Genomic DNA, 72089 nt, shown 5'->3' with positions numbered 1-72089 from the left:
ATCGCTGCGGGTGTCTCCTCTTCGGGCTCTGGATGCTTCCTTCTCCCGGCTCTTGCAATGCATGTTCTATTCAACATCTGACCCCCAGATGTGAGCAGTCACTTCAGTACCCAGCTCCCAGGCCCAGGGGCCAACAGTCCTCCTTGCGATGTATCAGGAATCTGCAGTGGATTGTGACCATCACCTTTCAGGATGATGACGCCTCCAATCACACCCACAGCAGCTTCACAGTCTCAGGCCATTCGACCATCAAAGCAGCTCCTGTGACATCCAGAGCACGTGTCCCTGTTCCTTCTCTGGGTAAGCAAAGTCTGTCACTGAGAGTTAGATAACTCCCAAGGGCAAGTGGTGAACAGTAAAGCTGAGAGCAAAGACAAAAATCCAAGACTTCTAAGTTCACCGTTCATTTCCCCTTGTCTCCTCATGTCTGTTTCCTGTGCAAAAGCTTTTTCCTCTGCGAAGGAATTTCAAAGATCAGCACATGGGAGGGTGTGGGGGATTCCTTGGGGAGGGAGTAGCAGGGTTTTTGTGGAGCAGAAGGCATCTCTGCACTGGGCCAGCTCCACCCTACCCACAAACAAGAGGCAGGGACTGAGAGCAGGCAGGAGCTGGGTGTAAGAGGGACGGAAATAGTGTTGCGCCATCTGACAGGGGCTGGAAGGTCATCCTTCCTAACAAGGAGCCCAGGATGCACAGAGGGAGCTGTTGGGTGAGGGCGACAGTCTCTCTCCCAATCCTGCTTGGACACACACCAGGCTCTGTGAGAGAACCCACTTGCCATCTGAGGGTTCTAAACTGTGGTTTAGAACGTGTGCAAAGAACCAAACCCACAGGATTTCTTTGTAGATAGGACAATGGTGTGTCTTGCCGTGTACCTACCACAGAGCAATTAATGCTTGTGAATTCTTTTTGAGCACTCCTGGTACTTCCCATATTAAATGCCTGGTCAACTACAGACACTGGAATGCAGGACAAGGTGCTGCAAAATGAATAACCACCTTAAGTGTGGACATTCACTCTCTCTGGAAAAGCACACTTGGGGGAGGATCAAGGAGCATTCTTGGAGTCACCCTTGTTTTGTGAAAAGCATTTCTCCACTTCCTCCATCCAGGACTTAGTGAAGCCAAACTCATTTTCAATTCTGGGATCCTTAGTGTCTATGGACATATTCATTTAGAAAAAAATATAATAGCTGGGCGTGGTTGGTACAAGCTTGTAATCCCGATGCTTGGAGGCTGATAGACAAGAGGAATGCAGGTTCGCAGCCAGACTCTGCTACTTAGTGAGGCCCTTTGCAACTTAGTGAGACCCTGTTTCAAAATAAAGAATAAAAAATAGGGCAGGGGGTGTAGCTCAGAGGTAGAATGCCACTGGGTTCCATCCCTAGTACCAAAAAAAAAGGAAAAAGAAAAGAAAAAAAATACAAATAAATCCCATTTTTAAGTTCCTAACAAATTGTGGTGGAGTTGAGTAACAGTCAACTGAGAGAGAAGTCTTGAACAGGGGAAAGTGTGTGCACATGTGAAAATTTCCACGTGGAATGTTTGTGTAACCGGGGCAGCCCAGGGCTTCGACAGCTCCTAAGGCCAGGCTGGCAGCCGTGGAGATGGCAGTGACAGTGGCCAGCAGCTATTAAGTCTCATCAGTGTCCAGACTGTTCTAGGAATTCTCTATGCACAATTCCAGCTAAAAGCCCGGAATAATAATAAAGTACATGTAGATAAAACATGTGATAGTTGCCCAATGTTAATAGATATTAGCTTCTACCTCTAGAACTTCTTTATTAAGAATTAATTTCTGCCAGACGTGGTGGCACATGCATGTAATTCCAGTACTTGGGAGGCTGAGACAGGAGTGTGGTAATACTGAAGCCAATCCCCCATAGATACTGAGGGTCAGCTGGATCTCGGTATATATTCAAGATTTTCTGTTTTATTTCATGGGTTCAAGTCACCTCAGATTTGGCCACTGGGAGCCCTGTGAAGTTGGCTCCAATAGGACTCATGCTCTCTGGAGGTCATTTTCCCCACACAGGTGTAGGTACATCTGAGAAGCCATGTTTGCAGGGAACCCTTTCTAGAGCCTGAAAACTGCTGCTGCAGCCCTGCGTCCTGCAGGTCCCCTGCTGCTCTTGCTCGGTTTCTCTTCTGAAGCCCCTGGGGCTGCTCTGGATTCCAGGGTGATAGATGGACATCACCCAGCCTTGTATGGGCCTGTGTCACCTGGGCCTCAAGCAGCACTACCCAGACACACTTCGAGGAATGTGTGTGTTCTCATCAAGGGACTGTCTTCAGCTTCAAACTTCTTATCTTGTGGGAAGTCATTAAGGTTTTCCCCTAAAAGAATATTTCTGACTCAGCTGACTGTCCTTTGCCCAGAGTCAACAAGGTTTGGGGTTATGGAAAATTCAAAGTAAAAGGTTTGAGAGAAGATCAGGTGGTGATGTTCAAAGTAAAAGGTCTGAGAGAAGATCAGGTGGTGATAGCACGGGGATGTTGAGTGGAGAGGTGGGGGGAGAGAAATGATATTGACCCAGAAGTAGGCGTCGGCCAGTAAGTCAGCCCAATAGAGAATACTGACCCAGGAGTAGTCGTCGACCAGTAGAGATATTGACCCAGGAGCAGGGGTCGGCCAGTAGAGATAGTAGTCTGGTGCTTCCCCCGTGTTAGAATTAAATATTCTTTGAATCAAATTCTAAGAGTTGAATTCTTCATCCTCACGCCTCTCTTCAGAACCCATACTCTTGCCGGCTGGCTCCAGCATTATCTCATGCTGAGAATTCTGGGAATGAAAAGAGAAAAGAATGTGGTGAGCTGGCCGCGTTGGGACAGCTGGCTGCCACAGGAAGGAGAGCAATGGACAGCAAGGGGCTGAAGCCTCCAAGATCAGATATGAAGTAGCCCCTCTCTGGGAGCAATAGTCATTTCATCAGTTTATCTAGTAGAGTCAGTAAGCGTCCTTCCTACTACATACTTAGAGTTCTCTACGCCCACCTAAACGGCTGTCATCCTTTATCTAGCTTGATGTTGGTGCACTCTTATGTGAAGAAGCGAAATAAGGCCCTATAAGCATTCTACTTTATGGATAAGAAAACGAAGGTCTTGAGAAGATCATGCTGGCCAAAGTGAGTATCTGTGTTAGGCCATGCTGCCGTCACGGTCATCAAAGCCGCTTCCCTTCTCTTGGGGACTTCCTCAAACTGTGGTTTTTAGACAAAGGAGCTGTGTTATTGTCAGAAGCATATCACAGATTGGTGGAAGGTGATAATGCGGTTTGAAATCAAAGCAAAGCTTTGCTTTGAATTAATTGGTTTCTAATAGTGATAGATTTTTTCAATTAATAGAAAAGGTTATGCGATATTTATGTTTGTCAAAGGGAAAGAAAATGCTGAGAAGCACTGGGCCTGCTGGCTGGAGCTCTTCTTCCCCAGCTCTGTTGATCACTGGTTCTGATTGTGTTAACTAAATGATGCCAGCAAGAACCCCCTTTTGCATATTTTGACCTATGTTTTCAATGACTCGGAGATATTTCTTAGATTTTTTTCTAACATTTTATTTATACATATACATGTAAATATATGTACACACATATATGCATTATATATGTTTGTATATATACATATATATGTTAATAAACATCGAAAAGGAAGGTTGAAGATGGAACCAGGTGCAAATGTAGGAAGTTGATGTGAAGACCTTTGGAAGTATTTTTTAGTCAGACTGCCTTTCTTTCTTTCTTTCTTTCTTTCTTTCTTTCTTTCTTTCTTTCTTTCTTGTAGTACTGGGGGTGGAACCCAGAGGCTTTCTACCTCTGAGCTATACCCAGCCATATATATATATATATTTTGGGGGTGGTATTAGGGGTGGAACCCAGGGGTTTCTACTTTCAGGCTATACTCCCAGACCTATTTTATATTTTATTTGGAAACAAGGTCTCACTAAGTTGCTGAGAACCTCATTAAATCGCTGAGGCTGGCTTCGAACCTGTGTGATCCTCCTGTCTCAGCCTCCCAAGCACTGGGATTACAAGCGTGTGCCACCACGCCCAGCGTATTATATTTTGAAACAGGGTTTTACTGAGTTGCAAAGGGCCTCACTAAGTAGCTGAGGCTGTCCATAAACCGCAATCTTCCTGTCTCAGCCTCCCCAGTGCTGGGATTACAAGCATGCACCACCACGCCTAGCTTAGTCGTAGACTTTAAAGAAAACAGACCCCCCCAAAAAAAAATGTCATTTTGACAACTCCAGAATATCTATGATTTGTTTTAGTTGGAGTTTATTCTAAAAAATTGATTGTTGAAACGTGTGTTTCCAGAAGCTGGGTGTGGTGGCACACACTTATAACCTAGCATTTGGGAGGCTGAATCAGGAGGATCATAGTTCATAGCCAGCCTCAGCTACTTAGTGAGGCACTTTTGAAACCCTGTTTCAAAATAAAGAATAAAGGCCGGGCATAGTGGCACACGCTTGTAATCCCAGCATTTGGGAGACTGAAACAGGGGAATCACAGTTCAAGGACAGCCTCAGCTACTTAGTGAGGCCCTTTGCAACTCAGTGAGACCTTGTTTCAAAAATAAAAGAATTGACTTCCGGGAAGGTGGTGACCGAGAAAAGCGGGGCTTAAGAGCCCCACTAACAACAAATCTCCATTACCACAAAATCAGCGCCTTTCATAGCCAGAAATCACCACACCAGAGGAAAAAAAAAATCACCAGGCTCCAGAAGGAAAGCGGACTGAGAACAGAGCCACAGAGGAGATCCTCAAGCCTGAGGACGCGGCAGCAGCGCCATACTGCTGGCGGCACCGGTGAATTCACGGGACGGCTACAGCAAGCCGAGGTGAGCCACTGCGGAACAGCCAGGCGGGATTTCTCCGCGCAGAGATCACCTAAAGCTCCATTGTCCGAGCTCAGCACACGCTGCAGGAATTCAGAGTGGAAATCAAAACCAAGAAGAAAAACTACAGCCCCACAGATGAGGGCGTAGCAGCGAGCGGCGCCATATTGCCACTGGCGGCAGCAGCAGCGAATTCATCGAATTCAGTAAAACTACATCTGCGTACTCAAGAACAGTGAGTCAAATTGCGGGCCACAGAGGAGAAATCCCAGTACTGTACTCCCTGGGACTTGACCCAGTGGGAGAGGGTCGGTGGCAGAGATATCACACCATAGGAGAACGTGCAACCTGGCACCCCCCACAGTCTAAAGCAGCCTCTATCGACTCTCTGGGTCGGAGACTCTGTGATACAACGCAATAAAGGAGTAGTGGGGTCTGAGATACTACTGACTCGAGATCCAGAACACCTTAAGTGAAGTCATAGTGACCCAAGGGAAGAACCCAGAGAAGGCACAAACTTCCAAAATCATGGGAAAGAGGAATAATACTGAAGCAATGAATGCACACAACCCCACAACATCAGAACCCAATAAAACTGAAAATCAGAGATTTCTAGAAGATCAAATCAGGAAAATAACTGTAGAAATAATAGAGGTGCTTCGAAAAGAACTCAGAAAGAGCCAAAAAGAGATAAAGGATGCAATTAATGAAGTAAAGGCCTCAATTCAAAGCACAAACAACCGATTAGACCACATGGAGAACAGAATCTCGCTCTTAGAAGATGAGCAATCCAAAAATGAATGCATAGTTTCTAATCTAGAAAAAAATATCCGACAGCAGGAATCTGATATTGAAGAAATATGGGCCCATTTTAAGAGAGCTAACCTAAGAATAATTGGAATAGAGGAGGGAAAAGAAAGTGAAACCAAAGGGATCAACAATCTCTTCAAGGAAGTAATAGCAGAAAATTTTCCAGACATAGAGCAAGAGGTCGATACACCGGTCCAGGAAACTTATAGAACTCCCTTTAGACAGGATCCGAGAAGAGGATCCCCACGCCACATAATTGTCAAAATGACCAATGTGGAAGCCAAGCAGAGAATCTTAAAGGCAACAAAAGCAAAGGGCCAAGTGACATTCAGAGGCAAACCAATTAGAATCACTCCAGACTTCCCAAACCAAGTTATGAGAGCCAGAAGGGCTTGGAGTAACATATTCCCAATTCTGAAAGAAAACAACTTCCAGCCAAAAATTTCCTACCCAGCAAAACTTTCTATCAAATTAGATGGAGAAATAAGAAGCTTCCATGACAAACAAGGAATTTATGTCTTCAAAACCAGCACTAGAGAAAATACTCAAAGAGATTAACTACAAAGAAGAAATAGGTAACACACATCAGAACTAGAGAAACAAGATTTTCCATCCAACAGACAACTAAGATTGGTTATCTGTGGAGATTCATTATTTATGTTAGTCTGTTACCTATCTCTAAAGGGTATTGTTTGCCTTTATTGTTGTTAATTTTTAGGATTTCTAGTTGGAATATTAATATACCTTCAGATATAGCATTTGGAAATATTTTATCCCATTCTATTAGCAACTGTTAACTCTGTTTACATTGTCTTTGGATATACAATATTTTTTTTATTTTTTAGGGAGTTTGTATACTCTTCTGTAGCCTGTGCCATTGAAATCATAACCAAGAAATCACTGCCAATTTCAATGTTGTGAGGTTTTATGACCCAGATTTTCTCCTAAAAGTTTATAGTCTTAAGATTTATATTTAGGTCTTTTATCTATTTTGAGTTAATATTTGTATATGGGATTAGGTAAAGGTCCAATTTTATTCTTTTCCATGTAATTATTATCTTTCAACAATATTTAGTTAAAAGATTATTATTTCCACCACCAAATGTTCGAGGAAACCTTGTCAAAAATTAACTTGACAATATAGGGAAGAATTTAGCTCTAGGCTTTTATTTAACTCCAATGGTTTATATATCTGCCTTTAGAATAGTACTACACTGTTTCAATTATTGTAGCTTTATATGGTTTGAAATCAGAAAATATATATCTTCTAGCTTTGTTCTTTTTCAAGATTGTTTTGGGTACCTAGAGTCCATATTCCATATTAGGATAGATTTTTTTTCTGAAAAATAAATATATGATAGTTTCACCTAAAAAAATAGAAAAAAAATATTCTCTGGTAAGAAAGAAAGCAAAAAGAAATATTGAAAAGTTATCTTTAAGTCATCAAAAGCTTGGTATCAGACAACTGAAACTGTTATGTGAGATTATCATTTTTAATTTTGGATAAATTGCTTTAATACTAGATGTCAACCACTAAGCTAAGCATGGGAGGGAGAGATAGGGAGAGAATGGAGTGGGGATCGGGTGGGGGCTGACTGGGCCATGTGTGCATGTATGTCTACAAAAGTATGTATCCCACTATGATGTATGAATACAGTGCACCAATAAAATAAATAAATAAATAAATAAATAAAAATAAATAAAAAAATAAAAGAATTTTAAAAATAGGGCTGGGGTGTTGCTCAGAGGTAGAAAGCCCCTGGGTTCCATCCCTAGTACCATAAATAAATAAATAAATAAATAAATAAATAAATAAATAAATGTGTTTCCAGGCTGGAAATCAAGCAAAGCTCTTTGTACAGAACTGGTATGAGAAATAAAAGCTGTGAGGCTGTAAACTTGGTAAGACAAATGAGAAGTCTAGCTACACATTCTCCTTTTCAGCCCCATTGTCCCCCAGAGTCTGGGGCTTTGGGGGAAGGGGCATGGGAACGAAGTATCACATGTGTAAATGACTTTGAAGCAGTTTCAAGTATGTTTTGCATGGTCAAGGTGGAGAGGTGGGAGTTGCAGGACAGTTTTTGCCAAGCAGTAGAACGGTAGAGGATGGAAGAGCTTGGTGGGATGGGCTCAGAGCTTCTCTCCTTTCCTTTTCTCCCTCATTGGAAACACGTGTCAGGTGTCTTTGGACTGTAATCATAAATGATAATCGTCGACTGCATAAATCATCTAAAACATTGCTTATAAATGACTTTTATAACCACTGTGTCTACAGGTCATGTACTTCAAGAAGAAAATAGATTCATCTGGGACAGTCATTTCTGTTTGGGGGTTTGTTTGTTACTGTATTGGGAACTGAACTCAAGAGCATTCTACCTCTTAGCTATACCCTCAGGCCTATTTTATTTTTTATTTTGAAAGAGTCATATTAAGTTGCTCAGGCTGGTCTTGGACCAGGCTGGTCCTTCTGTTTCAGTCTCCTAAATCCTGGAATTATATGCATGAGCCACCACACCCAGCTCAGAGCCTTCTTTTTAAAGTTTAGGAAATACTGTGGACGGGAATTTGAAGGCCTGGATTTGCTTTCTGGCTCTGCCACGCATGAGTTAGATGACTTGAGCATGACGCTGGGTCTCCCAGGATGTCTGTGCCTCCATCTACAAAGTAGAGGGAATAACACTTGCCTTGTTCGTTTTGGGTCAGATAAAGCGATTTCTACTTAGCACATGTTGGGTCAAATGAAGGTATTTACATGTCACTTTTCAGGTGCCATGTAAATTTAAGACAATATTATTTCTCATGAGAGCCTTTCACCTACATATCCCATACTAAATTTCCATTTCTCTCAACATCAGAGGAAACCCTCTCTCTGGTTTTAAGGTTTATCTGAGGCCCATGAGATAGGCAGTATCAGAGCATACCTGGTACCTTAAGGCCCTTTCATAGAGATTGCTAGAAGCAGATCTCCCAGTGTTCTCCTAAACACAACTCGATGCAAAGTCTGACATGCTACTAGAATACTATTTTCCCAATAGTTCCCACTGAGGGTCATACCCAAGTTCTGGGCCCATAGCTCATCAGCCAGCCTCCTGTCTAGGGCTCCTGTGACCACCGACCAGACTCCAGGAACCAGCAGCTTCCATGCCAGGGGCAATGGCATCTTTACTATATCTGGGGCATTGAAACAATAGGCTTTGGCTGAGTGCATCGCTGTGCATCTAGAATCCCAGCACTTGGGAAGCTGAGAAAGGAGGATTGCAGTTTTGAGGCTAGCCTCAGTAATTTAGTGAGACCCTGTTTCAAAGTAAAAAATAGAAATGGCTGGGGGTATAGCTCGAAAGTAGACTGTCCTTGAGGGAAGAAGAAAGGAAGGAAAGAAAGAAGAAAAGAAGGAAGGCTGAAAGGAAAATACAGACTGGTGGAAAAAAAGGCAGATACTGCTTGCTGCTGGTTGGAAGCTTTGTGGTTTGGATTCTTTACTTGATTTGGACTTACAAACTGTGAGGAGTTGGGCTAATGCGGCCTTATCAGGCCCTCTTTCACCTAAAAGGATGTGTCTAGCTCTCTTTGCCAAACATAATAAAATTCCTTTACCAGGGATCTTGGGGGGAAATAGTCATAGATTTTTCGGAGCATTTGGCCCAGCAATGTGAATTGTGAAATGATTTCCAGAGAATTATCCAGTGGTATCCTGTTTGGATAGAAAGTGAATGTTGTTTTTTTGCTGTTGTTGTTTTAGTTATTTGGAATGTCTTGTATGTTTGTTTTCTTAGCAGAAAAGTGAATCTTACAAAATCAGCACAAGGCCTGGTGATTGTTCTCATTCTTTCCCCTGTGAGTGGGGGAGAAGGCAGGAAGGACCAGATGCTTGAGGCTTTCTAGCAGTCAGGAGATTTTCACTAATCCTCGCTTTTGCAGGAGTGCCACAGGAATCCTAATTAATCAGAGTGCATCACAACTCATTCCTCTCACCCTGCGAGGCGTTTGTGCATGGTCTCCCTGGGTCTGAGGCCTCTTCTTTGCCCTCCTCCTGCTGCTCTCTGGTTTCCTTAGCCCAAGCAACACAAGGATTTTGAAAGAGTCCCTTTGGACCTCTGCACACTCCACGAGATTGTGCAACGCCTTCGACTCTGGGAAGGAAAGTGATTGCCAGAGATTGCCAGCTGCAATATGGCACAAGCAAAGGTGCGAGCCACGACCCAGGTTCCCTGGAAGCTGGGATACTCCCAGACCTGCCTGACCTCGTGGCTCCCTCTACCTACATGGCATAGCCCTGGCCAAGTTGTCTTCCTGGACACCTATCTTTGTGCGCTCCCTTCTCTATTACCAGTAAGAAAGCAGCTTCCCCCATCCTGGCCTGTGAGGTCCCTATGACGCAGGCCCAGCATGTTTCTCCTTCCCTAGCTCTCATGACACTTCTTTTCCATGGCAGTCCTCCTGGACATCTCTCTCTCTCCTCTGCCTGTGGTCCAAACATTCCCATTGTGCTTTCCCCAAGGTGTCTGCTTCTGTCTTTCCTACCATGCATTCCTGGACATCTTTCTGCCACTGAAACCCACTTCCTCATTGGGAATACAACTCAAGACTCCGTGGCTTCCAGAGCATCACACTACACCCAGAGCCATCTCACCTTCCTTTGAACTATTTCAGAAGTGTTCTGTATTTGAACCTTAGTCACTCTCCCCCAAAATGTAATCTCTGATGCTATTATGGTTTGCACTCCCCTCCCTAGTCCATACATTGAAGCATTAAGCAGCAACATGATGATATTTGGAGATGGATGGTATTTCTCCTTCAAGAGAAAATTAGGATTAAATATGGTCATGAAGATGGGACCCTACTCTGACGGGATCAGTCCCCTTTTAGAAGAGGTACCAGACAGCTTGTGTTTTATCTATCATCTATCTATCTATTCTCTCTCTCTCTCTCTCTCTCTCTCTCTCTCTCTCTCTCTCTCTCTCTCTCTTTTTTTTTTTTTTCTTCTTCTCATCCTCCAAGCTATACCTCTCAAGCAGGGCAGGCCACTGTTCTCTCAGATCACTGAGGCTCAGGGAGAGCCCTGGGTCTCTCTTATTGAAACCCACTGAGCTTCTGGTCTGGAAATTTATTCTACTACACAAATGGCTCTGGAAAGGAGAACAGGGTCCCCAAGACCCATCTGTTCCCAATGAGGAAAGCCTTGGGTTCTACTGACACTTTTCCCAGGGAATCTGAAGATGTTTCTACCACACTTACTGTCAGACTTGCATGTTCGCATCAAGCAGCTGTGTGCAAGAATTAAAGCAACAAGAGCGGAATTTCTAAACCAAGAAAGTTGTCAGCTGAGGGAGGCAAAGCAAAGTGGTCTTAGTTATTTTCCCCACTTCCTTAAAGGTGAAATAGTCCTATTACTGAGAGGAAGAGAGAGGAAAGAAAACAGCCCCGTTCTTTCTGTCAGGTTGCAAGATTTTTCCAGGTTACTTCTTTTTTTTAAATAATATAATTTGATTGACTTTATCCCCCTGAACTTCCTAATGTTTCTCTACTTTATAGGTCTCTCTACTCTTTTTTTTTATGGAAACTAAACTATCAAACTAATGTATGCGTATTTATGTTCATAGTTGCAAAATCCGGGCTACTTCTAAAAATCATCTCTAGTGCCAGGCATGGTGGTGCTAGCTTGTAATCCCAGCATTTGAGAGGCTGAGACAGGAGGATCGCAGTTTGTGGACAGCCTCAGCTACTTTGTGAAGCCCTTTGCAACTCAATGAGACCCTGTTTCAAAATAAAGAATAGGGACTTCCGGGAAGATGGCCACGGACCAAAATGGGGCTTACGAACCCCGCTAACAACCAATCTCTATTACCACAAAATCAGCGCCTTTCATAGCCAGAAAACACCATCAGCAGAGGAACAAAAAATGTAATTTTAAGGGACAGAGAAAAAGAAAGCTGGAAAAATGAGACACCAGAAACCAGACTACAGTGCTGCAGCCGGAGCCACGGCGTGAAGCGGCGGGCACCATTTTGCCTTGCAGCACCAGGCTCCACAGAGGAAGGGAACTCATAACGGAACTCAGAAACCAGAGAGGAGATACGCCAGCCTCACGCCCGAGAACGCGGCAACAGCGCATTACTGCTGGCAGCAGCGAGTTCACCAGACGGCACCAGACCAATGCACTCAACAGCCCACCAAGCTCCAGAGAGGAGGACAGCGAGCTGAGGTGAGCCGCTGCAGAACAGCCGGGCGGGATTCGGCAGATTTCTCGGCACAGAGAGCAGCTAAAGCTCCCAGAGGCTGGGCTCAGCGCACCTTGCAGGGACTCAGAGTGGAGTTCAAAAACAGAAAAGAAATACACCAGCCTCACGGCCGAGAGCATGAAAGCAGCACCATATTGCTACCGGCGGCAGCAGCAGTGAATTCACCAAGTCCACGACAGCTCCATCTGCGCACTCAACAGTGAGTCAAATTGGGGCCTCTAGAGGAGAAATCCCAGTACTGTACTCACAGGGACTTGACCCAGTGGGGGAGTGGTGGTGGCAGAGATATTACACCATAGGAGAACGCCCAACCTGGCACCCCCCATGGTCTAAAGCAGCCTCGATTGACTCCCTGGGTCTGAGACTCTGCGATACAACCCAGTAAAGGAGTAGTGGGGACCGAGATACCACAGACTCGAGATCCACAGCAACTTAAGTGAAGTCGTAGTGACCTAGGGAAGAACCCAGAGAAGGCACAAACTTCCGAAATCATGGGAAAGAGGAATAACAATGGAGCAATGAATGCCCACAACCCCACAACATCAGAACCTGATAAAACAGAAATTCAGAGATTTATAGATCAAATCAGGAAAATAACTGTAGAAATAATAGAGGTGCTTCGAAAAGAATTCAGAGAGAGCCAAAGAGAGATAAAGGATGCAATTAATGAAGTAAAGGCCTCAATTCAAAGTACAAACAACCGATTAGACCACATGGAGAATAGAATCTCGCTCCTAGAAGATGATCATTCAAAAAATGAACGCATAGTTTCTAATTTAGAAAAAAAAATCTGACAGCAGGAATCTGACATTGAAGAAATATGGGCCCATATTAAGAGAGCTAACCTAAGAATAATTGGAATAGAGGAGAGAAAAGAAGGTGAAACCAAAGGGATTAACAATCTTTTCAAGGAAATAATAGCAGAAAATTTTCCAAACATAGAGCAAGAGGTTGATACACAGGTCCAGGAAACTTATAGAACCCCCGTTAGAGAGGATCAGAGAAGAGGATCCCCATGCCACATAATTGTCAAAATGACCAATGTGGAAGCCAAGCAGAGAATCTTAAAGGCAACAAAAACAAAGGGCCAAGTGACATTCAGAGGCAAACCAATTAGAATCACTCCAGACTTCCCAAACCAAGTCATGAGAGCCAGAAGGGCTTGGAGTAACATATTCCAAACTCTGAAAGAAAACAACTTCCAGCCAAAAATTTACTACCCAGCAAAACTTTCTATCAAATTAGATGGGGAAATAAGAAGCTTCCACGACAAACAGAAACTGAAGGAATTTATGTCTTCAAAACCAGCACTAGAGAAAATACTCAAAGAGATTAACTACAAAGAAGAAATAGGTAACACACACCAGAACCCGAGAAATAAGATTTTCCATCCAACAGACGACTAAGATTGGTTATCTGTGGAGATTCATTATTTATGTTAGTCTTTTACCTATCTCTAAATTGTATTGTTTGCTTTTATTGCTGCTAATTTTTAGGATTTCTAGTTGGAATATTAATATACCTTCAGATACAGCATTTGGAAATATTTTATCCCATTCTATCAGTAACTTTTAACTTTGTTTACATTGTACAATGTTTTTTTTTTATTTTTTAGGGAGTTTGTTTACCCTTTTGTTGCCTGTGCCATTGAAATCATAACCAAGAAATCACTGCCAATTTCAATGTTGTGAGGTTTTATTAACCAGATTTTCTTCTAAAAGTTTATAGTCTTAAGATTTATATTTAGGTCTTTTATCTATTTTGAGTTAATATTTGTATATGGTGTTAGGTAAGGGTCCAATTTTATTCTTTTTCACGTAATTATTATTTTTCAACAATATTTAGTTAAAAGATTATTATTTCCTCCACCAAATGTTCATGGAAACCTTGTCAAAAATAACTTGACAAAATAGGGAAGAATTTATCTATAAGCTTTTATTTAACTCCAATGGTTTATATATCTGCCTTTAGAACAGTACTACACTGTTTCAATTATTGTAGCTTTATATGGTTTGAAATCAGAAAATATACATCTTCTAGCTTTGTTCTTCTTCGAGATTGTTTTGGGTATCTAGAGTCCATATTCCATATCAGGATAGATTTTTTTCTGAAAAATAAATAAATAAATGTATGATAGCTTCACCTAAAAAAAGAAAAGAAAAGAAAAAATATTCTCTGGTAAGAAAGAAAGCAAAAAGAAATATTGAACTGTTATCTTTTAGTCATCAAAAGCTTGGTATCAGACAAATGAAACTGTTTTGTGAGATTATCATCATTAATATTGGATAAATTGCTATAAAATTAGATGTCAACCACTAAGCCAAGCATGGGAAGGAGGGTTGGGGAGGGAACGGGGTGGGGAATGGGTAGGGGCTATCTGGGCGATGTGTGCATGTATGTCTACAAAAGTATTTTCTTTATACCATTATGATGTATGAATACATTGCACCAATAAAATAAATAAATAAATAATTTAAAATTTTAAAAAATAAATAAAAAATAAACAAAAATAAAGAATAAGAAATAGAGCTGGGAGTATCGTTCAGAGGTAGAATGCCCCTGGGTTCCATCCCCAGTACAGAAAAAAAAAAAATCTCTCGTGGTCCAGGTCACAGAGGAATAAATTTGGGGGAACAAATTCACTAAAACCAAGGTTCCTAAGGACCTAAGGGTGCTGCGAGGCCTCCTGCCTGCTAAACAGCTGGAAGGTCCTCCAAAGCTCAGCCACCTCCTGCTGCAAACACCCACTAGAGACACTCCTAGCTGTGTGACACAGCTTTCTGGTGCCCGTCACTGATCCAGCCACTGATCCAGCCCAGCCCACTGAGCCGAGCCCAGAAATGCCTCAAGAAAAATGAGCTGCCAAGCCAGAAATGAATCAGAATAGCCTTTTTACTTGGGTCAACGCCGTACTTTTTCTAGTCAACCTTTGCCAAGGTCAACACAAAAGATGCCCAAGAGTCCGTCGTGGTGACACTTTTTTTTTTTTTTAAGCAGTACTGAGATGGAATCCAGGGGCATTCTATCTCCGAGCTGTACCCTTAGCCATACTTTTCATTCTATATTTTGAAACAGGGTCTCACTGAGTTGCAAAGGGCCTCACAAAGTAGTTGAGGCTGTCCTTGAACCATGATCCTCCTGTCTCAGCCTCCCAAATGTGGGGATTATAAGCGTGCACCACCACATCTGGCTGGTGGCACTCATTTCTAATCTCAGCACTTGAGAGGCTGAGACAGGAGGATCCCAGGTTTGCCACCAGCCTCCACAACTTAGTGAGTCCATTCACAATGTAGTGAGACCTTGCTTCAAAATAAAAGAATAAAATAGGAGCCAGAGTGTGGTGGTGGTGTACGCTTGTAATCCCAGCATTTGGGAGGCTGAGACAGGAGGATTGTGGTTTGTGGACAGCTTAGCTACTTAGTGAGGCCCTTCGCAACTCCATAAGGCCATGTTTCAAAATAAAAAATAAAAATAAGGCTAGGGGTGTGACCTGGAATTAGAATGCCCCTGGGTTCCATCCCCAATACCGAAAAATATATATATTTTTCTGGCTGGGCGTTGTGGCACACTCTTGAAATCCTAGTACTTGGGAGACTGAAACAGGAGGATTGCAGGTTCTCAGACATCCTCAGCTACTTAATGAGGCCCTCTGCACTTTAGTGAGGTCCTGTTTCAAATCAAGAATTAAAAAAATAGGGCTGGGGGTACAGCTCGGATGTAGTATGCCCCAAGGTTTCATCTCAGTACCACACATCAAAAAATAATATTTCTAAGGATTGAGGGAGGGACCATTTCAAATAGGGTTATGTTCATACATGAAAGTATCACTACCAACTCACTTGCTAATATATCTGGGGAGAGTGGGTTGGGCTACAGAGGGAAATACACTGAGAAATGTGTGCCTGAATGTTTGTGTCATGTTGAATCTCATGATATATAATTATAATGCACCAATAAAAGTACTCAAAGAAGCTGGGCGTGGTGGCGCATGCTTATAATCCCAATACTTGGGAGGCTGAAACAGAAGGATCAGGTTCAAGGCCAGCCTTAGCCACTTAGTGAGGCCTTTCACAACTTAGTGAGACCCTGTTTCAAAACAAAGAATACAAAATAAGGCTGGGGGTGTAGTTCAGAGGTAGAATGCCCCAGTTCTTAAAAAAAAAAAAGAGAGAAAGAAAGAAAGAAAAAGAAAATTACTCAAAGATATATGTTTTTCTTATTCCTCTATGACTCTTTTCCACTTCTTTATTTCTTCTACCCTATTTCACTATGCAGGGCTCAGTGATGATTCTTTGAACCCTGTCAACTCTCACTGTCCCGTCCCTGTCAGCCCCATATGGGGGCTCAAATCTCCCCTAGACCCAATTCCTACCCACAATTTCCTGGGTGAGTCAAAATCAAAATCAAACTCTTTACTAGGAAAGGTTTTAGACACATTGTCCTTACATACAGAATAAAATCAAGATTCCTAAAGCCAGCAGTATAGTGTTTCAGTCCGGTGCCAGAGCCAGCCGGCAAAAGTACCGGTTCCGAAGAGAGGAGTGAGGATGAAAGAATTCAATTCTAAGAATTTAATTCAAAGACTTTTAATTCTAGCATGGAAGGATCGCCAGTCCACTCCCGGGTCGATTTCTCTACTGGCCGATCCCGGGTTTATTTCTCTTGTCGTATTTATACAGTTTCAGGTCAATTGATCCCTCATGCCATCACCACCTGAGCACATACATCACAGGCAGGTCAATCAATACCCTCGTGCCATCACCACCTGATCTTCTCTCAGACCTTGATTACTTTGAACCTTCCATAACCCCAAACCTTATTGACTCTGGGCAAAGGACAGTCAGCTGAGTCAGAAATATTCTTTTAGGGGAAAACCTTAATGGCTCCCCTCAGTCAGGACAATAAAAGTTCAGATCTGCTGAATGTTTCTGGACACCAAGAACTGTGTGATGGCCAAGGATTGTCTGCAATGACACTTGTACTGGGGTCATCTGCTATACAGCTCCTGGGGGAGCTCTGCATGGGCCACGTCGCTGCCGGCTCAAGGGGAGGGCTTTCTGAGAAAGATGGCAGGCTGGCATCTTTTTTTGTTCCAATACTGGGGACTGAGGCATTCTACCTCCAAGATATACCCTCAGCCCATTTTTCATTCTTTATTTTGAAATAAGGTCTCACTAAGTTGTGGAGGGCCTCCCCAAGTAGCCGAGACTGGCCATGTACCTTCGGTCCTCCTGTTTCAACCTCCCAAGTATTGGGACTACAAACATGCACCACCACGTCTGGCTCACAGGCCTGGCATCTTCTAATGAAGGAAAATATAAATGCTCTCCCATGCCTTAACAACCTTAACTTTCTACCCCAGCCCACCCCACCAAGCCTATTAAATCAGAGTTCAGCTGGGATTTATTTATGTATTTATTTATTTGTATTGGGGATTGAACCCGGGGCACTCTACTAGCACTGAGCTATACCCCAAGCCCTATTTTGTTTTGTTTTGAAGCAGGATCTTGCTTCAAATTGCTCAAATTGCTGAGGCTGGCCTTGAACTTGTGATCCTCCTCTCTCAGCCTCCCAAGTACTGGGGTTACAGGTGTTTGCCACCACGCCCAGCTCAGCTGGGATTCTGAGAGCCCTGGCTGGCTGGCACTATACTAAACACCAAGCCAACCACGCTGAAGGGAGACTCCACTGCCCAGCTGGGAGAAGCCCTGACCTTGGGAAGCACAGGGAAGAGCCACAGGTGCCTAGAAGCAGAAGTGTACAGAAACAGTTGGGCTGACAGCGAACTCTGGGAAGGAAAGAACCCTCGGTTCCAGGAGTCTCTTCTCAGAACTGAGTGTGAAAACCAGAAAGCTGGCACTTGGCCTCTGAGGCAGCATTGGGGCACCTTCTCCTGTAGAACGTCATTGGGTCCCAGCAAAGCCCCTTGAAGGCAGATATAATCACCCTCATTCCCTAGGAGGACCCCGAGGCTCAGAGGTGGCGGCTGGCAGGACTGGGACTGGTACCCAGGTCTGTCTGCCTCTTCCTCCCAGGCTTTTCTCAGAAATCAAGGGCCTCCTTGGAGCACACGAGAGCCCCGGGGGCATGCAGGTGAGCCTGCGTCCAATTGGCAAAATCTCAGGGGTAACACCCACTGAAAAGTGTCCCTTGGTAGCTCACCAGCAGGGCCTGGAACTCACACCATCATCTTCCCTCAGCTATCTAACTTGGAATCACACTTACCTGTATTTAATCTCTTCCTAATGCCTGGCTTCTTGATTTATAAAACATTCAACTCCCACCATTCTAAAATAAGAAAACCACTGGGCATGGTAGAGCACGTCTGTAATCCCCAGTATTTGGGAGGTGAGACAGGGAGAGTGCAGGTTCAGGACCAGCCTCAGCTCCTTAGCAAGACTCGCTGCAACCTAGGGAAACCCTGTTTCAATAAACAAAAAAATGACAGGCACAGGGACACCTGCTTGTAGTCCCAGTACTAGGAAGGCTGAGACAGGAGGATCGCAGGTTAATGGCCAGCCTCAGCTACTTAGAAAGTCCCTCCGCAACTTAGTGAGGCCTTGTTTTAAAGAATAGCTGGGCCGGGCGTGGTGGCGCACGCTTGTAATCCCCGCTCTTGGGAGGCAGAGACAGGAGGATCGCACAGGTTCAAAGCCAGCCGCAGCGCGCTGGCTTAGGAGACCCTGTTTCCAAATAAAAATGTAAATGTAAAAATAGGTCTGGGAGTGTAGCCCGGAGATAGAAGGGCTTCCAGGAACCCCAGTACCACCAAAAAAAAAAAAAAAAAGAAAAAAAAAAAGAATAGCTGGGCATGGTGGCACACACGTGTAATCCCAGCACTTGGGAGGCTGAGACAGGAGGATCACACAGGTTTGAAGCCAGCCTCAGCTATTTAGTGAGGCTCTCAGCAACTTAGTGAGACCCTGTTTCCAAATAAAGTATAAAGTATAAAAATAGGTCTGGGAGTATAGCCCGAAGGTAGAAAAGCCCCTGGGTCACATCCCCCAGTACCACAAGAAAGAAAGAAAGAAAGAAAGAAAGAAAGAAAGAAAGAAAGAAAGAAAGAAAGAAAGAAAGAAGAAAGAAAGAAGAAAGAAAGAGAAAGAAAAGGTTGAGGATATTGGTTGGAGGTAGAATGCCCCTAGGTTCCATCCCCAGTACCACAAAATAAATAAATAAATAAATAAATAAATAAATAAATAAATAAAACAAAACCTCAAATTTCCCACACCGCTGCCTCCACCCCCTTCCTCTCTGATGCTTCAGTTCTTTGGAAAGATGTGATCACAGTGCCTTGCATTTTTTAAAATCCTTCTATGGCCAGTTCCTGCTTTGCTAAAATAGACTTCGGTGGGGCTGGGGACCCTTGCCTGGTGCTGATCCTGTCTCTTCCCAGTCTTCTGTCTTGCTGGCCTTTCCGTTCATTCAGCTTTCCTGGCCACCGCTACCTGGAACTGTCTTCCTTCCCAGCTTCTGACAAACTCCTGTTGTTGGAGTCCTGCTCTGATTCTTCCTCCCTCTTCTGGCCTCAATGTCACACTGGTCTCTAAGTTAAAACCCACCCCTACCCGGGCCTCGCCCTCGACCCAAGGCAGCACCCTGGGGGAGGCACAAATCCATCTGTCCCAACTCCTTCCTTTCCGAACTCTCCACACTCGCTTTACAAAGTCTAATCAGCAATCCTGCCTTCTTTCATTCATCCTGCACTTGGGAGGCTGAAACAGGAGGATTGTAAGTTCAAGGCTAGCTGTTTCAAAATTTACTCTGTGTGCGTGTGTGTGTGTGTGTGTGTGTGTGTGTGTCACTGGGTTGGAACCCAGGGGCATTCTACCTCCAAGCTATACCCCAGCCCTATTTTTGATTCTTTATTTTGTGACAAGGTCTCACTGAGTTGCAAAGGGCCTCACTAAGTAGTAGCTGAGGCTGTCCTTGAACCGAGATCCTCCTGTCTCAGCCTCCCAAATGCTGGGATTACAAGCATGTGCCACCATGCCCGAGTTCAAAATTTAATTTTTTTAATGGGCTGGGGGGTGCGGCTCAGTGGTAGCTAGCTCCTGGGTTCTACTCCCAGTACAAAAGAAAAGAGTCTGAACTCCTTGCATTCTGGCTTACTCTTTATATTTTTTGAAACAGGATCTCACTGAATTGCTAGGGGCCTCACGAAGTAGCTGAGGCTGGCTGTCCACAAACCACGATCCTCTGGTCTAAGCCCCCCGAATGCTGAGAGTACAAGCATGCACCACCACGCCGGGCCTCCCAGCCCCTTTATTTATATATTTATTTATTTACTTATTTACTAATTTTTATCTTGAAACAAGGTCTCGCTAAGTTGTGAGTGTGTCTTCGAAGTCCTGATCCTCCTGCCTCAGCCTTCTCTGTACTAGAACTACAGGCACACACCACCGTGCCTGGCTTCAATTTATTTTTAGTATAATTAATACATCATGCCTTAATAACTTCTAATGGTGACCATGGAGAGAGATAGATGATAGGAAATCGAATGAGCTGGTGTATACATGCATGGCTGTTTTGAGGACTTTCAGGAAAGAGGGGGAGAGAGGAGGTCTGGGGAGAGGCAGGGAAGGCAGAGACGGGAAAGTCAGCAACACACATTGGCTGCCTGGATCATCCGCTGAGGTTAAAGGAAAGGACCAGGTGGGCTGTGTTTGACAGAAAGCTGGCTGGTGGTTTAGCTCTGCGGAGCTGCCCGGGGAGTCCCGGGAGAGGTGAGGCGCTGTCCTGGGCCAACCACAGTCCCACAGCAGGAGGCCACACAGGCCTCTGGGTGACCTGTGCCATCCAAACCCGGAGGAGATAGAAGGGCGGCCGAGGCAGCCACTTCACGAGTTTTCCACGAGCCTTTCTAGAGTAACCGTTGTCTATACTGTAGAAAAGTCCCTGAAATGGAGACAGCTGGGCTGCCGAGGCTTCAGTGGTGTGCTTAGGGCTCCTCCTGGTGGCTCAGATACGAGGAGGAAAATATTTTCCTAAGGGCTCTCTCCATCTTGTGCATTTATTCAATTTTCTCTCTCTTTTTCTCTCTCTTTCCAAATAATGCTTCAATCTGTATTAGGTTTTTTTTTGTGTGTGTGTGTGGTACTGAAGGTAGAACCCAGGGGCTTTTCTACCTCTGGGCTATACTCCCAGACCTATTTTATATTTTATTTGGAAACAGGGTCTCCCTAAGTTGCTGAGAGCCTAAGTAGCTGAGGCTGGCTTCGAACCTGCGCGATCCTCCTGCCTCAGCCTCCCAAGTGCTGGGATTGCAAGCGTGCACCACCATGCCTGGCAATCTGTTTTAGTTTTCTGTACAGTTTTCGGGGGGGGTGCTCTTTCTGCAGGGGGGTGCTCTTTCTGCAAGGGGGGTGCTCTTTCTGCAGGCTGTGGGTTCGGGGAGACTCATTTTCTTGCCTTTTTCAGCGTCTCGAGAACATCCACATCCCATGGCTCGCGGCCCCTTCCATCTTCGACTTTTTCCCCCTTCTCCTCACCTCTCCCTCTGACTCTGACCTCAGCTAGGACAGGCTCTCCCTACTGAGGATGTGTTTGATTAAATTGCAAAGGCTCCCAGAGAACTCAGGATAATCTCCCCATTTCATGTAATCACATCTGTAGAGTCTCACCTACAGTATTATATCCACAGGTCCCAGGGGTCAGGCTGCTGTTGGAGCTCAGGCAAGGTCACCCAAGGACAGGTGCTTTGACACACCGCCAGGCCTGAGAAGTGGCCAGAGTCAAGGTCCCTCTGACCTTGTCTGGTTTCTCCCTCTTGGGCGGGCAAGAGACACTCTCCCTGACGTTCTCTTATCTGACTAAGGGAAAGAATGCAATTGAAGAAAACCCCCTCTCTAACCAGGGAAGATTAATGACCGGGGGACACCCGGCCAGACAGACTTTCCCAGCCTTGCCCCAGGACTAGGCAAGGGCTTCACCACTGAGCTACACTCCAGCCCCCCAGATTGTCACCTGTTCCTTGAGGGCAATCCCATGAGATTATCTAGGAGGCTTTACCTACATAAGACAGCCTCTGTCCCTCCTGACCTCCCACATCTTGTCCTCACGCCGAGCCGCTTGCTGTCCTAGTTTCCAGCCTCTCTAGAGCTCAGGAAGTTCTTTAAGCCTCAACCATCAGGACTTCAGAGGAGACTCATACTTCGTGTGTGAGCCCTTGCTCTGATTTTTCTTAGTGCACAGACTTATCTGATTCTTGCAGAATTCTGGGGCAAGCAGGGTAGGGAAAGTTCCTGAGACTTAAGCTTGAGCGAATGGGAGAAGGACATCTACCCTGGGCCCCAGGGCAGGAGGGATCAAGTCCAAGCCTTTGCTGTCTTCTCTGCCAAAGTGATCTTAGAAAATGCCAGAACTAGTCATGTCTGAGGCCTTTAATCTCCGCCTGTACCCAGCGCTTTTCATGAATAAGCTCAGACCCTTACATCTAATGGCCTCTTACAATCCAGCTTAAAACATAGTTTCAAGTCTGACCAACAGTGAAAAACTAAGCTTGTGTGTGTGTGTGTGTGTGTGTGTGTGTGTGTGTGTGTGCGCGTGCGTCTGGGGATGGAAGTCAGGCAGGGCCATTTGACCTCCGAGCTACACCTCCTGCCCTGTTTTTTATTCTTTATTTTGAAGCAGGGTCTCACTGAGTTGCAGAGGGCCTCACTAAGAAGCTGAGGCTGTCTATGAACTGCGATCCTCTGGTCTCAGCCTCCCAAATGCTGGGATTACAAGCGTGCGCCACCACACCCGGCTCACAGCCCTACTTTTTATCCTTTTACTTTTGAAACAGGGTCTCGCTGAGTTGCAAAGGGCCTCACTAAGCAGCTGAGGCTGTCCGCGAAACTAAGTTTTTTAATGGAATAAAAATGCTATGAGGCTGGGTGTAGTAGCACACACTTATAATCCCAGTACTTGGGAGGCTGAGACAGAAGGATCGCAGGTTCTTAGCCAGCCTCAGCTATTAGGTACAACTTACTGAAGCCCTGTTTCAAAATGAAGAGTAAAAAATAGGGCTGGTGGTATAGCTTGGAGAAAGAATACCCCTGGGCTCAAACCCAAGTACCACACGCACACACAAAAAAGTCGTTTTTATTTTTAAACTAAGTTGCTGAAGTACCTAGCCCATTCACACCCAGAGGTAGAATGCTGCTAGGTTCAATCCCCAGTGCAGGGAAGAAAGAGAGAGAGAGAGAGAGAGAGAGAGAGAGAGAGAGAGAGAGAGGAGAGAGGAGAGAGGAGAGAGGAGAGAGGAGAGAGGAGAGAGGAGAGAGGAGAGAGGAGAGAGGAGAGAGGAGAGAGGAGAGAGGAGAGAGGAGAGAGGAGAGAGGAGAGAGGAGAGAGGAGAGAGGAGAGAGGGAGAAGGAATAGGGGTGTCATTGTGTAGGCAAGGTTGATTAAATCATCGCCCACTGGTGTTTGAACCTGCTCTTCGGCTCCTCTCTTGCCCAGGAGATGGGGGAGGGAGAGTGGGGTTGGAAGTCCCAAGCTTCTACCAGTCACTCATTATTTCTACTCTAAAGCCATTTGAGACTTTAAGAGTTGCCTTTTTAGGAAGAAACATTCCTGTGGCCCTTATCACTGAGGAAATTCCAAGGGTTTGGAGCAGCTGTTCTGGGACCAGAGACAATGATCAGAGGTCTTTCTCTGTCGCTACAGCAAAGACTGAAACTTCCCAGGAGACCAATGGGGGCGGGAGGGGGCGGGAGGCTCTGTCCCAGAACCAGGTGAGCAGCTGCAGTCCGCCCTCAGGACAGAGTCCCTGGCTCTCAGGTCCCACCTCGCCTCCTCATGAAGGCCTGGACCCTGGATCCGGGAATCTCCAAAACGCCTACACGTGGACTACAACTGACTCCATGGGCACCTGTATTTGAAAAGCACCTGGCACAGAAAATGTTTGCTTTTTGTTATTTTTTTCTTTAAAAATTAACTTGCATTAGAGAATTTCATGATGTACTTTAACAAACATATCAGTGTCATCCACGAAGCCAAACATGAGGAGGAGGAAGGGGGAGGGAATGGGGCAGGAATTGGGTAAGGGCTGATTGGGTGATACCTCCACCATCTTGTACCCCATTAAGATGTCTGACTACAATGCACCACTAAAAAAATTTTTTTAATAATTTTTTTAAAAAATTAACTTGCAGATTTGCTTCGTATGAACCAGATGGCAGCGGTGCTTTTTACAGTGAAGCTAGCCACCAGTTGTCACTTTGAGGTAAGTCATCAGCACGTACCATCAGTGTTTTTTTAGGATCGTTCTTGGAAGAAAATAGAGGGCAAAGAATCAGAATCCTCACTTATGTAGCTGAGGGCTGGGGGAGGTCAGAATAGAGGCTCAGACAGGCTGAAGTTAAAAGAAACCTAAGGATCTAACCAAGGACAGGCTAACGGCAGAACAGAATCCAGAAAATAAATTTAAAACTTGTCAGTATGCGTGTGTGTGTACGGCCTTCAACAACCAATAAACAGTAAACTCTCAATAAGTCAACAATAGCTAGTTTAAGTCTCTGAAGTTGGTCTAGGCAGATGCCTGTCAGTTTATCAGTTCAGCAACTACGCAATGTAACGTGGACTCTACTGCCCTCTTCTGGAAAGAGTGGAAATCGACCCTTGCTTGTGACTGAGCAAGTTGGTTATAAACTGGAGGAAGTATGGCACCAATTTCACCTGGGGAGTTGAGGCAGACGTTGGCGGGTGGCTCCTCCAGAGGAATAAGAAATAAGGCGGGGACAGACGTGAGTGGTGGCGTATTTCTTCAAGCATGCAGAAAGGTTTCTACAGCCCATCCACACCTTGGTGATAGCTCACTGCTGGGGGTGGGGAGGAGAAAGCCCTATATTAAATATTGCCTATGATTTAAGCTTAGCCTCATTTTCTTTTTCATCTGCAAAAGATAGTATAATGCCTGCCCCAGGGAATTAAGAGATGAAATTTAAGAGGACCAGCTCAACATAGGCTTCCCATCAAGAAACGCAGTTGGGAGCCAGGTGTGGTGGTGCATACCTGTATTACCAGAACTTGGGAGGCTGAGAGAGGAGGATCATATATTAAAGCCAGCTTTGGCATCTTAGGGACATCCTGTTTCAACGAATAAATAAATAAGTAAGTAAATAAATAAATAAATAAGCCGGGCGTGGTGGCGCACACTTGTAATTCCAGCATTTGGGAGGCTGAGACAGGAGGATTGCAGTTCAAGAACAGCCTCAGCTACTACTTAGTGAGGCTCTATGCAACTCAGTGAGACCCTGTTTCAAAATAAAGAATAAAAATAAGGCTGGGGGTGATGCTCAGAAGTAGAATGCCCCTGGGTTCCTTCCCCAGTACCACTAAATAAATAAATAAATAGGGCTGGGGCCGTAGTTCAGAAGTAGAATGTCCTGGGTTTAACCCCCAGATTTTTTGTTTTGTTATGTTGGTACTGAAGGTTGGACACAGAGGCATTTACTTCCAAGCTACACCCCAGACCTATTTTTTTAACTTTTTTTTTCTTTTTTTCTTTTTTTTTTTTTTTTTTTTTTTTTTTTTTTTGGTAGTACTGGGGGTGGAACCCAGAGGCTTTCTACCTCTGGGCTATACTTCCAGACCTTTTTTATATTTTATTTGGAAACAGGGTCTCACTAAGTTGCTGAAAGCCTCACTAAGTAGCTGAGGCTGGCTTCAAACCCGTGCGATCCTCCTGTCATAGCCTCCCAAGCGCAGGGATTACAAGCGTGCGCTACCACGCCCAGCCCTATTTTTTTCGTTTTAATTTTGAAACAGGGTCTTGCTAAATTGCTGAGGCTGGCCTTAATGTAGGATCCTCCTGCCTCAGCCTCCCAAGTACTGGAGTGACAGGTGTGTACAAACACACAGAAAAAGAAAGGAGAGAAAGGAAGGAAGGAAGGAAGGAAGGGAAGGAGGAAAGGAAAGAAGGAAGGAAGGAAGTAGGTAGTTGGGGAAAATTTTTAAATCCTAATAAAAAAATAACTGGAATAAGTTTAAAAAAAAAAGTACCTAGCAGTTCAAGAATGGATAAAATTAACCGGTGGGGAGAGAAGTCCGTTATCTCCGAGGCGGGCCAGTGTTGACTGAGGAGAGACCTGGAAGCCAGCTTGGTTGGAGTGCTCAAAAACATTGTGTGCACGCAATCTATCAAACACCCCCTTAAAACGTGTGCACTTCACGAATGTACTACATACCCAAGAAGAGGAACAGAAAAGAAAGAAACGCAGAACACTTTGGCGACTGGGGCGGGTGGGAGGAATCTCGGAACCGGAGTCGAGATCCCGGTGTCAGCATCTCTAGCCCTGCGGTGTGCACCGCCCCTCCTAAGAGCACTTTCTATGTGTGCGAGTTCTGGAAACTAGGGGAAGAGACGGCCACACCTAGAGACTGGGAGGAGTTCTGCCAGGCGAGGTAAGCAGAGAGGGGGAAGGTGGATGGCCTGTGACCCCACCCATAAAAGGGAAGCCTGGGAGCGTGAGGGTGGTCCCCCAAGGAAACAAGCCCAGCAATCCCAAGAAACTGAACACTGCTTTAAAGCAAGAGGAAATCAGACACGCCCTGCCTGGTTTAGCAGTGAGTGATGCTACTTTGTTCATAATAGTGCAAATACTATTAATTTAGTAAGTTGTGATGCAGCAGGTTGAAGGGCAACGGAGGGGTCAGTAAAAATCCTAGGTTCCCATCTACACACTGTCAAAAGATGCAGAGTCAGGCCGGGCGTGAAGCTTGTAATCTCAGCTTTTGGGAGGCTGAGACAGGAAGATGGTGGTTCAAGGACGGCCTCGGCTACTTAGTGAGGCCCTCTGCAACTCAGTGAGACCCTGTTTCATAATAAAGAATAAAAAATAGTGATGGGGCTGTAGCTCGGAGGTAGAAGGCCCCTGGGTTCCATCCTCAGTACCACACACACACACACACACACACACACACACACACACACACACAAAAAGATGCGGAATCAAGCAAAAGCTGAGTAGATGCCTTCTATATAAAATAAAATCACAATGATAATTATAAATAATAATAATAAATAATAAAACAGATGAGCCAGGCACTTGATAATGCACATTAGTAATCCCCGCGCTTGGGAGGCTGAGGCAGGAGGATCGCACAGGTTCGAAGCCAGCCTCAGCTACTTAGTGAGGCTCTCAGCAACTTAGTGAGACCCTGTTTGCAAACAAAATATATAATAGGTCCAGGAGTGTTTGAGGACGACCTTTGCAACTTAGCAAGACCCTGTTTCAAAATAAAAAATAAAATAAAAAATAAAGTAGTTTGGAGGTAAAATGCCCCTGGATTCCGTCCCCAATATCACAAAGAAAAAAATAATAAGGCAATCAGCCAGCTATGTACAGAATCTACTTTTAATTGGCACCTTTGGAGATGGGTCAGCCAGTCGTGGGGAAGGGACCAGTCCCAGTCGGCCGGCTGAGTGACTCACCTGGTTGGGCAGAAGTACTTCTGCTTTTAGCCAGTATTTTGGGGGGGGGGGGTGGGACTAAGCATGGGAACGCCGATTCTCTCAACATCTGGAGTCTCGTGAGGCCTGGAGTCTCGAAGCACCCAAACTCACGATATCTCTGCTTCCAGGTGATAAGTAAAATAAAAAATTAAATGCGAGTAAAATAAAAATAAGTGAGTACGGCGGAGTGTGAAAAACACGAGAGAGGTCCGGTACACGTGGCATGTAAAGTTTTAATGGCACGGCTCTCCCGGGGATCAGGGCGAGGCACCGTGGGGCCCTCGCGCCTGTCCGAAGCTTGAGGACGCGGGCTCTCCTTTTCAAGGTATGCATCTCGGGAGAGGAGGGTTTACTCGCGGGAACGCCCAATTCTCGCGGGGGTTTCAGCCCCTCCCTTGCCCTGCAGAGGTCATGTGACACAAAGTCACATGAGTGCAGGACCCAACTTAACGCCAGGGTTTAGCCTCTTGTCCCTGCTGCGAGATCACATGAGAGAAGGGAGGGACCCGACTTATCAGAACCCAGAGGCATTCTACCTCCAGCTAAACTCCTAGCTTTATTTTTTTTTTAACTGTCTCACTAAGTTGCTGAGGCTGGCCTTGAACCTGTATCCTCCTATCTTAGCCTCCCAAGTACTATTACATGTGCCACCCTTCCCAGCTTACTATTATTTTAAAACCATAGTCATATATCATTTTAACAATGGGGATGCGTTCTGACAAGAGCATGATGAGGCATCTTTGTCATTGTGTGAATATAATGGAGTGTGCTTGCATGGCCCCAGCTGGTCCGCCCTATTGCATGTGTAGGCTGTGCGGTCCAGCCCTTTGCTCCCAGGCTACAAGCCCACACAGCGTGTGGCTGTGCTGAATGTCGTAGGCCAGTACAGCATAATGCAGGCGAGCGTAACACAATAAGCATTGGTGTATCGGAAAAGAAAAGGCGCAGGCGGCTTGTCATATAAAAGAATAGCACACCTGAATGGAGCACTTACAGGAACAGAGCCTGCAGGACCCCAAGTCACTCTTGGTGAGTCAGCAAGTGAGTGGGTTGAGGATGTGAAGGCCCGGGTCATCCTCCCTGTACATCGCCGCGGACAATAAGTGCACTTGGGCTATACTGCATTTACAACATTTCTTTCTTTAATAATAAGTTAACCTTAACTTCCTGTAACTTTTTTACTTTATAAAATTTTTAATATTTTTTTAAACTTGCTGACTCTTTAGGGATAATTTTTTTTTTTTCAGTACTGGGACCCAGGGGCATTCTACCTCCAAGCTACACTCTCAGCCCTATTTTTTTTTTAGTCTTTTTTTTTTTTTGAAGGGGAGTAAAAGGTTTATTGGAAGCAACAGGGAATGGGGCAAGGGTGGCTGAACACCCCCAAAGGGGCTGGAACTCTGGGTCCAGCAGCTGCCTTCAGGAAAATACTTGAGAGTAGCCCAAGCCGAATTGCCTTCAGGTGCAGGCTGCTTTCTTCCACTGTCCACACGATCTACCAGAAGGGAATAAAGAAAAGTGGCCGAACACCCCATAGGGGTGGTTGGAACTCCGGGGTCCAGTAGCTGCCTTCAGGGTCACTACCCGAGTGTTGCCCGAGCCAAGTGCCCATCAGTTGCAAACTACTTTCTCCCAGAGTCCACGCGATCTGCCAGAAAAGAGGTACAGGTCACCCCTAGGGGCCTTGTCAGCCATGATGTCCAGCAGAGGCCTTCAGGTCACTACACGAGAGTCGCCCGAGCCACGTGCCTTCAGATGCACTCTGCCTTCTCTCAGTGCCAACACGACCTGCGAGAGAGAGAACAGCTCCCCAAAAGGGGAGGGGGTCCCGAGTGGGAAAGTGCCCCTAGTCTTTTTATTTTTTGAAACAGGGTCTCACTGAGTTGCAAAGGGCCTCACTAAGTAGCTGAGGCTGTCCACAAACCTCAATCCTCCTGTCTCAGCCTCCCAAGTATGTGCCACCATGCCTGGCTTTATTTTTTATTTTGAAACAGGGTCTTACTAGGTTGCTGAGAATACTGTTAAGTTGCTGTGGCTGTCTTTGAACCTACAATCCTCTCATCTCAGTCTCCCAAGTACTGGGATTACAGGTGTGTGCTACCACACCCAACTTATTTATTTCAGTTTTTAATCCCTTTTTATTAAAAACAAAGATACAAGCTGGGTGTGGTGGCCCATGCTTGTAATCCCAGCATTTGGGATGCTGAGACAGGAGGAGGATGGTTCAAGGACAGCCTCAGCTACTCAGTGAGGTCTTTTGCAACTCAGTGAGATCCTGTTTCAAAATAAAGAATAAGCCGGGTGTGCTGGCACACACTTGTAATCCCCGCGCTTGGGAGGCTGAGACAGGAGGATCGTGTAGGTTCGAAGCCAGCCTCAGCTACTTAGTGAGGCTCTAAGCAACTTAGTGAGACCCTGTTTCCAAATAAAATATAAAATGGGTCTGGGAGTATAGCCCGGAGGTAGAAAGCCTCTGGGTTCCACCCCCAGTACCACCAAAATAAATAAATAAAATAAATAAATAAATAAATAAACAAATAAATAAAAATATAGAGCTGGGGGGGGTAGCTCGGAGGTAGAATGCCCCTGGGTTCCATCCTCAGTACCTCAAAAAAGAAAGAAAAAAAAAAAGACACAAATGCGTATATTCACCTTGGTCTACACAAGCCTTCCACCTCCACATCTTGTCCTGGCGGCCAGTCTTCAAGGGTTAGAGCACGCATGGGACTACATCTTCTTGACAAGGAGACCTGTATGCTTCTGGAACACCTACTGAAGGACCTGCTTGAGACTGTCTCACAGTTCACTTTTTAAAAAATATGTAAGTAGGAGCCAAGCCGGTGCATACTTGTAGTGTGGTGATACTCACCTGTAATCTCAGTACTCAGAAGGCTGAGACAGGAAGATCACAGGTTCAAGACCAGCCTCAGCAACTTAGTGAAACCCTGTTTCAAATAAAAATAAAATAGGGCTGGGGGTTTAGCCCAGAGGTAGAACAACTCTGGGTTCAATTCTTAGTATCAAAGTGGGAATATTATTTTAGAGTTAAAATGATAAAATGCAAACCAGTAACATAGTCCTTTAATATTGCGATCAAGTCTTCTGTGCTATATATAACATATACCTTCACATGACCAGGGTTTCAGGAGCTGTGAGTACATAGCATCACACAGACATGTGGCTGACATGTTGATAGGACGCTAGGGAGGCTACAGTGCCATTCGGCATGAGAAATTTTTCAGTTCCATTATAATCCCACGGGACCGCCATGATGTACTCGAACCCATCATGAGCTGAAACCTCTTTTTGAGCTGCCCGCCCTTCTCCTTTGGCACAGCAGGGGACCTTAGAATCGAAGGACCATTCCAAACATGTACTAGTATTGGGAAGAGGTTTCAAAATGTATTAATGTACTAGTATTGGGAAAGATTTCCAATTTTGAAAATATATCGTTTGTACTAAAGAAAGCCAGGAGTGTCTGGAAGAAGGCCTTTTTACATTTCTAAAGAGAAGTAAAGAAAGCCAGGAGCCAGGGAAAAGGGCCTCTTTACATTTCTAAAGAGAGACAAACTGCCTCAAGGATGGAAGGAAATCCCAGATCCCCAAGAAGCAACTTAACACATCTTGGGAGGGTAACAAAAGGTGTGAGGTCTGTGCCAGACAGAGCTGTCCCCCCCACTGCCTCAAAGGGGCAGATCCGGCTGGGCTAGAGATAGGACAGCTTATCTACATATCAAAGGACCTGCCGCAGACTTGGTCGGGATAAGAACACTCAGCATGCAGGGGTCTTTTGGTGTATTCACTCGAGTCGCCCCCCCATACCATTTCTGAATGGCATGGGGCTTTATTATTTATTTATTTATTTATTTATTTATTTTTGTGGTACTAGGGGTGGAACCCAGAGGCTTTCTCCCTCCGGGCTATACTCCCAGACCTATTTTATATTTTATTTGGAAACAGGGTCTCACTAAGTAGCCGAGGCTGGCTTCGAACCTGTGCGGATCCTCCTGTCTCAGCCTCCCAAGCGCAGGGATTACAAGCGTGCACCACCACGCCCGGCTTTGGCATGGGGCTTTAACTGTCTTCTGTATTTCTGTCTTTTTAATAAACTTCTTTAAATCTTCAGCAATGGTCCGAGCTATGTATACCTATCCTTAGCTCAGGACAAGAACCTGCGGTTTTTCTGTTTGTGTGGTTGTGTTGGGGGAATTATTTCTCCCCTCACACACTGAACATATTTCACCGTAACATATTTGGCGCCCACGCGGGGCTGACTTTGTTTTGGGCCATCCCACGACGTCACTCTGTGGCGTGGTGCTTTACTCTAAGCTCTAGCATTCCCTCCTTCTAAGGGCACCAAACCGTAACAAAACAGACCCTGGCCAATGTCACACCTCTGAGAATACTCTGCTCCCCGTTCTCCAGAGGGAGAACAGACAAGAAGAGGAGAAGGGCTGCAGGAGGAAGGGTAGCAGAAAGAGAAGGAGAGAGACATGGGACAGAGAAGAAGAAAACGGGAAAGGGGGGGAGATGAAGAGGAAAGAGAAGGTGAGGGAGAAGGAACATGCTTAATTTCCTTTAGTTTCCTGAAAACAAGAAATCACACCGATTACGTTTCTAAGGTGATGGTGTGTTGCCAGGCTCCCAGCTTTGTTTCCGGCTCCTCCCACAGGACCTACCCCCCAACTCACTGAAGGCCACCCCAAAATGAGCCACAGGCAGATGGAAGCACAGATATCTACAGAAGGGGATGCTGTGTCCCTGAGATGTAAAAGGACTCGTCTCAGATCACACAGCCAATTAGCCTCAGAACTAGACTGTAACACCCGGACTAGGTCGGCTTGCTGCTGAATCAGCCCGCCTCCTACCTCCCTAAGACCTACCACTATTTCTCTCTTAAACCCCTCCCAGCAGGACTGGAGAGGGCTGCATGCCAAAGCCAGCTCACTCCACTCTCCTTGATCCAGAGAAAGTCCTCCTCCTATATCCAAGGCAGGAGGCTGAGCTCAGGAGGACCCAGTCATATAACCACAGGGGCCTGGTGCCCTGCCCACAAAGCTCAGTCTACAGGAGAAGACGAACAGGCGCTGAAGAGCACACAGCTCCTCCACCAAGTCTCCTGCGGGAACTTCCAGGGATGCCCTGCAGAAGGGCGGTATTGCTTTCCTTTTAGTAGGGGATGGAACTCTATGGCATTCTAACTCCAAGCTATAACCCCCAGCCCTGAGGCCTGACTCAAACCTGTGATTCTCCTGGCTCTGCTTCCCAAGTACTGAGATTACACGTGAGCCATCACACCCGGCCTTCAGGTCAACGTCCGAGGTCAGAGAGCTAACTCACACCAGCGTTCCAGAGCTGCCTCCGAGAACACAGGGCAATCTTCTCAGAGCATTTGATTTTTCAGTCTGGGCTGAAAGGATGCCCCACGAATGTGCAGTGCTGTTACGCCCACCCCAGGTACGGAAGACCACTCTTTTACACCTGGGAAAGAGCATGTCTTTGGTTTTGCTTCCAGCATTCTGAGAATGCCCAACCTTTCCCTGGCTTTCTGAAGGCCCACAATCATCTTTGCTGTATCATAATTGGTAGTTTAGAACCCATCTTCCTGGGGACAGGTTTATAGTCGCTCTACCTCCTCCCTCTAGTGAGTGGATATCTTCAACTGCCGCACATGCAGGCCATCTGCTTGCTTGCTTGCTTGCTTGCTTGCTTGCTTGCTTGCTTGCTTGCTTTCTTTCTTTCTTTCTTTATTCATTTATTTATTTATTTTGCAGAACTGGGGATTGAACCCAGAGGCATTCTACTGAGGAGATACAAAGGAAATAGGCAGATAGGGAAAAGGCCTCAGTAGAAAAAAAGTTAATTTCCTGAGTTTCCTGAGGGGTGACAAATACCTGAAATTCCAAAGGCTCAGAGATAAGAAGGCCAGAGCTTCACAAAGCCTTCTGTTTACTAATCAACAAACCCACCCAGCAAGTCTGGCATTCCTGAAAGGAGACCCTTCAAAGGACTTGCAAATACCCTATGCAAATTCTGAGAGCTGCTTCCCAGAATTCCCAAAGTTACCCTAACCAAAAGCGGACTTGGAAGTGGTGGGCAATGGACCTTGGGGATCAGCAATTGGGGCTTTCCCTCTCAGGACCCCCTCCCCTGTTCTCTCTCTCTCAGGTCATGTTGGCCCTGAGAGAAGGCAGAGTGCATCTGAAGGCACGTGGCTCGGGCGACTTTCGAGTAGTGACCTGAAGGCTTCTGTTGGACATCAAGGATGACCAGGCCCCTAGGGGTGACCTGCACCTCTTTTCTGGCAGATCGCATGGACTCTGGGAGAAAGTAGTTTGTAATTGACTGGACTCAGCTCGGGCGACACTCGGGTAGTGACCTGAAGACAACTACTGGACACCAGGAGACCCGACAGCCCAGAGTGGCATTCTGCCTCTTTTCCTATTCCCTTCTAGCAGATCGTGAGGACTCTGAAAGAAAGCAGCCTGCACCTGAAGGCAATTCGGCTTGGGCTACTCTCAAGTATTGTCCTGAAGGCAGCTGCTGGACCCAGAGTCCCAGCCCCTTTGGGGGTGTTCAGCCACCCTTGCCCCATTCCCTGCTGCTTCCAATAAACCTTTTACTCCCCTTCCTGAGGTCTGCGGGTGTCATTCTTCGTTCACTGTAGACAAGAACCCGGTAAGGAGTTCCTTCTTAGGAAACTCCGTTTCATCTCAAGGAAACGCCGGGTTTCCTCTCAAGAAACCCCCGTTTCACTACCTCTGAGCTATACCCCCAGCCCTATTTTTTATTCTTTATTTTGAAACTAAATTGCAGAGGGCCTCACTAAGTAGCTGAGGCTGGCTGAGAACCCAAGGTCCTCCTGTCTCAGCCTACCAAGTACTGTGATTCCAAGCATGCGCCACCACGCCGAGCTGTCTCCTACACTTTTACATCAGAGAATTGCCCATAGCTAGCATCGTCTTAATATTGTTTATAAGGCCACTACTAGACTAATTTTATTGTCTATTCTTGTGGGATTATACTCTTCCATATATATATTTAAGGTTCTTATCCTATTTCCTTTTTATTTATTTATTTTTTGTGTGTGTGGTGCTGGTATTGAACCCAGGGGCACATCATTTCCAAGCTACACCTCCACCCCTGTTTTTTATTTATTTTTTAACGGTATTGGAGATGGAACCCAGGGACATTGCACCTCTGAGCTACACCTCCAATCCTATTTTTTAGTCTTTTTTATTTTTTGCAACAGGGTCTCATTGAGTTGCAAAGGGTCTCACTCAGTAGCTGAGGCTGTCTACAAACTGCAATCTTCTGGTCTCCCCCTCCCGAATGCTGCTGGGATTACAAGAGTACACCACCACGTCCGGTGATTTTTATTCTTTCTTTATTGTTTGTTTGTTTGTTTGTTGTGGTACTGAGGATGGAGCCCAGGGGCATTCTACCTCCGAGCTATACCCCCAGCCCTATTTTTTAGTCTTTATTTTGAAACAGGGTCTCACTGAGTTGTACAGGGCCTCACTAAGTAGCTGAGGCTGTCTGTGATCCTCCTGTCTCAGTCTCCCAAATGCTGAGATTACAAGCATGTGCCACCACGCCGGGCTTATTCTTTATTTTGAAACAGGGTCTCACTAAGTTACAGAAGGCCTCACTATGGAACTGAGGCTGGCTGTGAATTTGTGATTCTGTCTCAGCCTCCCAAGTACTGGGACGATAAGCATCCGCCGCCACGCCCAGCTTCTTATCCTACTTCTGATCTACCATTGTTTTTTTTGTTTGTTTGTTTGTTTTTTGCGGGTCTGGGAATGGAACCTAGGGGCATTCGACCTCTGAGCTACAGCCCCTGCCCTATTTTTTATCCTTTATTTTGAAACCAGGTCTCACTGAGCTGCAGAGGGCCTCACTAAGTAGCTGAGGCTGTCCACGAACCGCGATCCTCAGGTCTCAGCCTCCTGAATTCTGGGATTACAAGCGTGCACCACCACGCCCGGCTACCATTGTTTTTTAAAAGGCGCCCTCACTTACTTTTGAGTATTTAGGGCTGACTCTTGGGCAAGAGTACTTTGAAAATCTTAAGAAATCATACCCCGGTTTCCCCCTCATCCAGTTTTTTGTTTGTTGTTTGACCTGGTAATTCTTATTTTTAAAAAGTGCATCAGCAATTTCTCTAACAAGCCCAACAGTTATCATAAATCTCACCTGCACGGATCATCCACAGGGTGCCGCGCCTATGCACCTCCCGCCTCACCCAGCTTGCCACGGGGCCGGTGGCTTCCCACTCAGCCCACAGTGGTGGTTACAGCTCACACATTTGGACAAACAGTTCTCCAGTTTTACCTTAGGGCTCCTTCGAAATCCGAGACACAGGACATTCCAACTAAATGATGTAAGTCCATCTGGCTCTGCAATTCAGGGATCTCTAGTTAATGCTAGCCCCCTGAAAACATATCCACTGCTCAGGTATTCATTGTCCAAGTGATAAGCACTCATTGAGAGGTTCAGCCCCGATGTGTTCTGATGATTCAGGGCTCCTCCCAAGCCCATCCAAGTCCTCCAGGGGAGCACTGTCATTGGAGAGTGATGTCGCTCCAGGTCAAGTCTGAGCACCCCATCTGAGATCAGGGTGCCCTACAGTCTCCCGCAGTGGGCCCCTCCAGCCTGCCTCGGCCTCCATCTCTGCCATTATCTCCTACCCAGATCTGGAGCACCCTGACCTTCTTGTACAGGAACCCAAGAACACTACCTTGCAGTATTATTTTTATACAGTGTGTATCCCATCTGTACAAATAGGTAGGCAGCTACTTAGAAGAGGTGGGACATATTTCCCATCTCTTTGAAGCCTCATCAGCCATTAACTATTTCAAAAATGTAGCCAAATATCTATGATATTTATATTTATTGTATTTTATTGCACATAGATGTTATATGTAAATGACATATAGCATATAAGTAATGTTTGTATTTATTTATTTATTGTATTTATATATAATATATCCTACTATATTTGCCCACACACACTCTTTTGCTGCAAAACAGTAGCCGGTTTGCCACCTATGAATTAGGTAATAACTTATTCACTAACAGGTGTGAACAATGCCTTACTATACTCCTCATTAGGAAATCCACACTGGAGAGGTTTCAAGGCTGTCTCTTCTCTCTTCTTCCCATAAAACCTTGGGTCTAAAGGGATGTGTTTTCTGTCCTTTACCCACTTGTATTTATTTATTTATTTATTTATTTATTTATTTATTTATTTTTGCAGTACTGAGGGTGGAAGGTAGAAGGCATTCTACCTTCAAGGTATACCCTCAGCCCTATTTTTTATTTTTTATTTTGAAATAGGGTCTCACTGAGTTGCAAAGGGCCTCACTAAGCAGTAGCTGAGGCTGTCCGTGAACCACGATCCTCCTGTTTCAGCCTCCCAAATGCTGGGATTACAAGCGTGCGCCACCATGCCAGGCTCTTGCCCATTTGTATTTCTAAGAGGTTCAGGGAAGGTAGAAATACATACGAAATCATAAGCACGGCAGTGTCTCAAGCATTAGAGAACATGTGCTTTTCCTTCCCATCAAATAAAGAAAACAAGGAGAATTCGTTGAGGGTAAAGTCATTTGGGCTGTTGTAGGTTTAGCTACAGAAACACCATTCAGTTCATGCACGTCTGTGATACCAGTATGTGAGAGGATGAGACGGAAGAATCTCAGGTTGAAGACCAGCACCAGCAACACAGAAAGACTTGCATCAACTTAGCAAGACCCTGTTTCAAAATAAAAAACTTAAATAGGGGCTGGGAGCATAACTCAGACATAGAACACTCCTGGGTTCAACCCCCAAAACCAAAGAAAAAATAATAATATGCAAAAAAATTCTCCAGGTCTGCAGCAGTACCATGTTAAGGCCACCTTCTCAACTCGGTGAGGAAAATCTCAGGGAGGAATAAATATGTCCAGGAACAGAGGAGACTGTACCAGTATTGGGAATGGCTTAGGAAGATTTGAGAAAGCTCTGATTATTAATAGATATATTTCAGAAATAATTGTGTCAAAATGTCAGACCGGGAGAGAGAAAGGCTTGGCTTCAGACAGGAAGCAGCTATTAAACTTTGACTTAATTAAAAGTAATTACGAAGAGGGGAGCTAGGACTTTCTCTGTCTAAAGACAGATCGACATGATTAGCTAATCTACCTAGGATAGGAGGAGGGGGTTGACCTGACCTTTGATCATGACCTTCGTGGAAAGAGACCTAGGCGGAAAGGACACCTGGGCTCCACCTTGGCAGGGAAATAAGGGGACCACGTCAGAATTACATGAACAAGATGGAGGTCATGTGTATAAAAAAGCCGGGTCCACGTGTGGTCCCTTTGGTGAATTCGTTTGAATCACACCCCCCCCCCGTGCCATTTCTGAATGGCATGGGGCTTTGACTGTCTTCTGTATTTCTATCTTTTTAATAAACTTCTTTAAAACTTCAGCAAGAGTCCGGGCTAATGTGTATTTACCATTAGCTCAGGATAAGAACCCGCGGTTTTTCTTTTTTGGGGGGGTTTGTTGTGGTTTGAGGGAAACTGTGTCTGGAACCCTAACAGGGGTCCTCGGGGACAGTTTCCCCAAAACCATAACATTCCCACACCGTAACAGAGGCAATGCTAATAATTTGTTGGGATCACACTAAAGAGAATCAAAGAGTAGATGAGACTTGCCCATCTGTCTGTCTCCCCTCTGGTTTCAGGGGTGCACTGCCCCTGCCGCCTACAGAAATGAGTCACTCCTTGCAGAACTGGTCACAACTCAAGTTTATTCAGCTCCAAAGAAGCCTGGGAGGAGGCATCAGTGTCCTCCCACACGGGCTGCCTGCGCATCAAAGCTAGAGAGAGTGGGTCACAAGGCGAGGACACTGGGGCAGGCGCCAGGAGGAAGGGCAGGAGATGGACATGGAGCCCATCCAGCAGTGCAGCCGGTGCAATCTGGCTCCAGAGGAAGAGGTGGCTGCTGATATCTAAGCCCCAGGCATCCCCCGGACAGGGCTCAGGGACCCTTCTACCATTACTCCCCACTGTTGGGCTCCTCCTCGCTGTCCTCCCCCAGGGGAAATTCCTTTGTGGACTTCTGTGAGGCGTACATCCGGGTATCCATGGGGCACTCCTGACTCAGAATAGCCTGCAATAAGAGGCAAGAAGAGAAGTCACTGCTCCTCTTGGACCCTTTCCCCAACCTCATCCTCCTCCACCCCGCTAACTCCTCCAAGTCCAGTGTTGCAGGAAAGACTCAAGAAGCCAGTCGTCCTCCTCCTCCTGCTTTCTGTTCAAGCCCATGACTCCCAATGTTTGTCCCCAGTCAGAATAAATATCTGATATGCTTTTGTGTGTGCATGTATGTGTGTGGTACATTTGAAGTATGCTCCTAGCTCTTTTTCTTCTTCTTCTTTTTTTTTTTTTTTTTTTTTTTTGGTGGTGGTACTGAGGATGGAACCCAGGGGCCTTCTACCTCCAGGCTATACTCCCAGACCTATTTTATATTTTTTATTTGGAAACAAGGTCTCTTAAACCAGCTGAGGCTGGCTTTGAACCTGCGTGACCCTCCTGCCTCAGCCTCCCAAGTGCAGGGATTACAAGTGTGTGCGCCACCATGCCCAGCTTATTTTATTTTATTTTATTTTATTTTATTTTATTTTTTGGAACAGAGTCTCTCTAGACTTCTGAGAGTCTCACTAAGTTGCTGAGGCTGGTCTCAAACCTGCTATCCTCTTGTGTGAGCCTCCCAAGTACCAGGATGAAAGGCACACACCACCAGACCTAGTAAAAAGCCTGCAGAAACTGGCTCACTCTCTGTCAGACTCCCCTGTCTACTTTTGTTCCTTTGAGTGGCCTCTAAATATATCCCTAACCCACACAAACCCTTAGGATACTCAAGCTACGATAAAACGAAAGCACCTCATTGACTACAATCAGATGGTGTGGGTCTTTCACCTGGGGGATCTGTATTTTAAAAGAGATGGCCCAATAAGAACAAGGGCACATTCTAGTGAGTGAATGAATGAATGAATGAATGAGTCCAGTGAAATTCTATCCACTTAGGGAAGGGATACCTTCATAATTCACACCTTGATAGTAACTACTATAACCTCTGGATGATTTGGACAATCCCTGCTCCCAATTTTCCTTCTTTACTTCCAATTTTTCTTCTTAAGAGCCTCTTAAAAGTAAGATATGAGGCTTAAAAAGGGAGGAGGAAGAGGAGGAGGAGGAGGAGGAGGAAGAGGAGGAGGCAAAAAGGACAAAGCCAGGCATGGTAACAGACCCCTGTGATTCTAGTACTCAAGAGGCTGAAACAGGAGGATCGCAGGTTCAGGACCACCCTCAGCAACTTATCAAGACTCTCAGCAACCTAACGAGACCCTGTTTCAAAACAAAAAATAAAAGGGCTGAGGATGTAGCTTGGAGGTAGAGTGCCCCTGGGTTCAATCTCTAGTACCACAAAAGAAGAAGAAAAAGAAAGAAGAGGAGGAGGGAGAGGAGGAGGAGGAAATGAAAAAGGATCAGGAAACCCAACAAATCAAGCACAGCAGAGAGATGATCCCTGGAGGGAGATGAGCAAGAGATGAACAGCGACAGAAAAGACCATCGAAGCAGTGTGTGTGTTGCTGGCACCAGCGCGGGCCTCACAAGCTTCTCCTCCTTGGCTGGGGGACTCCGCAGGAAGTAGCAGAGTGGCGCGTAGGCGATGTTGATGACCCCAATGACAACCATGAGCCAGGGGAAGCCGATGGCCCGCACGATGGCGCCCCCGGTGGATGGCCCTGTGAAAGATCACATTCAGGGTTCACTGAGCCGCCATCACTTGTAAGACACTCTGCCAGCGGCATTGGGGGAGCCAGAGGAAGTTCCCAGGTAAATATCTCCACACCCCCAGAATGATCAGCCTGCCAGCGCCACCTCTACTGGCCAACAGCAGACAGAGGAGATTGGGGCCCCCGGCTCTGGGTGCTCCCCTCGCCCCTTGCCAACATACCGATAGCGAAGCCCAGACAAAAAGCCACATCAGCGATGGCGTAGACGCTCCCATAAACTGAGGTGTGGCGCAGGTCCACCAAGTGGCCCATGATGGGCATCAGAGAAGAATCCACCATGCCTGTGGCCGGAGCAAGCAGGACAGTGTCAGTGAACTGGACCCACAGCTGTGGCATCGCCTGCCCGGCCTCCTGCATTTGGTCCACGTCCTCGGCCCACTGTCCTCACACCAGGTGGGGACTGTGAGCCCATCTGTCTACAGCCCTCCATCCACTCTCCTGTTCCCTCTCCCCTCCCACCCACCTCCTCCAATGAGAAAAGGAGGAGGAAGGGCTGGCCCAACCCAAAGCCAATATTCAAGGGCCCCTCGTTGCCTCTGAGGTCACGTCTTACCTATGGCAAAGCCAAGACCCGCATTGGGACCAATGAGACCCAAAATACTGTGAGCCAGCGGAACCTACAGGGAGGAGGAGGAGGAGCTGTCAGGACCCCAGCTGGGTCAGGGATGCTGCAAAGGCTCTCCACATGAAACCCATTTATTAACTCTGTGCCACCTCCTTGTGAAGAGGAACCTTTATCTCCATTTACAAGGTATGAAAACTGGGCTGGTGCCATTTGGGTTAAATGCCTTATCTAAGTTACAGAGCTGCCAGGCGTGATGGCGCACACTTGTAATCCCAGCATTTGGGAGGCTAAGACAGGAGGATCGTGGTTCAAGGACAGCCTCAGCTACTTAGCAAGGCCCTTTGCAACCCAGTGAGACCTTGTTTTAAAATAAAGAACAAAAAATAGGACTGGGGGTGTAGCTCGGAGGTAGAATGCCCCTGGGTTCCAATATCAGTACTGAAAATAATAATAAAAAAATTACAGAGCTAAAGTCATTATATATAAAGTCAGATTCAAGTCATTATACCGTGAAAGTGGTCCTTCTCTGATCATGAACCGTTCCTCATCATCCTATTTTTCGCCACCCAATAAGCATTTCCATCCCCATTATTCACGGCATGAAGTTATCACTCTTTTGTGATACTGACATCATTCCAAAGTTATCACTTAAACCCTTAGCTTGAGCAGGGCGTGGTGGCGCACACTTGTAATCCCAGCGCTTGGGAGGCTGAGACAGGAGGATCGCACAAGTTTGAAGCCAGCCTCAGCTACTTAGTGAGGCTCTCAGCAACTTAGTGAGACCCTGTTTTCAAATAAAATAGAAAATAGGTCTGGGAGTGTAGCCGAGGTAGAAAGCCCCTGGGTCCCACCCCCAGTACCACAAAAATAAATAAACCCTTAGCTTGATAGCTACTGGAGCAAGAAGACACAGGCAATTAGCCAGAGGTGAATGTGTGAGGGCCACCTTGGCAAGCTGCAGAGCTCGCTCTCACTGCCCGCCTGACACTCACTGGAGCCTTCCTCTCCTCTGTGAGGTTCCTGACCTCCCTCCCCAGGCACCCGTCACCAAAATCCGCCATCTCCTCCAAGGTTTATCATACTGTTTGGTGGCTCATCTCAATTTTATAGGTGATGCTTCCCGAAGAGTGTTTGTGTGTGTGTGTGTGTGTGTGTGTGTGTGTGTGTGTGTGTGTAGTATTCGAGAGTGAACTTCAGATTGTACCTCTGAGCTACCCCCCAGCCCTACTTTTTATTCTTTATTTTGAAACAGGGCCTCACTAAGTTGCAGGGGCCTAACTAAGCTGCTGAGGCTGACTGCAAACCTGTGATCCTACTGTCTCAGCCTCCCAAGTACACTTGGGATTACAAGCGTGCGCCACTACACCCAGCCTCGTTTTTATTCTATATTTTGAAACAGGGTCTCACTGAGTTGCAAAGGGCCTCACTAAGTAGCTGAGGCTGTCTGAAAACCACGATTCTCCTGTCTCAGACTCCCAAATGCTGGGATTACAAGCATGCGCCACCACACCCGGCTTTTGTTTTGAAGCAGGGTCTCACTAGGTTGCTGAGAGACTTGCTAAGTTGCTGAGGCTAGCCTCGAACCTGTGATCATCTTGTCTCAGCCTCCCAGGTACTGGGATTACAGATGTGTGCCACTATGCCCAACTAAGAGGTATTTATATTTATTAACAGTATTGGCTGAGAGTCGCTGAAGGCTCACTCTGTCAGACACTGTGCTAAAGTTATTACATGGGCTACCTCAATCACCCTGTGAGATGCTATCAGACTCTTCTCTACACAGATGAGGATGTTGAGCAGAGAGAAGTGGTGGGAGGAGCGTAAAGTTCCCAAAATGGCAAATGGCGAAGCCGAGCTGGAGCTCTGAGCGCATGCTCATCATCAGGACCTCCAGCCTGGCCTGAGCACTGTGCTTGGAGCCTTGTTCTCCCCCAAACTCCAAGTGCTTATGATTCCCACTGGGGAGAGGAGAAAGTGAAGGCGTTGAGGGCTTGAAAAGGGCCTTAAAGCTGGAAACAATTTTTTTCTTTATTTTTTTTTTGGTGGTGGTACTGGGGTTCCTGGAAACCCTTGAATCTCCAAGCTACACTCCCAGACACCTATTTTTATATTTTTATTTGGAAACAGGGTCTCTTAAGCCAGCGTGGCTGGCTTCAAACCAGCGCGATCCTCCTGTCTCTGCCTCCCAAGCGCGGGGATTACAAGCGTGCACTGCCACACCCGGCTTTATTCTTTATTTTGAAATAGGGTCTTGCCAGGCATAGTGGTATACACTTGTAATCTCAGCATTTGGGAGGCTGAGACTGGAGGATCACGGTTCGCGGGCAGCCTCAGCTACTTAGTGAGGCCCCCCACAACTTAGTAAGACTCTGTTTCAAAATAAAGAGTAAAAAATTGGGCAAGTGGTATAGCTTGGAGGTCAAATGCCCTGGGTTCCATCCCCAGACACACACACACATAAAAAGAAACAAACAAAAAAACAAACAAACAGGGTCTCACTAAGTTGCAGAGGGCCTCGCTAAGTAGCTGAGGCTGGTCGTGAACCTGCGATCCTCCTGTTTCAGCCTCCCAAATACTGGGATTACTAGCCTGTGCCACCACGCCCGGCTTGTTTGTTTTAAAAGTCCTTGCCATGTGAACCCTTTGCAAAAAAGTGGTCTGGCTTCCTCTCTCTTTCTCTCTTACCTGAGCCTCATTGTACTTACGCAGAGCAAGCTGGTCCCTACTGCCACCATCCCAATCAGGGAGCAGAGCCACCTGGAAGGAAAGGGCCATCAACATTGGTACTCATGCGAGAACCTCTCCTCCCAGACCCACCACACCGGCCAGTGCTGCCCTCTCTGGTTCCAGCAACCCCTTAGGACAGGAGGAGGTCAGCACGTCTTTCCTTGACCAGTTTGTACCCAGGTCTGTCCCTGTCTTTCCCTTGTCTTCCTCTCCTTCCTGGCTCCATGCTTCTCTCCATTCTAGAGGCAGGGGAAATGAGGTGGGACATGTTCTTGCTTCCCTGAGAAGAAGAATCCACTGCTTCAGAAGGCACTCACCCTTGGGGCAGCCCTTGAACTCAATGGCTGCTGTCTGCCAGTTCAGGCTACCTCCTACCTCTTCTATTTGATTTGGTCTTAGAGAACCCATCTCAAAACCTACAAAAATTATCAAATTTTTTTCTCTAATTTCCTATGGCAGTACTTTTCAACTTATTTTTAAATCTTTGTGCTGGATCACAAAGATAAAATTAAAGCGATAGTTCCATATAGTAGTAGAGGAACAGAAATGTGGATATATATACCTCATGGGTCCCAATCCTATTCCCTCGGCGGCTTCTGGGGCCCCTCTATAGAATTCCCTGAGGTTCCATGTAACACAGTTTGACAAACACTGCCCCAAAGTAACTACTGCTTTTATCATAGCTGTTTTCTGTTGGAGTTATGCCATCTCTTCAAATGGGAAGCAAATGGTTGTGGGTCTAATTTATCTACTGTCTCTTCTATAGAAACAGCTCGGAACCATGCTTTTTTTGTGATCCCCTCATCCCCAAACCCCTCTCCCAGTGGGCAGTTTTAATCACTATATACTTGGCCTGAACTTTCAATCTCAGAGAAGCTGTTCATCCCAAGCACAGGGACAACCTCAAAAATCTCTCCCAGATCCCTCACACCCCTGCCATTCTTCACAGGTCCCCAGGCTACATACCGACCCATCTTGTTGGCCAACACACCAAAGAGGTTGGTGCCAATCAGGTAGGACACACTGGCAGGCAAGAAAGCCAGACCTGCGGAAGGAGACAGGTGCTCACCTTGGGACATACCCAAGTTAACTGAAAACATCTTGTTCCTATAAGACAGCAAAGTCCCCTGTCATCTTCCAGGATCTCTAAACCACTTTGTTTTAGGGTTTGGAGATCCTGGTACAAACCCAGAGCAGAAGTCGGAGCACCTGAGCCTGGTGTGGTTGGTGCACACTTGAAATATCAGTACTTGGAAGGTTAAGGCAGGAGGATCACAGGTTCACAGACAGCCTCAACTACCTAATGAGGTGTTCTGTAACTTAGTGAGACCTTGTTTCACAATAAAGAATAAAAAACAGGGTTGGGGTGTAGCTCAGAGGTATAATGCACCTGGGTTCCATCCCTAGTACCAAAAAGAAGTCAGAGGACCACACATCTCTGCTTTCTCAGGAGCAGGGCTCTGTTTAGCCTCAATACATTTAATGTGCTCTCAGACTTTCTGACCCTAAAGAGCCACTGGCATATATAAAATACACCTGATTATCACCACGAGAATATAAGCTTCAGAAAAGATATGCCTACTCCCTGGGAAGTAAGTACCTGCTACGCTATTCACCTGCCTTGATACTTCTCTGCTAGTGAGCATAGGTAAGTTACTAGAACATCCTTAGTCTTGGTTTCCACATCTGGAAAAAGAAAAGCTACGCTTACATCATACCAGGTTGCAGCAAGGAGCAAATAATGTACGGCATTTTGCCAAGTGAATCTCTAGGCATTTGGCTTTGTGTGACATACGGTGAGATGTTCTGAAAGTAAGGGCTTTGGAGCCACACAGTTCTGGGTTCAAAGTGTGGACTGGCCACTAGAGAGCTCTGTGACCTCGGGCAATTTACTTATTTGTAAATTGCATAAGCAAAGATACAAGCCTCAGAGTCTCATTGGTTCTTTCATTCCTTTAATGAACTTTTACCAGGTACCAGTATTCCTGGAGGTAGGAATACAGCAGTAAAGAAGACAGGCGAAATCCTAGCTCTCAGGAAACTCGAATTCCAGGGAAGGGAGACAGACAATAAACAGCTAAATAAATAAATAAATAAATAGTACAATTTTGAAAATCAGTAGTATGTGAAGGAAATTTAATGTGGAGGTACGACAGAGTGACCAAAGAAGGGCTGCCTTGGATTTGATGGTTCGAGGAAAGCCTCTTTGAGAAGGTGGCATTTGAGCTGAGTTTTTGGCAGCCAAAAGAGAGCACTGTGTGTGTGCGTGTGTGTGCATGTGCGTGTGTGTGTGCACGTGTGTGTGCGTGTGTGTCTGTGTGTCCTAATACAAATGCAAAGAATAAACACGCAGACTGTTCTAGGAATAGAAGGAATGATGTGTGGCTGGCACAGGCGAGCAGTGGACAGTGGGAAGCTCTGCAGAGGAATCACACATTCTGTTTCACATTTTCCAAAGTCTCTTAGAAGATTATCTGTCCAGTCAAGGAGAAAAGTGACAGAGCCTCGTCTTGGAAGTCCTAATGGAGAGAAGTGAGCAGAATTGGAAGGTTTAGGTTTTCTTCTTTTTGGTAGTGGGGATTGAACTCAGGGGCATTCTACCTCTGAGCTACACCGCCAGCCCGATTTTTATGTTTAATTTGAAATGGGGCTCCACTAAATTGCTGAGAGCCTCACTAAGTGCTGAAGCTGGCCTTAATTCTGTGATCCTCTTGTCTCAGCCTCCCAAGGACTGAAATTATAGGTGCGCACCACCACACCCAGTTAATTGGAGATGTTTTGAAGGCAGTTGGTGGAATTGTCTGTTGGATCAATACGGACACATGGGAGTAAGGAAAGAAAGGCAACAATAATGTAGGTTCTTTTTCCTTTATCAACTCGGTGATGGATGTGGGGAAGGTCGGTGGGTGAAGAAGAGCTGGGGTGGAGGGACGTGAAATGCTTGCGACACCTATCAGATATCCACGTGGAGATGTCAAGTAGCTGTTTACACAAGTCTTGAGTTCTCAGAAGTCATAGGCAAAGAGACAAGTTTGGTATTTATTGGTTTAGATATGGTTCTCAAAGCCATGGGAATGGATGGAATCGCCTATGAAAGATCAGATAAAGAAGAATAGTGATCCAAAGACAGGGGTTCTTACCTTTGAAAGTTAGCAAAGGAGAAGATAGAAGAGGTGGTGAGGACTAGCCAATGAAGTGGGTGAGAAGTGACAGCGCCCGGAAGGCAAGTGCAGCCTGGCCTTTGATGATGTTGGGATGCTTCGACCTTGTTTAGACAGAAGGCAGACGGTGGGCACAGGTGCAGGGAGGTGGGTACGTTTAATGATAGAACATGAGCTCCTTTCTCATTGCTTCTACTCTTCAATGACTAGGAGGCAAAGTCAACAGCTGGGGACGATGAGGGTGAAGGGAGGGGGCACAAAAGGATGAATGGAGAAGTATAAAACAGTCATTCTGGAAAGTGGGAAGGAGTATAGAACTTACAGAACTTTTAGAAAGATAGCTAGCTGGGCGTGGTGGCGCACACTTGCAATCCCAGCGCTTGGGCGGCTAAGACAGGAGGATCACACGGGTTCAAAGCCAGCCTCAGCTACTTAGAGAGGCTTTTGGCAACTTAGTGAGACCCTGTTTCCAAACAAAATATAAAATAGGTCTGGAAGTATAACCCAGAAGTAGAAGGCCCCTGGGTTTCACCCTCAGTACTACACGCACAAAAAGATAGCTAAATGATGTGAAAACCTATTTTAGATTTGTGATCCAAAATATACGGTGGGACCAAAAAAACCTGGTTGTGTGTGATGGTAATTCCTACAGCACCCTGCCACTGCTCGGGTATAGACAAGGAATACCAAGCAGGCAGGCTCACCAGGGTGAAGACTTGGCCAAGCAGCAGCCTCAGAGGGAGAGAGGCATTTCAAAGGAGTGCCATTAGTGACAGAGTATGGAATCCACGCTGAGTATGGAAAGGAGGATGAGTAGTGATAGAAATAGAAAAAACCCAAGGCCAATGGATTGCTGATCTCAGTGAAGCCACAACCGATAGGGGAACACCAGACCACCTGAGTAAGGAATAGGAAAGGTAATACTGGCCTGGCTGGAACAGAGAGGTGAGGGGCAATGCAATTAATAGAGATGTCAAGGTCAAGGGTATATATAGGATTGATTGGCTAAAGTGAAGAGGGAAAAGGTTACTGTAAGAGTAGGAAATGCAAGGAAGTACGGGGCATGGAGGTTGGGAGATTTCTCCACCTAGATACTGATATCACTAAAAATGGTGACTGGAGCAGAAGAGAACAGAATAAGTTGTGGTTGCTTTAGAGAATGAGGAGAGGCAGCTAAGGGATCAGCAGATGATTGCAATGAAGATGAAAGCACACTCTATCACCATCATTTTCAAAGAAGTCGGTGTCTTCAAAGGAGATGATGATTGGAAGTTCCATGGAGTCCAACATCTGGACAGGGATGGGGGAATGGGGTCAGATTAAGAATCTCTGAAATAAGGAGATGCTATAGTCTAGATAAGGGTTGAACGTGTCCCGCAAAGGATCATGTGTTGGAAGACTGGTCCTCAATGTGGTGATGTGGGATATGATGGGACCTTTCAGAAGTGGGGACTGGGGGAGGTCCTTCAGCCAATGGAGGAGTGGCCATCTGGAGATATTAAGGCAGCTCTTAAAGGACCCCTGAATGTTCCTGAGAGTGAGTGGTAAGAGTGAGCCTGACGTTTGCATCAACCTCTGGCTTCCCATTTGATGATGTTATACTTTGTGTCCACAGGCCTCCTCCATTACCACAAAGCCAACTCTATGCTGAGCATCCAATACCAGGAGCCTCCAATACTGTGAGCTTAACAGGTCTCTTAATAAAATCCGCCTAAGCCAAGCATGGTGGTGCACACTGTAATCACAATACTTGGGACGCTGAGACAGGAGGATAGCAGGCTCGCAGCCAGCCTCAGCTATTTACTGAGGCCCTCTGCAACTTAGTGAGACCCTGTTTTAAAATAAAAGAATAGCCGGGCGTGATGGCGTACGCTTGTAATCCCTGCGCTTGGGAGGTGGAGACAGGAGGATCGCGCAATTTCGAAGCCAGCCGCGCTGGTTTAAGAGACTCTGTTTCCAAATAATAATAAAAAAAAATAGGTCTGGGAGTGTAGCCTGGAGGTAGAAGGGCTCCCAGGAACCCAGTACCATAAATAAATAAATAAATAAATAAATAAATAAATAAATAAATAAATAAAAAACTGGGTCTGGAGGTATAGCTTGGAAGTAGAATCCCCAGTACTGCAAAACAAACAAACAAACAAATATAAAGTTAGCCTGCCTCGGGTATTTTGTTATAGTTAAAAAAAAAATGTCCTAATGCAGGGGATAGGCTGGTTGCGAGGCTTGCTTAAAGGTGATACTGCCTATCCGGCACTTTGCCCAGAGTAAGTGCCCTCCAAGCACTGATTATCATCAGCAGAACCAGTGAGCATCCTAACCCAGGCTGCTCCCTCCAATGCCAGGTCCAAAGCCGGTCCAAAGCCGGGTGTGACCACTGTCCCACCCACCAGTGCTGCAGCACAGATGACTCTAGCATAAGGACCTGCTCAGAATCTGCAGGGTGAGTTTCCCCGGGTCTCACTAGCTCTCTCTGCTCCTCTTTAGACCCACGGGAAGCAACGCAGTCCAACAGAAAGCATCGCAGCCATTACAGCTGAGCCCAAAGTCAACAGATCCCGGCTGACGGCTTGTTTGCTTTTAATATTCTTCTATAGAGTAAAAGTGAAGCATATCTTAGTATATTTGTTGACCTGCACAGGTGGCGATCTTTTTCAAATGGTACCTATTTGTTTATGTTTAATTGCTTTTAAAAATTTAGAGATTGTAACTATTCAGCTGTATATGATATATAGAAACAGGTGCCTTTAGAAAGCTCGCTGGCCTAGATACACCTCCTTGACATCATTGTAAATGGTGTGAGTGTGTGTGTGTGTGTGTGTGTGTGTGTGTGTGTGTGTTACCAGGGATGCAACTCAGGGCTTTCTATCTCTGGCCTACACTCCCAGACTCATTTTATATTTTATTTGGAAACAGAGTCTTACTAAGTTGCTAAGAGCCTCCCTAAGTAGCTGAGGCTGGCTTCGAACCTGTGAGATCCTCCTGTATCAGCCTCCCAAGTACAGGGATTACAAGTGTGCGCCTCCATACCTGGCTTAATAGTGTGAAATCTGCTAAGAAATTTCCCTCAATCTATGTGGCTTGTTCATTCAGACCTGGCCAAAGCTCGTATTTCAGCAGCACTCTGTGTGCCAGACTATGCCTGTCAATGCCCACATTTCACAGCATGACTTCACGGGGTTGGATTACCTGTAGCCACAACTATCAAGATAATTTAAACACAAACAATTTTGAAAATAATAATTCTAAGTCAGGTGTGGTAGCGCACACTCGTAAGCCCAGCATTTGGGAGGCTGAGACAGGAGGATCCCGGTTCGTGCCCAGCCTCAGCTACTACTTAGTGAGGCCCTCCACAATTCAGTGAGACCCTGTTTCAAAATTAAAGAATAAAAACTAGGGCTGGCAGTGTAGCTTGGAGGTAGAATGCCCCTGGGTTCCATCTCTAGTACTGAAAAAAAGAAAGAAAAAGAAAGGAAGGAAGAAAGAAAGAAAGAAAGAAAGAAAGAAAGAAAGGAAGAAAGGGAGAATTCTTATTGACTGAGTACATTCCATGCACTTTGCTAATCTCTTTATAATGAACACATAGATCAAAACAATTCTTAAAATTGTCATTTTTTTTCAAATGAGAAAAGTAGAATTCACAGGCCCTCAGCAACTTAACAAGATCCTGTTTCAAAATAAGAAATAAAATAAAGCCTAGCCGGGTGTGGTGGGCGCACGCTTGTCATCCCAGCATTCGGGAGGCTAAGACCAGAGGATCGTGGTTCATGGACAGCCTCAGCTACTTAGTGAGGCCCTTTGCAACTCAGTGAGACCTAGTTTCAAAATAAAGAATAAAAATGGGGCAGGGGGTGTAACTCAGAGGTAGAATGCCCCTGGGTTCCATCCCCAATACCACAAAATATAAATAAATAAATAAATAAATAAATAAATAAATAAATAAAATAAAGCCTGGCATGGTGGCACATAACTCTAATCCCAATACTTGGGAGGTTGAGACAGGAGGATCACAGGTTTGCAGCCAGCCTCCGCAATTCAGCAAGAAGGTTTCAAAATAAATGAATAAAATAGGGCTGAGGATGTAACTGAAAGGTAGAATGCCCCTAGATTCAATTCCCAGTACTACAAAAAAAAAAAAAAAAAGGGAAAGAGAGAGACAGACAGAGAGAGAAAGACAGAGAGAAGAAATAAAATAGTACTGAGTGTGTAGATCAGAGGTAGAAAATGACCTGGATTCAACCCCCAGGACCACAAAAACCAAAAGAGTTCAAGGGATGAGATAATTTCTCCAATGTGACGGTCAGAATTCAAACTCAAGTGGAGCAGTTTCCAAAACCTAGACTACTTCCCCTCTGAGAGCAGCGCCTGGCACCCCATGGGCCACAAGCAAAGGCCTCGTCACAGAGCACACGCCACACTCAATGGCGCTTCACCTCCACTCCTCCCAGCAACCCGCAGAGATGCTCTTCAGGTAAGAGAGGTGGTTTTCACAGTGCAGTCTCCGACCAGGCATAGAGATCACCTAGAGATTTTCTTGGAAGGCCGACTTGTTTTTCCTGACTTGTTGCTGGTCCTAACAAGCCCTCTGGGTCCCTCTGACGCAGTCACTGGAGAACCTTTAATGTTAGACTACGGATGCAGAGAGTACTGGGGAAAGCTGTGGCCGATGCTGTAACTGGAAGCTGAGTCACTGGTACCTGAGGTGCTGGGGAAGGTCTGACTCATGCCGCAGTTGTTCACAGGTACCAGGAGCCTGAGTGGCCAGAGCCTCCAGCAAAAGGTGCATTATCTGCATTCAGCACTGACTAACTCGATTAATTGTCATGGTCAGAGGCAGTTTCAGCCCAGAAAAAAAAAAAAAAATTCAATTTAGGGGCTAGGAGAGCAGCTGGGAGCCTTACTTAGAATTGTCCCCTAAAAAATTAGATTTAGTGCTTTCTATTGCTGCTGAGCTGTAACCAGGTTCTTATCAGCTTCCCCTCTGGCCCATTAACCTCTCGTCCCTGCAGTGACTGGGCCATTTGCACGTCACCATCTCTGTTCCCTTTCCTCAGGCTTTTCAGAAAGGGCTAGAGCTGCTCCTCTGAGCTCAGATGAGTCACGAAGTCTCCAAGAAGCAGAGGAGGCTGAGACCTTTCTCCTGGACCCAAAGCTTTACCCCCGGGGCACAGAGCCTGCGCCTTCCCTGGATGAACATCATAGGGTATCTCTATGAGCACATTTTATTGGTGCACTGAACTCATACATCTTAATGGAATACAAGGTGGGAGAGGCAGACATGCACACATCACTTATTTAGCCCTTCTCCAATTCTCACCATAAGCACCTTTTTAGAGGTGAAAAGTCTGGAAAAGGGAAAGGGGAGTTGAACAGAAAAAACTATGGATGGTCATGGTGGTACGTACTCTGCGTGGCACAAAGTATTTCCACACCTATGTCTTTATTCCTACAAATAGCATGGATGATGATGGTGGTGTGTGCTAATATTGTGCCTGGTACAAAGAGTTTTCACACCTATAGCATCTATTCCTACAGTTTCTCTTTGAACTAGATAATTACTTAATGCTTATTGCCGAGATGAGAAGGAATTTGCACAAGTTTGCACATGAAATCAATTACACTTAAACAAAACTCTAGGTCTTTTAACCAGAAATATTTTCTTTTTTTTTCAGTACTGAGGATGGAAACCAAGGGCATTCTACCTCCAAGCTACACCCACAGCCCTATTTTTTTGTTCTTTATTTTGAAACGGGGTCTCACTGAGTTGCAAAGGAGCCCACTAAGTAGCTGAGGCTGGCCACGAACCACAATCCTCCTGTTTCAGCCTCCTGAATTCTTGATTCTGTGCGACTGGAAATCTTTAATGGTTCTACCTCTCCCTAGCTCTTTGCACTCCCCGCCCACTTTCTCTCAGGCTGCTTCTCTGAAGGATTGCCCACCTGCTTGGGCATAAAAGGTAGGTCTGTGAAAAGATCGTGCTGTCCCTTTAATATGCAGATGGTCTGGATGGGATTCTTGTTGATGACCTGAGCATGGGCCCCAGCACCCACCTCCTGCCCAGGCCTGAGGTGGGGATGGGGGTCACTTACCTAGCTGCCACTCCGGGGAGCACATGGTCTGCATCATCCAGATGGGCAGTGTGGGCTCCAGGATGGCCACTCCCATGTTGGCAAAGCAGATGGACCCTGGCGAGGCAAGTCTGTGAGCCACTGTGTGGCCTGAAGCCCAGATCCCCCAACCTGGAGGGAGACCCTTGCCAGCTCACCTGCGGCCACCAGGATATAAGGGTCTTTGAGAAGCATAAGGAGTGGAGTCCCCTTGGCACTCTGAGAACAGGAACAACAAAAACTTTCATTTGTACAGTGCTTACGTCCCTCTGACTTTCACGGAATCTGAGAAGGTGCCCGCAGGACCAGAGGGATCATCTACATCAGCTCCTGTACTGGAGAAGCCGGGAAACCCACGTCCAGGGAGAGCGACCGTGTCACTTCACAGCGTGAGCTGGAGGCAGCATCATCCCGTGCAAGGCTGGCTCTGTGGCAGTCACAGGGCGTGGGCAGCCTATTTCAGAGGTGATTCCTGACCCCAAATGACTGCCAGGCAGGTCACAGTGGATAGTAGCAGGGCCGGGATTGGACAACAGGCACTCCAGGGCCTTTCCACTAGACCTTCCTTGCAGCCACAGCTGTCCCAAGAGAACCACCCACAGAGGACTACATTCCAGGACAGAGCAAAGCGCCTGAGCTCTGCAAGCTGTCTGAATTCTTCCTCCTCGGCATCTTGAGCTGGGCTGGTGTAACAGAGGAGCTTGAACACCTCGGTTAAAATTCCAGCCTAAACAACAGTTCAAATTTCCCTTCCCTCAGAAAGATCCTTATCTCAGCACCTCCCATGCCTCCAGCCCCTCCGCTATCACTGCTACCTCCATTAAACTACCTTCCTCCTCATCTCAGCCAGCCTACCCATTCCATTCCTCGAGGTCAACCTCAATTGGATTCCTTTTTTTCTTTTCCTTTCCTTTCCTTTCCTTTCCTTTTCCTTTCCTTTCCTTTCCTTTCCTTTCCTTTCTTTTCTTTTCTTTTCTTTTCTTTTCTTTTCTTTTCTTTTCTTGTGGTACTGGAGATGGAACCCAGAGGCATCTACCTCTGAGCTACAGCCCCAGCCCTATTGTTTGTTTGTTTGTTTGTTTGTTGTATAGGAGACTGAACCCAGGGGCATTCTACCTCTGAGCCACACACCCCCCAGGCCTATTTTTTATTCTTTCTTTTGAAATGTCTCACTGAGTTGCAAAGGGCCTCACTGAGTAGCTGAGTCCAGCTGCAAACCACGATCCCCCTATCTCAGCCTCCCAAATGCTGAGATTACAAATGTGTGTCACCACGCCTGGCTGGATCCCTTTTTTTCCACAATGTTCCCAGACTCAGTAGCCAGGACTTTTCTTTTTCAAACTTCCTAAGCATTGTGTCCTTATCTTCTATGGAGAGAGACTTAGTAGTTTTGATATGATAACCCTCTTTGCAGAAACAAGAGAGTGAATTAAGAAAATTGTGATGAAGGCCAGAGTTTGATTTTGAGTCAGCCTGGGCAACATAGTGAAACTCTGTCTCAAAAAAAATAGAATGTTCAAAAAAGACCTGGGGAAGGTGAGCATGGTGGCTCATGCTTGTATCCCAGTACTTGGGAGGCTGAGACAGGAGATGACGGGTTCGTGGCCAGCCTCAGCTACTTGGCAGGTCCTCTGCAACTCAATCAGCAAGACCCTATTTCCAAATAAAGGATAAAAATTAGGGCTGGGGGTATAGCTCAGAGGTAGAATGTCCCTGGATTCAATCCCCAGTACAGAAGAAGGAGGAGGAGGAGGAGGAGGAGGAGGAGGAGGAGGAGGAGGAGGAGGTGGAGGAGGAGGAGGAGGAGGAGGAGAAGAAGAAGAAGAAGAAGAAGAAGAAGAAGAAGAAGAAGAAGAAGAAGAAGACGACGGCAGAGGAGGAGAAGGAGGAGGCGGAGGAGGAGGAGGAGGAGGGGAGATGCATCTCAAGGGTAGAGCACCCCTAGGTTCAATCCCCAGTACCACCAAAATATAAATAAATAAAAGAAAACAGAAAGCAAGAGACTCAAAACAAAAAATAAGATCATATCCTCTATTTATAATTCAAAGTAAAGAAACTGGTATAAGTCACTAAAATGTACATTAAAAAGTCCAATAAATCCTTTGTTGCAACAACACTTCTTCCAGGAAATTAAAGATTACTGCCAAAATTATACAAATGCATGTCCATAAGGTTATTAACCGCTATACTGTTTGAATTTAAAAATACTGAAAACTTTTTTTTGTGGTACTGGGGATTAAACCCAGGGGCCTTCTACCTCTGAGCTATACCCCCAGCCTTATTTTTTATTCTTTATTTGGAAACAGGGTCTCACTGAGTTGCAAAGGACCTCAATAAGTAGCTGAGACTGTCTGCAAACCATGATCCTGTCTCAGCCTCCTGAATTCTGGGATTATAAGCGTGTGCTACCACATCTGGCTAACTGAAAGCTTCTAAATGCACAAAATACTGAGAACTACTAAGTGCACAAAAAGAAAATTGAGTAAAATATTGTATATATACACAAGGGTGGACCATACAGCTACAAAAAAAAATGAGGAAGAACTCTTCAAACTGATAGGGAATGATAGGGAATGATCTCATTATATATATATATATATATATATATATATATATATATATATATATATATATATATATTGCAGTGAGATATAGTGTGGGGGTGCTGGAGACTAAACTCAAGGGATTCTACTTCTGAGCTTCATCCCCAGCCCTATTTTATTTTTTATTTTGAAACAGGGTCTTGCTAAGTTAACGGGAGTCTCACTACTTGCTCAGACTGTCCTTGAACCTGTGACCCTCCTGTCTCAGCCTCCCAAAAGCTGGGATTGCAGGTGTGTGCCACCAGGCCCAGCTCATGATACATCTTTAAAAGAGAGAAAAAGGTGAATTCAAAGAGAAACATACAGTATAATGCCTACTATGTAAGAAAAATGAGCAATGAAAATATACCCAAACTGCTCATTTTGGGAGAAAAATGAAAAAAGCATCAAAAAGATTAACCAGAAAACAAATTGGTCACTTACAACCAGCAAGGGTGAAGAAGAACAGGAGTAAAAAGGTTGTGGAGGGATTGACACTGAGTGTATGTTTTTGAATAATTTTGACTTCCAGGTGGTAATGTTTTATATATTGAAAAAATAAAATTGTATTAGTGTTATGGACTGAATTGTGTCCCCCTAAAACTCATATATTGAAGATCCACCCCTTAATGTCTTCTTTGAATATAGAGCTTTTGGGAAAATAATTGAGACTAACTGAGGTCAAAATGGTTGGAGCCCTGCTCTGATAGGATTAGTGTCCCCAAAATAAAAGGCATAAACCAGGCGAGGTGGCACAGGCCTGTAATCTTGGGAAGCTGAGACAGGAGGATCACAGATTCAAGAACAGCCTCAGCAAGTAATGAGATTCTCAATAAAAACAGGGCTGAGAGTATGCCTCAGAGGTAGCATGCCCCTGGAGATCAATCCTCGGTATAATAAATAAAAAATAAATAAAAAATAAAATAAATTAAAATAAATAAATAATAAATAAAATAAATAAATAAATAAAAAGGAAGGTACACCAGATATCTTTGTTTCTGTGCACACACATCAAGAAACTACCATGTGGGGATGGAGTGAGAAGGCGGCATCTGCACACCAGGAAGGGAGAGCTTCACTAGAAGTCCCAACAGCACCCGGACACGGACATCCAGAGAAGTAGCGTCTGTTGTTTAAGCCCCTAGCCTATAGCACCTTATTATGCAGCCCAAGTAGACGAATGTAATTAACAAGAACGGAGGAAAAGAAAAGCTAAATGCCAAGGAAAACAAATAACACAACTGGATTTTAAATGCACTATGGATAATATAATCACATGAAAGGTGGGTTATGGGCTATTCACACAATGGATTTCTACTCAGTAAAAAACAAAAAAAACCAAAATTATGTCATTTACAGGAAAACAAAGAGACCTAGAAAACATTTTGTTAAATAAGATTAGCCAGCCACAGAAAGCGAAGGGCCATATGTTTTTTCTCACTTCTTGAAGCTAGGGAGTAATCAAGCTACAAGAGGGACTTTAGAAAATGGGGAAGAAACCCCAGTGGAGCGGTGGATGGAGTTTAGGGGAGGGTGTGTTGGGAGGACAGAGAATCAACAAAGGAAACATTGCCACTGAAGTTATGCGCATGTGTGAAATCCCCAATGCCAATCTCAAGGTCATGTAGAGAAGAGGGGGCTCACCAAGAGCTGTGTGCATGCAGGTCACTCCCACTTTGAACTACCTAACAATGTGAGATGGCAATGTGCCAATAAAAATATTAAAAATAAATAGATAAATATAGTCCTTTGGCTATCTTCTCTAAAGATACAGGGGAACAAACTTTAAAAATAAATCTTGAATGCTTCTTAGTAGGTTTGGGGTGTGTGTGTGTGTGTGTGTGTGTTGGTAGTATGGCTAGGATTGCACAAATAAGTAAATTATCTTGATTTGGGGGAAAGCCAGATTTCCCGCTATGAAAGAAGGGAGATACAAATATGAAATGAGGATGGATAGTAGCAAAAAATCTGAAGGATTTGGGCTGAAAGTGGAGGTGTGTTTAAAGTGGAGGTGTGTTGATTAGCTCTGTCACTGGGATGATCTGAAAACAAGGAGCCCCTAACACCAGTGAGCACACAGAGTGCCTGTATTTTGGTTTCTAAACACCATTCCCTACTCAAAGGAACCTGAGATTCTTGGAAAAATAGTTGACTACAGCGCTGAAGTGGGGAAGGTACAAGACAAACAATGTGACCTATTTTTGTATTATAAATATTTTGTATTATATTTTTATATTATATTTTATTTTATATATTATATTTTATTTTATATATTGTATTTGTATTATAAATATTTTGTATTATAAATATAATTTGTATATGATCTATTTTGTATTATCACTGAAAATACTGAGGGAGTATTAAAGGAGCATAGGAATCTGTTTTAAAAGATTCATCAAAACAATGATGATGCTGGGTGTGGTGGCGCACGCTTGTAATCCCCGCGCTTGGGAGGCAGAGGCAGGAGGATCGCGCAGGTTCGAAGCCAGCCGCGTGCGCTGGCTTAGGAGACCCTGTTTCCAAATAAAAATGTAAAAAATAGGTCTGGGAGTATAGCCCGGAGGTAGAAGGGCTTCCAGGAACCCCAGTACCACCAAAAAAAACAAAAAACAAAAAAAAAACAATGATAATGATGATAGACTACAATCCACTGAATAGAATTTCATGAGTTCGAACTAAAAACAAACATAAATCATACATATTTGTAATATAATATGTATAAACATAAAGTTATGTGTAAAGAGAGGTAAAGGAAGCTGGGCGTGGTGGTGCACACTTGTAATCCCAGTACTTGGGAGGCTGAGACAGGAGGATCACAGGGTCGTGGCCAGCCTCAGGAGATCCTCCTGTCTCTGCCTCCCAAGCGTGCGCCACCACGCCCGGCTTTTTTTTTTTTTGTCTGGGGATGGAACCCAGGGGCATTCGACCTCCGAGCTACACCCCCTGCCCTATTTTTTATTCTTTATTTTGAAACCAGGTCTCACTGAGTTGCAGAGGGCCTCACTAAGTAGCTGAGGCTGTTCATGAACCGCGATCCTCCGGGTCCCAGCCTCCCAAATGCTGGGATTACAAGCATGCGCCACCACGCCCGGCTTTAAGAAAATTATATAGTAATCTACTCTCAAATGGCTCAGAAAAACTTAAGGAACAATAATAGTAACCGTGTGTGTGTGTGTGTGTGTGTGTGTGTGTGTGTGTGTGTGTGTGTGTGAGAGAGAGAGAGAGAGAGAGAGAGAGAGAGAGAGAGAGAGAGAGAGAGAGAGAGAGAGAGAGAGAGAGGGCAAAATGTTAAAAATAGGTGAAGAACCTGGGTATATGGGACTTCTCTGTATCATGCTACAACTTTTCTCTGAGCTTGAAATTATTTCAAGATGAAAAGTTTTTAAAGACTAAGTACTGATTTGTTTTTTTGCCCCATGATCAGGTTCTTTTTAGAAATATTTGTGGAAGCCGGGCGTTGTGGTGCATGCTTTAAATCCCAGCATTTGGGAGGCTGAGACAGGAGGATCCAGGTTCATGGTCAACCTCAGCTACCTAGTAAGGCCCTCTACAACTTTCAAAATATAAAATAAGCCAGGTGTGGTGGCGAATGTTTGTAATCCCAGCATTTGGGAGGCTGAGACAGGAGGATTGTGGTTCGAGGGCAGCCTCAGCTACTTAGTGAGGCCCTTTGCAACTCAGTGAGATCGTTTCAAAATATAGAATAAAATATAGGGCTAGGGGTGTAACTCGGAGGTAGAATGTCCCTAGGTTCTACCCCAGTACTGCAAAAAATAAAAATAATAAATAATAAAAATAATTTTAAAATAGGGCTTGGTGGTGTAGCTCAGAGGTAGAATGCCTCTGGGTTCCATCCTCAGTACCGGAAAAATAAAATATTTGTGGACACCCTGCTTTCCTAGTACCCACAGCCTGCTGTGCTGGTTGAGTGACTCTTCACTCCTGGCACTCCAGATAATCTGTACTGGGGGTAAAACCATCAGATGCCTGTCTCTACCCCTGAGCAGGGACTGGGGAGGTGCCACAGCCAGGCACATTCCAGGACTGGGAGTCCAAATGGAAGGTATCTGCTGTTTCTTGTTCTGAAGAGGTCCTTTCTGGTACCCAGAATCCTACTCCGAGAGCTAGTTCCCAAAGATGACATCATCCCAGGAGATCACAAGAGGCCCAGCCACTGTGGGGGAACTGCCACTCCTGGACTGTCAATTCTGCCCCAGTTCCCAATTCTTTCAGATGCTTCTTCGTTTACCGTCATCTCTACGTCTGCAGAATGAGGCTAAAATAGTTCTTATCACATGCCATTTATAAGATAAAGGATAAGCCAGACATGATGGTGCAGTTTATAATCCCAGTACTTGGGAGGCTAAAACAGGAGGATCACAGGTTTGCAGCCAGCCTCGGCCACTTAGTGAAGCCCCCCACAACTTAGTGAGACCCTGTTTCAAAATAAAAAGATAAAATAGGGCTGAAGGTATAGCTCAGAGGTAGAATCCCCTGGGTCCAACACCTAGCACCAAAAAAAAAAGGAAAAAAAGGAGAAAAAAAAAAAAAAAATATATATATATATATATATATATATATATATATATATATATATATGAAAGCATAGCATACAAAGCAAAGGTCTTAGGACATAAAAAGCCATCAAGAACTTTTATATGTTATTAAAATTACTCAGGCAGATGTGTTGCTACTTGGGAGTACTTGGGAGACTGAGACAGTAAGATCGCAGGTTCAAAGTCAGCTTCAGGAATTTAGTAAGACCCTCAAAACTTCCTAAGACTCAGTTTCAAAAATTAAAAACTAAACTGGGGCTGGAGGTATATGTCAGAGGTAGAATGCCCCTGGCTTCAATCCCCAGCAACACACACACACACACACACACACACACACACACGCACACACCTCTTGGATTACCTTGATAGACAACAGGATGCAAGATCAAACTTTCCCATATTTTCTGCACTTTATTATTTTTCCTTCTGCTCGCTGAGTCATTCATCGCAATATGGTTTAATATTGATTTCCCAGAGCCCTCTTTGGCTTGGAGTCAGACAAATACCAACTCTGCTATTTATTAACTGTGACAGGATGATAGTTTTCAGGGATGCTCTTGGAGGAAGCCTTTTATTGGAGGAAGGCTCTGGAGGCCTCCTAATCATCTATAGTCCTGAGCAAAGACTTCTTTGGACCTTTTATAGGGTCCTTACTCTATCTCTGCTAATATTAAGCCAGACTCCTTTGCTGTGGCCCACACTACGCTAAACGTAGCTCTATCTGGGAGTCCAAGTGCAGTCTCATTTTTCCTGACTCTATTCCCCTTCACCATTCTCCTGATGGCTGCATGATGCGCCTGGGTCCTTTCACCTAGCCATTCTGTGTATCTCTTAGCCATGGAGTTTGGTGTCTACTTACTTCAGGAGAGATTTTGGAAGGCTGCAGGATGCAAAACTGGAGTGCTAAGAAAGAAGAGGGACAGACAGAGAGACGGTTTGTTCAGTTTGTTCACTGATTAACCAGAGCCTCTAATAATAGCCGCATTGCCACCCCTTAAAACTCTCTGAGATTCTTCCTTCTTTTTTAAGGTGGGGCTGTCCTTGATCCATCTAAACATGGACCGCCTCTTAGTAGTCAAGACCGATACCGCAGTATAACTCATTCCCAACCCGACCTGGGCTAACACCCGCCCCGGCTTCCAAGGCTGACCTACCTCCATCCAGTAGTGCCAGGAAGGCCAAGATGAGGAAGGGCGCAGGCTTCCCAACAAACTCATACATCACGCTCCCGAAGGGGGCCCCCACTGGAAAGGCAGAGCAGACGGCAGAGGTGAGGGCAATCCCACCCACACTGCCCAAGGGGCATTCACTGCAGGCCTAAGGGTGCCAAGCTCCACCTGGCTTTCTGGGGATTCAGAGATGGGGATGACCTGGTTCCTGTCTCCAAGGAGCTCAATTTCTAATGAAGGAAATGTGTGTGTGTTGGGAGTAGGAGAGGCAATAATTAGAATAAAAGGCCGCATGCACAAAGCGCTATGTAAGCCCAGTGGTCAAAAGCCCAGGTGGCCACATTTGACTTTGTCAAATGCAGAGTTTCTGGTGGGATAGAAGCGTGCAAGAACAGAGGTGTCAGGAAAGAGAACAGCTCTAGAAGAAAGCCAAGCCGGGCGTGGTGACACACACTTGTAATCCAGGTACTTGAGAGGCTGAGACAGGAAGACCACAGGTTCACAGCTAGCCCAAGCTACTTAGTGAGGCCCTCTGCAACTCAGTGAGACCTTGTTTCAAAATAAAGAATAAAAAAATAGGGCTGGAGGTGTGGCTCGGAGGTAGAATGCCCCTGTGTTCAATCCTGAAAGAAAGAAGGAAAGGAAGGAAGAAAGAAAAGAAGGAAGGAAGGAAGGAAGGAAGGAAAGAAAGAAAGAAAGAAAGAAGTCAGTATTGTTAGAATGTGTGGATTTGAGAGGGAAAAAGCAGAGATGGGAAAGATTGAAGCCACTTAACAGGGGCCCCAGATATCCAGGTAAGTGTCTACTTAGCCATGTGATGATAAAAACAAAACAAAACAAACAGACAAATGAAAAGCATTGTCTCCTGTTGAAAGCTGAGGTCATATATGGTAGCAGAGGTTATTCAGGAAGCAGTCACTAATATGAAGAAGTTCACTCCTTGGACAAGCTGGCTTTATAGACCTTCCCCGTGCCGTTATGGTATGCACCGCTTCTTAAGGGACAAAAGAAATGAAATCTTTCCTTGGTAACATTTCTGAAGGAGACCACACACAATTAGGCCACATAAGAAAGAAACTTCCATGGCCTTGGCAAGCCCGCCATCTTGAGAGGGTCTTCAGTACCCCCTACCCACCATGTTGAGAGATCTTCGGAACTCCTTCCCACCCTGAGACTTGATTTCCAGCTGGGCAAAGCTTACCCAGCACTCCCAACGCCAGGCCCCCCAAGGCGACCCCCATGGCTCTTCCTCTCTCTTCGTCATCAGTGTAGACGCTGGCCAGCATCCCAAGACCTGGACAGAAGAGATGGCGTATGGGAGAGTCTGTCAGCCTCTCTTGGGGTCCTTGGTCCCTGCCTTATTATATCTCCAGTGATCATCTTAGCTAGAGTTTCAGTTTGAAGAGTTTTAACAAAACTTGGCACACAGTATATTGCAAATATTTCCCCCTACCCTCCCAATAGCCTGCAATACTCACTCTTTCTGTGCATTAATACTGTTGGAAGCACAAAGGCTTCTGGGAGGAGTAACACAGAATACCACTGTTTAATTATGCCGCATTGCATGGTGTTTTATCCCCTCCGAGCATGTTTCCCTGTGTGATGGGGTTATGGAGCAGGCCAGGGCACAGAGACTGTTCTATTCAACGTGGTTTCTGAGGAGGAGCATGAGAAGGCTCAGCACCTGGGGGAAGGCATGGGCTGGCCACACACGACCACTGTGCCCTCAGAGCCATTTAATGGCGTAAAATTCCAACCTCACAAGATGCCTTGAAAGATTGCATCTGGCAAGACTTTGCAAATTGTAATGGTATTACTGGTAGTATTAATAAGACTGTTTCTTTAAGACAATAAGAGGGAGACAGAAAAAGAAAGGCACCAGGGGAAAGCCTAGTCTACTTTTCCATCCACTTGATAGTACGCGCAACTAAATTTGCTGCATCTGAGTATTGCCCCAGGTCATGCCAGGTGCAGGGATCTACGGGCTGAGCCAGGAATGCTCCACCGACTTGTTCCTGAATCCTGATTTCTACCTACTAGGATGATCACAGGGGCGTGTGTGTGTGTATGTGTGTGTGTGTGTGTGTGTGTGTGTGTGTGTGTGTGTGTGTGTGTTGAAGATGTAGGCATTACCTGCAACGGATGAGAATGAAGATCCAATGCCTTGAAGGGTTCGGGCCACAAACAGCAGGGTATAGGTGCCAGAAAAAGCAAACACTGGGTGAAGAGAACAGCCAGAATGCTCCAATTAGCACACTGCCTCGCATCCCCCGCCACCAGATGGCATGCCCACGCACGGACGAGGCGCTATGTGGTGCATTAATCAAGTGTGATTTTTTTTTCTTTCTGTTTTTGAAATTGTCTTTTTCATCTCTTCAGTCTTTAAACAAAAAAAAAAAAACAAACTTTTTTTGTGTGTGGGTCTGGGGATGGAACACAGGGGCATTCGACCTCCGAGCTATAACCCCTGCCCTATTTTTTTTTTTTTTAAACAGGGTCTCACTAAATTGCGGAGGGCCTCACTAAGTAGCTGAGGCTGTCTGTGAACTGTGATCTTCCTGTCTCAGCCTCCCGAATGCTGGGATTACAAGTGTGCACCACTACGCCCAGCTTTAAAACAAATTTTTTTGTTTGTTTGTTTGTTTGCGGTACTGGGGATGGAACCCAGGGGCATTTTACCTCTGAGCTATACCTTCAGCCCTATTTTTTATTCTTTATTTTGAAACAAGGTCTCATTAAATTGCAGAGAGAGCCTCACTAAGTAGCTGAGGCTGGCTTTGAACCTGTGATCCTCCTATCTCAGCCTCCCAAGTACTGGGATGGCACAAGCACGTGCCACCACACTCTACCAAAAAAAAAAAAAAAAATATATATATATATATATATATATATATATATATATATATATATAATTTGGTGGTGGTGGTACTGGGGGTGGAACTCAGAGGCTTTCTACCTCCGGGCTACACTCCCAGACTTATTTTTTAATATTTTATTTGGAAACAGGGTCTCACTAAGTCCTTGAGAGTCTCACTAAGTAGCTGAGGCTGGCTTTGAACCTGTGTGATCCTCCTGTCTCAGCCTCCCAAGTACTGGGATTACAAGCATGTGCCACCATATTTGGCCAAAAATGATTTTTGATTGGCAAGAATACTGAGAGGCCACAGGCACACAAACCCAGTCACTACCACACAGTGGATGGGAAGCTGGCTCTCCACATTTCTTGCTAAGAACACAGTATTATACATCAGAATTAGGGGAATTCATGAAGACCAATGCATTGCTGGTAATTAGCTGGTCTTTAGACCCTACTCCTAAAGATACTAGATCTTCCATAGCTCAGATTTGGCTGTTGCCATTGCTGGACCACACTGAGTCATCTGGAATACTGCGCCAATAAGTTGTGTACACGTCAAGGACCACAGGCACCGGGTAAAAATATCTTGTTATCCTATTACATCCTTCCCCTTGCCTTATGTTGGAAGTCCTTTTAACCAAATCGAATCAGTATTGATTAAACATTACTAAATGCAAGCTCTACTAGATACTGTAGCAGATACAAAAATAAAGAGGGTATGCACTTCAAGCCCCTGAATAGGGTCAGTCTATTGGAAGTTAGCACACATGAAACAGAGAACCAAACAATATGTTGTAAAAAATAAAACAAAACAAAAACACACACACAAAAAAACGCCAAAGCTAAATGACGGGGTGTTGGTGGTCAGGTTGGTAGGTCCAGACATGCCTCGATTCCAGAGCCGTGTCTTCTATACAGAGAAGAATCCCTCCCAAAGTGTCTGGACCAGAAGCATTTTAATCCCCTGGCCCACTCATTACAGGTGAATTTGGTCGTGCTTATAATTGTCCTCAATTACCTTCTCCGACATGATCACACTCAGCTAACTGCTCATTGTCGACCAAACACGCACATCTCAGCCTCTCCCTCCCTGGCCGCAGAGGCCCTTTTGGGGCTTTCTGATTTCTAATCAGTTCAAAGCGTATTATTCCTGTCTTTAGAGAACAGAGTGGCCAGCTTGTCTGGGTTTGCTCAAGACTTTTTTTTTTTGCTTTTTATTTTTGTTTTGTTTTGTTTGTGGTACTGGGGATTAAAACCTGAGCCGTTCTACCTCCCAGCTACACCCATAGCCCTATTTTTTATTCTTTATTTTGAAACAAGGTCTCACTAAGTTGCAGATGGCCTCCCTAAGTAGCTGATGTTGGCGGGGAACCTGCAATCCTCCTGTATTGGGATTACAAGCATGTGCCACCATGCCCGGCTCTTTCTTTGCTTTAAAACTGAAAGTTTTCATTCATTCTGGGAGGCCCCTCAGTCCTGGACCTGGACAAAGGATGGTGTTTGGTCGACATACTTAGATCAAATTTCCTTTATATTCTTCACTGCTGACAGGGCCACTAGATCTAGCATCCAGTATACAAGGAGTAGTTCCCCAATGGAGAATTTTAAGGCTAGTCGGGGATTATCAGCAATCTCTTTTTAGTATTTTTATTTTTTGACTGGGGATTGAACCTAGAGGCATTCTACTCCCCAACTGATTTTATTTCTTATTTGGAAACAGGGTCTTGCCAGGTTGACAAGAGTTTCACTACTTGCTGAGACTGTCCTCCAACCTGGGATCCTCCTGTCTCAGCCTCCCAAGTACTAGGATTACAAGTGTGTGCCACTACGCTTGGCTTTTTTGGTATTTTTTTTAACTCTAAATGATGCTACATAGGAGATCTTAAACACCAAATGTCTTTTCTTTTGGCTAGAATGAAGTCAATTCAGGATAGCGACTCTGGTGAGCATGAAAATAATTATTTCATACATACTATTCGATGCACAAGAAAAGCTTGTGAGGGAGTCAGGCAAGGGCCTTATGCTAAAGGGTTTGGGCTCCACTGATACACTGCAGTTCTGAGTTTCTCAGGGTAGCCGGGCGTGGTGGCACACGCTTGTAATTCCATTTTTCAGGGTGTTGGTCACTTCTCCCCAGAAAACCATCATATCGACGTGGACACCTGGAACCATGTTTTTCATTCTTTAAATGCTATAATATAAATGCTTTATAAAGTTTTGTGAAATGAATTTTTTTTTGGCAGTACTGAGGATTGAGTCCAGAGGCATTCTACCTTTGAGCTACATCCCCAGCCCTATTTTTTTATTATTATTATTATTCTTTATTTTGAAACAGGATCTCACTGAGACTGACTGGAAACCTGCGATTCTACTGTGTCAGCCTCCCAAATACTGGGATTCCAAGCATGTGCCACCACACCTGGATTGTGAAATAAATCTTAGGTCTCAGTGAATGACACGATTTCCTAATTCACTATCTAGCACAGGATGATCTTCTAGGACCTCAGTGAACACGGCTGCCTTGATTTTCTCATTTTCCTTGATCCCGTTAGAATTGCACCAGTAAGCGAGAGCTCTCAGACAGAACTGCAAATCTCAAGCACTTGTACTTTGCAGGCCCCTACTCCTGAGTGCAACAGATTCTTGTCAAACACCGACTTGTTAGGAGTCGAGTCCTATGCTGGGAGGAAAGGAAATAGGAGGAGGTAGAATAAAGGAAGGAGATAATAACAGGAATGCAATAAGAAAACTAAGAGGGAAGCCAGGCGATGGCACCAGCTGTAATCTCAGTACTTGGGAGCCTGAGACAGGAAGACAGGAGAATCGCAGGTTGGTTCCAGCCTCGGCAATTTGGCGAGACCCCACATAACTTAATGAGATTCTGTTTCAAAATAAAAAAAAAATAAAGTAAAATAAAATAGGGCTGGGGGTGTAGCTCAGAGGTGGAATGCCCCTGGGTTCAATCCCCAGCACAAATAAGTGAAGTGAAGGAAGGAAGGAAGGAAGGAAGGAAGGAAGGAAGGAAGGAAGCAAGCAGGCTGGCTGTTGGAAAACCAAGAACAGCAGAGGCAGCAGGAGCCACTGTTGGGTCCACAGACCCATGCCTTTCTGTATGATAAACCCCAAATGTTCATTCCTTTTATTTTATATCTCAGGGTCAGCAACCAGACTTACTTTTCTTGCTTACTATTTTTATTACAACTTCATTTTATTAGGAATGTTTAGCTGGTACTGGAGAGACTATTTGTCCTTTTCTTTCTTGTTTCTTTAGAAAATTTACTTTGTTAAACTATAATTTCTAATGTACCTAGCTGAAAAACAGTAGACTTTTGGGAATTTTCCAGATACTATTGTCCAACTTCCATCTTTTGCTGTTAGTTGCCCTATACCATAACATATTAAAATGCTTTTATCTCTTCCCAAAGCTGGTATGTTTGTATTAAGCTCACTCAAATAATTATTGATGGATATGCACACATGTGTGTGCACACAAAAGCAACATATAAGCCGGGCGTGGTGGCGCACGCTTGTAATCCCAGCATTCAGGAGGCTGAGACAGGAGGATGGCGGTTCGCAGACAGCCTCAGCTACTTAGTGAGGCCCTTGGCAACTCAGTGAGACCCTGTTTCAAAATAAAGAATAAAAAATAGGGCTGGGGATGTAGCTTGGAGGTCAAATGTCCCTCCGTTCCATCCCCAGAACCGCAAATTTAAAAATCTCAATATATTGTACACATTTGAATGTCCTTCAATAATTTCCACTGAAGTAAATGAGGTATCTGTTCTCCTAGAGCAGAATAGACAAATTCCAGCTAGACTAAGTTACCGTGACTATTCTAGCTTCCATTCCAAAAATTTCAAAGCATTCAAAAGAATGCCCGGTCCACTTACAAATGCCTAATTCCTTCATGAGCTGATCTGACCCTGCTTGATAGACTCAAAGGTTTTCAATGAAGGGGAGAAAAAGAAAAGCAAATTACTTACTAATTGTGGAGAGAAACATGATAACAAAGCCAGCGAACATGGGAATGTGATATCCAATCCTAAAAAGGGGATCAACAAAAGAGAATACACTTCCAATAAGCATTTTATACGTGTGTGTGTGTGTGTGTGTGTGTGTGTGTGTGTGTGTGTTACTGAGGACTGAATCCAAGGACCTCCATGCTACACCCCCAGCCCTATTTTATTCTTTTGTTTTGAAACAGGGTCTCCCTAGGTTGCTGAGAGTCTTACTATATTGTGGAGGCTATCCTTGAGCCTGCGATCCTCTTGTCTCAGCCTCTCAAGTACTGGGATCACAGGTGTGTGCCACTGTACCTGGCTTATTATTATTAATTATTATTATTATTATTATTTTACTTTGAACAGGGTTTCAAAACCCTGTTTCTGAAACTATCCTCTTCCAACCTGCAATCCTCCTGTTTCAGTGTCCCAAGTACTGGGATTACAGGTGTGTACCACCATGCCTAGCTCTGCATATTTTTTAATGTAAGTGGGAATAGATATGTGGTTGATTTGAGTATGTGGTAAAACACGCCACTGAATGCAAGTTTAGCGATGGACTATAACATGTGGATGAACAGAAGAAAATAAACAAACATGCAAATTTGTCCGCAGACCATAAATCAAAGTCCCTTTCTGGAAAGGATAGCCTCTACATAGCACAGATCTCCTTAACACCTCAGGGTCACCCCAAACACACTACTAGGACACCAGAGCTGTAGTGTGCATTAGGACGGAAGCCATCCCCACCTCCGCCCATTCCAGCCATGTGCTAGAACACTGGAACATCCTTATCTCTGCGTTGCTGCTCCCTGGCGTCTTCTTTACACTCAATATTTATTATATCACCAAGGAAATCAGAAGCCCGTGACATTTCACCCATCTTTGGGGGTCACCAGCTTTCCAAACAGTGGGCTTCCCTGAGGCCCAGAGTGTTCCTTCCTTTTTCCTTTTAACCACCTGTATGAAAACTCAGCCCACCCTGCCATTCCCGAGCCTGTGAGCACCCTGTGGGGTACTGCGTCCACTGAGGTACCTGTTGGTGAGAGGTCCCACAAATGGGTTCACCAGAAGTTGCATCAAAGCCTTCGAAGCGAACAGAACTCCAACCCGGACATTCTCTTCCTCCAAGAACTCTGTGCCCTGCAAGCAACTATTTCTGTGTGCTGAGTTGGCCTCAGTGACTGGAGGGGAGGTGGTGCCAGAAGAGCCATTTGTCCCTGCGGTGGCCCTGGGGGCACTTTCCCCCACAGCTATGGAGCTGTTGTCAAAGAAGGAGAAGATGGCAGTAAAGGCAGGAGAGGCAGGCGTCTGCTGGGAACTTGTAGAATGGCGGGTGTGCAGAGAAGAATTGGCTTCTTTGAACTCGGTGGCATACAGGAAGGTGGGCACGATGGGCACTGAAAGCCAAGAAGACAAGTGGTGAGGGCCAAGGGCAGATGATCTCTTTCCCGCTGCTAAATGCAGTGGCATTACCATGAGGTTATGTTTTATGCTAAAGGAAGATGTCCAAGGGACATCATTTAAAGTGCACCAAAAAGTAATGAATGAATAAATAAATAAAGTGCACTAAAGACTGTGCCTGCCCAAACTATACTAATATAGGATCTCCATTCCAACGATCATAGAATCGGTCCTTGTGGATTTGTGGATTCTGTATTGGATGATTTTCTTACTTACTATCTGAAAATCGACACTTGCTGATAGTTATACTTGTGATCATTTCAAGGCACCCAGTGTGGTGCATCCTCCAGCTAAGTTGGAGTCAGGCGGACTCTGCCTCCTTGTCTCAGTTCCCACAGAGATAAGCTGAGGTCTGGAGATGCTAAGGGCCTCGCAGTGCGGTACAAGAAACTCCAACTCTGGGATTGTTCCATGGGGCTTGGCACAATGTCACCTCTGACATCTGTTATCAGGCAGACTCGGGCATGTCATTTAATACATCTGGACCTCATTTTCTTTTTATTAAGAGAATAGAACCAGCTGGGCTTGGTGGCACATGCTTGTAATCCCAGTACTTGGGAGGCTGGGACAGGAGGATTGCAGGTTTGCAGCCAGCCTCAGCTACTTAGTGAGGCCCTCTTGAGCTTAGTGAGAACCTGTTTCAAAATAAAAAATAAAAAACAGGGCTGGAGATCTAGCTCGGAGGTAGAATGCCCCTGTGTTCAATCCTCTGTTCTGAAGGGGGGGGGCGGAGAGAGAGAGAGAGAGGGAGAGAAGAGAGAGAGATTGAGAGGAGAGAATAGAAGCTATCAGGCATGGTAGTGCATGCCTGTAATTCTAGTACCTGTGAGGTTTAGAAGGAAGGTTATAGGTTCAAGGCCACCCTCAGCAACTTAGCAAGACCTTCAGCAATGCAGAAAGGCCCTGTTTCAAAATAAAAAATAATATAGGGCTAAGAGTCTAACTCATGGGTAGAACAGCCCTGGGTTCAATCCCCAGTACAAAAGATAGAGAGGAAGAAGGGAGGAAAGAAGGAAGAGAATTGAAAGGCCTATATTTCTCTTAAGAGGAATGATTCAGTATTCACTAATTCAGCCAAGCACGGTGGCACATGCTTGTAATCCAAGCATTTGGGAGGCTGAGACAGGAGGATTGGGGTTCGGGGACAGCCTCAGCTACTTAGTGAAGCTCTTAGAAACTCAGTGAGATCCTGTTTCAAAATAAATAATAAAAAATAGGGCTGTTGTAGCTCAGAGGTAGAATGCCCCTGGGTTCCATCCCCAGTACCACACAAAAAAACATATATACGTTCACTAATTCAGTGCTTGCAACAACTTTATAGAACATAACTAAAGCTGAGCATGGTGGCACACGCTTGTATTCGCAGACAGCCTCAGCTACTTAGTGAGATCCTCCATAACTTAGTAGGACCCTGTTTCAAAATAAAGAATAAAAAATAGGGCAGGAAGTGTAGCTCAGAGGTCAAATGCCCCTGGTTTTCATCTCCAGACCCCCCCACACACAAAAAGAACGTAACTCTAACTATAGAACCATGAATAAGGAGAAATAACTGCACTGGATTAACCACTTGTCTCAGGAAGATTCTTAAAGATATATATGTAAATGTATGTGTGTGTGTGTGTGTGTGTGTATGTATGTATATATATATACTTTTTTACCGAGGGAGGGGGCCAACATGTTAGTGCCCATTTATACACTGGCATAACATAATGTACAGATTAAAAGGGTATCAAACAGAAAAAAGAGAACTCTGAGAGAAAGGTTGCAGAAAGGCAGGGTTTGGTCAGGGGTTGGCTCCCCAAATACACTGTGCCATTTTTAAAGGACAGAGGCTGGACAGCATCACAGTGGAAAGACACGTACAGTCCCGAGGGCTCCAGAGTCATCAGCACCTTGGGAAGAAAGGCTGGGGAAGAAGAAGTGGGCTTCAGAATCTTCTTGAGGCCACTTACAGTTGAAATGACTCAGGATGTGTGCTGCCTCTGGGGCCCAAAACATATCAGCCATTGGCAGCAAGACCCCCACACGTACCCACCACGGTGAGCAGCATGTTGTCCAGGAGCAGGGCTACGAACACCACCACCAGCACCAGCCGCCGGGACACTCTTTCTTCCTTCAGCAGCCGCTGCGGGGCATCCACGACCGCGCGGAGCATGGTGGGGGCTGGGCGCAGTATCAGTCACTGTCTTCTGACACCTTTGCGGAACTCACTGCTAAAATGAAAAGCATAAAGGACTGTGTTTGTGCCCGTACAGCTGCTCACTTTTTCTTTCTTTTTTGGTGGTGGGGATTAAACCCAGGGCATTGTGCAAGCCAGGCAAGCTCACTACCACTGAGCTATACCCCCAGCCCTTTTATAAGTGTTGCCTATATGTCTCAATAACAGTACCAGTTTCCAGAATGCCTTCCAGGTATGCACTGTTTCCCAACAATTTATAACTGAAACTATGGCTAGCATATTAAACAGAATCCACAGATCACTCAGCCCCCTGCTTCTCCAGTGTCAGCCATCGCCTGCCACCTCCATGGTTTGGGTCACGTCTGAGTTGTGCTTAGAATATTAGCTACTTATTCTTTTCCTCCAAATCCACCCTTTTAGTCGGGCGTGGTGGCGCACGCTTGCAATCCCCGCGCTTGGGAGGCTGAGACAGGAGGATCGCACGGGTTCGAAGCCAGCCTCAGCTACTTAGTGAGGCTCTCAGCAACTTAGTGAGACCCTGTTTCCAA

The 72089-nt window shown here is 45.3% G+C and overlaps 1 protein-coding gene across 2 annotated transcripts; it reads right to left on the bottom strand.

Annotated features, from left to right (window-relative positions):
• Positions 1–38369: 38369 nt before the first annotated feature.
• SLC18A1 (solute carrier family 18 member A1) lies at positions 38370–71517 on the bottom strand (the record flags this gene model as incomplete). Of its 2 annotated transcripts, XM_080709743.1 has the most annotated exons (15): positions 38370–38483; positions 39989–40122; positions 40335–40454; positions 40727–40790; positions 43444–43495; positions 44432–44510; positions 52716–52811; positions 52892–52952; positions 60731–60774; positions 61026–61115; positions 62242–62334; positions 63174–63257; positions 67881–67939; positions 68935–69298; positions 71394–71517. In XM_080709743.1, the coding sequence occupies 15 exons, from the start codon at positions 71515–71517 to the stop codon at positions 38370–38372; spliced, it is 1578 nt and encodes a 525-aa protein (XP_080565869.1). The 2 variants fall into 2 exon arrangements, with proteins under 2 accessions (XP_080565869.1, XP_080565870.1); XM_080709744.1 differs by lacking the exon at positions 52716–52811.
• Between the last annotated feature and the right edge of the window lie 572 nt (positions 71518–72089).

This window comes from Muscardinus avellanarius (assembly GCF_963383645.1).
Source record: "Muscardinus avellanarius genome assembly, chromosome: 14".
NCBI classification, from domain to species: Eukaryota; Metazoa; Chordata; class Mammalia; order Rodentia; family Gliridae; genus Muscardinus; species Muscardinus avellanarius.
The sequence above is the reverse complement of the archived record's forward strand: the minus strand, read 5'-3'. Positions and strand labels throughout refer to the sequence as shown.